This window comes from Camellia sinensis, chromosome 5, assembly GCF_055761805.1.
Source record: "Camellia sinensis isolate YWXY chromosome 5, ASM5576180v1, whole genome shotgun sequence".
Taxonomy (NCBI): domain Eukaryota; kingdom Viridiplantae; phylum Streptophyta; class Magnoliopsida; order Ericales; family Theaceae; genus Camellia; species Camellia sinensis.
In genome coordinates this window covers 83,899,685-83,971,773 of record NC_138965.1, presented here as the reverse complement: position 1 = coordinate 83,971,773, position 72,089 = coordinate 83,899,685, and the positions used below count along the sequence as shown (strand labels likewise).

General features: G+C 35.4%; 2 protein-coding genes and 2 pseudogenes across 2 annotated transcripts; 1 reads left to right on the top strand and 3 right to left on the bottom strand.

Moving 5' to 3' along the window:
- Positions 1 to 14,122: 14,122 nt before the first annotated feature.
- On the top strand, positions 14,123 to 34,126 carry LOC145791499 (uncharacterized). Its single transcript, XM_082871854.1, has 5 exons — positions 14,123 to 14,637; positions 21,223 to 21,721; positions 21,847 to 21,918; positions 26,701 to 26,872; positions 33,804 to 34,126. Exons 1-5 carry the CDS (start codon positions 14,123 to 14,125, stop codon positions 33,809 to 33,811), a joined length of 1,266 nt encoding a protein of 421 aa, XP_082727980.1. The 3' UTR covers positions 33,812 to 34,126.
- Positions 30,012 to 31,298, bottom strand: LOC114304810 (ubiquitin receptor RAD23b). The gene has a single exon (XM_028249956.2). It carries the CDS (start codon positions 31,068 to 31,070, stop codon positions 30,246 to 30,248), a length of 825 nt encoding a protein of 274 aa, XP_028105757.2. The 5' UTR covers positions 31,071 to 31,298; the 3' UTR covers positions 30,012 to 30,245.
- An 8,851-nt stretch (positions 34,127 to 42,977) lies between the features above and the next one.
- LOC114295841 (beta-D-glucosyl crocetin beta-1,6-glucosyltransferase pseudogene) lies at positions 42,978 to 44,448 on the bottom strand (annotated as a pseudogene).
- Positions 44,449 to 57,589: 13,141 nt separating this feature from the next.
- Positions 57,590 to 60,968, bottom strand: LOC114295840 (UDP-glucosyltransferase 29 pseudogene; annotated as a pseudogene).
- Between the last annotated feature and the right edge of the window lie 11,121 nt (positions 60,969 to 72,089).

The window sequence follows — 72,089 nt, the reverse complement described above, 5'->3', positions numbered from 1 at the left end:
AAAACAGCCACATCTCTCTTCATACCCCGCCACCAAAACTGGCGACCCAAATCCTGATACATCTTAGTGCCTCTCGGATGCACCGCAAGGCGTGAATGATGAAACGCTCGGAGTACTTCCTCTCGGCAAGACTCCGGTACAAACAAACGGTCTCGGTATCTCACACTCTGGTCGAGATACACCGTCAAACCCTTCTCAACTTTCCCACTAGAGATCTTCTCTCGGAAGGACTCTACCTCAAGGTCACCTCTATGTGCCTCTAATACTCGGTTCACAAGTGTAGGCTGCGCAACAACAAAAAACAAGGCCGCAACCTCAACAGATTCGCCCAGAAGCAAATCAAACTCACCAAGTGCACCCAACATCTCCCATTCCCGGATGGCTATACAAGCTACATCACTAATGGATTTCCTACTAAGGGCATCGGCCACAACATTAGCCTTTCCCAGGTGATAGTGCAACTCAAAATCATAGTCCTCAATGAACTCCATCCATCTCCTCTGCCTCAAATTCAAGACTCTCTGTGTAAACAGATACTTCAAACTCTTGTGGTCCGAGAACACCTCGAACCTCTCACCATAAAGGTAGTGCCTCCAAATCTTCAAGGCAAAGATCACTGCTGCTAACTCTAGGTCGTGTGTAGGGTAATTCTTCTCGTGTATTTTCAACTGACGTGAGCCATAAGCTACCACTTTCCCCTCTTGCATCAACACACAACCCAAACCCTCTCGTGAGGCATCACAATAAACTGCATAACCCAACCCTCTTTCTGGAATAATCAAGACCGGAGCGGTGGTCAATCTAACTTTCAACTCTTGGAACGACTTTTCACAAGTCTCACTCCATACAAATTTGACTCCCTTCCGAGTCAGTCTAGTCAACAGCGAAGCTAACCTAGAGAAATCTTTCACAAACCGACGGTAATACCCAGCTAATCCCAGAAAACTGCGGATCTCAAACACACTCTTAGGCTGTGCCCAATCTTGCACTGCCTCTACCTTGGATGTATCAACAGACACCCCTTCCCCGGATACCACATGGCCTAAGAATTTGACTTCTCCTAGCCAGAACTCACACTTCCCAAACTTGGCATAAAGCCTATGGGCTCTAAGCAACTCAAGCACCACTCACAAGTGTTCCTCGTGCTCCTCCTCTAAAGGTGAATAGATAAGAATGTCGTCCACGAAAACGACTACAAATCGATCCAAGAATTCCCGGAAGATCCGATTTATCAAGTCCATAAAGACTGCCGGTGCATTGGTAAGCCCGAATGGCATCACCAGAAACTCATAATGGCCATACTGCGTACGGAATGCCGTCTTCGGAATATCCTCCTCCCTGACCCTTAACTGGTGGTAACCCGATCTCAAGTCTATCTTAGAGAAACAACGGGAACCCTTCAACTGGTCAAACAGATTATCTATACGGGGCATAGGGTACTTATTCTTGACCGTAGCCTGATTCAACTTCCGGTAGTCTATACACAGTCTCAAGGCACCATCTTTCTTTTTAGCAAAGAGGGCCGGTGCTCCCCACGGCGAAACACTAGGGCGAACAAAACCCTTATCTAGCAATTCCTGGAGCTGAATCCTCAACTCACTCAACTCGGCTGGGGCAAAACGATAAGGTGCCATAGAAATCGGCGCTGTGCCGGGCACTAAATCAATAGAGAACTCTGTCTCTCGGTGAGGTGGCAAACTAACGAGATCCTCGGGAAAAACATCCGAATACTCACAAATCACCCTCGGTAATATAATCTGGGTCTCATCACACTCACCACTCATAAAGTTAGCAAGTAAACCACTAAGCTTATTCCGCCCTCGCGGATCATACATTGGTGGCAACACACTACCAACCCAATCCCCCAAGAAATGGAAACACTCCCCGCTCAAGGTACAAACTGTGACCCTTTGGCGGTAGCAATCAATAACAGCCCGGTATGACGATAGCCAGTCCATACCCAAAATAACATCAAAACCCTTCATGGGCATGACAACAAAAGGAAACGGAAGCCTATGGTCGGCGACCTCTATATCACAACCCCTAACACCTTGTTTCAAGATCAATTCACCACCAACAGGCGATACTACACATATAGGAGATGCTAACTGTGCCAACTACAATTCCAAAACAGATGCAAATGCAGCAGATACAAAAGAATGAGATGCACCCGTATCAATCAATACACTAGCAACCGAGTTGCAAAACAGAAAGGTACCTCTCACTACTGATGGAACCGGTACTAGGTCCTGCGCGGTAACAGCATACACGCGCCCTGTAGGCCCCTGATCCAATTGCTCACCCCTCGAAGCAAACGACTGTTGCACTGACTGGGACGACGAAGCTCCCGGATTGGCCCTCGAGGCCTGCACAGACTGAGCTGGCTGAAAACCCTGCGTCTGCCTAGAACCAGACGCGCCCGAAGTGGCACTCAACTGTGGGCAAAACCTCTTCAGGTGCCCAGGCTGACCACACTGATAACAAGACAAGGGCTGACCCCTGCCCTGACTTTGGCTCTGCGGTCTAGCTGAAGATGAAGCAGCTCAGTGACCTCCTCCCCTCTGTGGGCAAACTGAAGCCTCGTGGCCCAACTGATCACACTTGTAACAGGTGAACTCCCCTTGATTACCTCTCCCCGAGCCTACACTCGGCACTGGAAAGGTCGACCTAGCAACACCCCCCTAAGACTGCTAAGGGTTAGCACCCCTCTGTCTCCTGCCATCACCCTGACCATCTTGGCTCCTCTTGGAGCCTCTCTATCCCTCATCTTCCTGCATCATGATCTCCATATGGGCTACAGCATCAACCAAGCGCCCATAATCTCGGATCATCGAACCTCCAACTCTCACCTTGAGGCCGCGCCTCAACTTCTTCTCGAACTCAATACTGCGGTGTTCCTCGGACGCCACAAGTTCAGGTACGAACCTGGACAAGCTAGTGAAAGCAGCCTCATACTCGGCTACTGAAAAACTCAACTGCAAAAGCTGACAGAACTGGTCTCTCAGCTTCTCCCCTGACTACTGGAGATAAATACTTCTCCTGAAAGGCCTCCACAAAAGCCTCCCACGTGCCAGCAATACGGCCCCTTATGTATTTCCACCACTGACCTGCACCCCCTTTTAGCTGGAAGGATGCCAAGGTCACCTTCAACGCTCCATCCTCGATGCCAAGCATCTCGAACGTCTTACTCATTTGCTCTAACCACTCATCAGCCTTCAGTGGCTCCTTCGGATCCCCAATAAACTCGTCCGGGTTAGACCGGAAGAACTCCCTTTTCAAGAAAGAAGGCCCTGCCTCAACAACCTGGGCCTGAACTTGAGCCTGAACCGGATTCTCAGCTCAGAAAATACCCACTGACTCCCTCAAAGCATCGGCTATCCCTCGGGCTAAAGCGCCCATAGCCTCCTGACCTGCTGGCTCGGCCACATTGGCCTGACTAACCCCCTCCTGCTGTGCCGGAATATCATTCGGTAAAGGCATCTCCTGCCTACCACGTCTGCCACATCTACCACGTCCTCGTCCTGACATCCTAATAAAGGTAACGAAGAACGTTAGCACATTCATAAATGTGCCAAAACTAAACACTCGCGTCCTAATACATGGACAACTGTAATTCACTCCACGTAAGCACATAAACACATAAGCACTTACGAATTTTATTTTCGGATAATGATAGTCCCGAGGCGTTACTAGAGTTCCGGTTAGAATCAGCATTGATCAAGTGCTTTTCCAACAAGACTCACAGAAACCCAAAGACCCAATCAACATCCTAAAAACTAAATCCCATACCCAAGTAGTCACATAAACATGTTATCAAATAAACACATAATGTCACACATAAGTCTCTAACAAGCGAGACAAACCCATTGTGATACTAATCACTTCCCACGTACCCAAAGTATTCGAACCCGGTACGCTCTGATACCAAGTTGTAACGCCCTAAAAAAATATATATATGAAACCCATCTCTTTAGACATGCATTGATACAAAGAAACCAACCATCTTTCCATTAATCTAAGTAGTTCTTACAAAAGTATTACATGTAACAACAAAAGCAAATGCCCTACGGGCTTACAGCTTTCCAAGTTAACACTTGGTTACAAAAAGAAGAGTACTAACTCAATACATATTAAGCCCTTGACTTGAATTTACATGTAATACATCAAAAGAAAGCAAATAACAAAGCAGTCTGTCTGCCTCTAGCCTCCTAAGCTATGTTCTTGGAGGTGGCACGCTACTTGTACCTGAAAATGATGTCCCATAAAGGGTGCGCCACAGCCCAGTAGAAATACACTAAACCAGCCATGAACAATGACTAAAAGATTAGCAGTTGATAGATGGTCAACACAGATACATCCACATATATCACATTTCGATTTCATGACATTAAGTCCATGTTACATTTCATTTCCCATGTCTTTCCAACTTTGAGTTTGAAAACAAGGCTAAACACCTAGCCAAATAACTTAATGAGATTTAGACTCATCTTTAAAACACTTTCAAAATTCATGAGGGATACACATTTTAATGTTGTATCAATAACACATAAACCTTTCCCACACTTTGCGAAAGATACACATTTCGGTGCGGTATCAACATAACATAGAATCACTTCTATACTTTACAATTGATAACGATATGCATTTTAGTGCTATATCAAATCAATTCAAACACTTCCATAATCAACACTTGATACACATTGTAGTGCTGTATCAATGACACACAAAATCCGGTTTAGAGGTCCATCCCCTATCTTCCTCTAACCCATGGAGTACATCCCACATCTCCTCCCACACAACACATGTATATAAACGTAGATCATATACAATCAATCAATACATAAAATTAATGTATTATTCCAGTTGTTATATTCAATAGCATACTCAATCGATTAGTTTTAGTTTGCCTAATCATCATGCAGTGTCTACAACAATCAAGACTATCCTCCACCGATAGCCCAAAGCAGTTATTTCTATACTGAAAATAAATGCACCAAATGGATATATAATCAACATTTCAACTAGGTGAGCGATGAACGAATCAAACTACACCCTTTAATCCCATATACATCCAATTCCAACATTCTCAATTTAATTCTTCTTTTCTTCAAATTAATTATACCAATTAATTTATCAATGTAATTAGAGCATTTTCCATAATTAACATCACAACCCTAAGGTTCCATTTTCATCAATAAACCAATATTGATCTCATTTCTCTATGCCAAACATGCATATAAGTTTATATAAACAAAACCCCAACTTTTGTAAAATTACACAAAGGCCCAAACTTTCTCAAAATTACCCAACAACCCCCAACTCATCAAAATACTAAAATTCAAAGACAAAACTCATGAGAAGGAGTAGGATATCCCTACCTCGAAGTTAGAGCTCAAACGGGAAAGTTGAAGAAAACCAAAATGCTCCAAACTCAAAGATCCACGGATCAAAATGGAGCCCTCGACGATAAACACACTTTTTACAAAGGCCGGAGGATATGGAGACACTCTAACTAGATCAAACCCTAGAGAGAAGGGAGTTTCTAGAGTGAGGAGCTCTCAAAATGTCTTTTTAGAAAGTAAGAGAGAGAGAGAATGTAAAAAGTGATTTTAAAATGCCCAGCTGCCAACTGATATACGACATTCCCGCTCAAGCGGAGAACACAACGCTCGAGCGTCAAGAACAAAAAACTAGGTACGCTCGAGCACAAGAAGACCCGCTCAAGCGCCAAGACACAAGAATAAAGTACATCCGCTGGAGCGCGAAAACCAGTCCGCTCGAGCGTAGATTTCCCCCTCCCAGAACTTATACCAAAAAGTACTACCCATTCGAGCGCCAGAGTACCCGCTCGAGCGCTATCGCTCGAGCGTAAAGAAACCCGCTCGAGCGTAAAAATCTTACCTGCAGAAGTTTTGCAGGGACACGAAATACTGGGAGTGTGCAATCTCCGCTCGAGCGCAACAAGGCCCGCTCGAGCGGAACGACCAAAAACTTGGCAACAAGATTTTAGACCAAGGTTCAACCCACCTGTTCAAAACATGCCCAACACATCCTAAAACTCAAACAAATGGAATTAAAGGACGACAACAAGATAGATACAACTACCAACTCCACGGAACCAAGTCCGGAATACAACAGGACAGTAAAGGGACAATCGGGATCGCTATAGGTATGGAGGAGATAAATTAGCTAGTCGGCAGCCCTCCCTCAGAAGGGAAGCTTTATGCAAACCTTTGCGTAAAGGCAATCTCGGTATCTAATACTTGAAAAGGATTCAATATTAATGTGTACATTTTAGAACTTGTTTGTGGTGGCAGATCATGTGTATAAAGCCATTGATGCCCCTCATGTCTCAGCTCATCCAATGACCAAGTTTACAACTGGTGTTATGGCTCTTCATGTTGATTGATGGACTTCTGAGTTATTTTTTTATGCCAACCGATCATCGAAAATGAAATAATCTATTCATGCAATTTTTCATTATCTGCACTTGTGATGAGCAATTGTTATTTCATGAGCTGCGTATACGAGATAGTCATTAGGCTTCTCTAGCATTATGTTTTTCCTATGAGCAAAACCGAAATTATGTAAATGAGCTAAATGTATTATCTTTTTCCTTTTGGAATAAAGTACTTGACTATTTTTGTCATCATTGTTGTAATTTAACATTGACAAATCATTTAAAACTTTGTTCTTTGTGATAAGTTAGTGGTTAAGTTTTTTTTTTTTTTTTTTATTGGCAAAGAAAATCTTTACTGATGAACAAATACAAGGTATGGTAAAGTACATCAATAAAGAGGAGCTTGGAGCTAAAGCGAAGCTCCAAGCGCCAATTAGTGAGGAACCAACAAAAAGAGAACAAGAGAAGAAGAAAGGAGAAAAACAACAAAACTACCACCAACATACACTTGAAACAAAACAGTAACACTTCCAGGCACAAAATCCTGGTAACAAAACAGCATACACCACAACCAAAGTATTGAGAGCAGCCACAGATGGCAATCCAATGCTTCAAAGCAGCAAAAGCCATCCACAAACGCAGCAGAACAGCAAAAATCAAACCTAAAAACACAACACATTTTCGCTTACTCATCATTGGAAATGCCTTGACTGCCATTGCCCTCATCTCCTTCATCCGCCAGCTGAATCAAATGAATACAAAACACAAATAGTATAACAAACTCCTCTACCTACCAGCTGAACACAAAGAACACGACAACTCGCTGAACCAACCAGCTGAACCCTTCCAACTCCAACTCAAAATAGAGTTCAAAACATCAACACAATCCATCCTAGAGATCAGAAGCAGCACAGAACATAGTAGACCAGAGCTCAAAACAGACCAACACAAGACAACACAGACCAGCTCAGACCAGCGACAGAATTATAAAACCCAGAACAACTAGTGCAGTTCATCATTTCAGCAACAAAACCAGATCAAACCGCAGAGCTTCAGCAAGTCAGCAATTAACTACACACAGAGACAAACTTGATTCAGGTTATATATAACATCTTGCACCGAATAATTAAACTCCTTCAAAGATGAGGAAGCACACAAAGCAACTCTAGCCTTTATCAGGTCTTCCAAAGCATTCCAATACTGTTGTATCTTATTAAATAAACAATCATTCCTGCTTTTCCACACTGACCACATAACTGCTAACGGTAGTGTTTTCCAAGAGACTAAAGTGGGTGGGGTACCCACATAATGTTTGAGATTATGTTTCACTTAAGTTTGAGATAATGTTTCATAACTCCAATCACTCTTAAGTAAGTTGCAATTCGATTTAGTTGGGTTATAATTTCCAAGAGATTGTGTCATAACTTAAAATATATTCCAATGTAATTAGAGAAGGTAAACATTCTTTAATAATAATAATAATAATAATAAATCTATTTATATATAAAATTCTCTGTGGATGATTTTCCGACCACACTGCCCGCTTAGTAACCAGCTGGAGAGCACTAGCAGAGTAGATGGCACCTGACTGACCTGCAACAGAAATATAAGAATCCCGCAGTGGTTTCGACCACCCGGGGGCACTCCGACGATCAAGTCAGTATATCTCTCAAAGATAAATCAAGTACTAAACTCACAAGCTTGAGTATCAAAAGCATACCTCAGACCCATGGGGGTGCCTCTCTTTTATAGCCAATACAATCCTAGTCCCAATAGGAGCCTGGCCCTAATGGACTTAGGATTACTGCTAATCTGGGACTCCCAGCGGGATTAGGATAAACTCTCCAAGAGTCTTATCTTTATCCAAACTGAAGTCTTCTCCCAATCTAGGACTCTTGTCCATATCCAAGTTGAGTTCCCTCTTCATTCTAGGACTCTTGTCCCTTATCCGCTTATCTCAGATTCCGATATCTTCGGAGGCAACCTCGGCCCAGCCGAGATGACCTTGGTACAACGACCAAGACATGTGGCACCTCAGCTGACACGTCGGCGTCACCTTGCCACGTGTTGGTACTCAGAAAATATTTTTCCACAACTGCCCCCTAGGTTCTATTACCTCGGCATTCTGAGGTGATGGAACCTACACTGTTCGTTTATCTGTGCCCCTCCGTCTGAGATTAAACTCGCTGACCTCAAAGTTCCCTAGACTTTACTGTCCACTTCTGTCAAGTATCAAGCTTCATGCTTTCCAAGCTGCTCGAGATCACACCTCCTAGCCGAGGTTCTTGTTCCATTAATTCGTAAACTCCAAGAGCTTTGCAACTGCTCCACTCACACTTTCTGGTGAGTTCCCGATTTCCAGTCATCTATTTGACTCCGACGATTTTCATATCTGCATTCATTTCTCTTGGTAGGTTCATAAACTCCTTTATTAAGCTCAATCTTTCATAACTCTTCTAAATCCGTTTACTTGCCCTCTGTTGTTTTTTATTTTCGTCTGTTTTCAAGTTTTGAGTTGTTTGAATGTCTGGCACTGTTCTCGCTATATCTACTTTCTGTTGCTAGCATAGTGCCTGGGTCATTATTTTTCTTGTTCTTCACATACCTACTTAATGTCTGTACACTTGGCTTTATTCATGAACTTTGTTGTCTTCTTGACTCTGAATTTTCTCTTTCTAGCTCTTTTCCTCAAATCCGCCATTGTTCCAAGCTTTCAAGCTCTGTAACTGTCTTCGTTCCTCTTCTCCGGTAAAGCTTATGTGATTCTGTTATTTTCGCATCCGTCATCAGACTTTGGCAATTCTCATTCAAGCTTCCCTCTTTCTGGTAAGACACTTTTCCTCCTGGTTTTATTTCTTGTTGCTTTCCAAGAAGCTCTGCTTCATTGTTAATCACCATTACGGTTTTACCCGTTGTTTCCAAATCATCTTCTTGAATACACATTGTTCACACATCTGTTGATTTCTGCCACTGTTCTTGGCTTGACACACTTGTGCAATCTTTTTGTCTTGATTTCCTGATAGCTTCATCACCATTCTTGATTACGAATTACATTCTTGTTTCTATTTTCTGTGTCTTTTCCCAGATTTTTGCTTTCAATCCTTGCTTTCAAAACTTCGAGGTGTCAATCGCCAAGAAGAGCTTTGATCAAACTCTTCAGGAGGTTGATGCTGAGCTCGTGGCTGAGAAGACTGTTGAGAAGTTCTTTCCAACTGTCTTCTGGGGGTGAGACACAACCTACCACTGATGCCGAGTAGTTTGCTTCCTTCTTGAAATTGATGCCAAGGTAGCGGTAGAAAAGCTCCTCCAACTGACTGCCAAGGCCGAACCATTGTCGTCCGTCGAAGTAGATTAGTCTGACGTTCTTGCTTTCAGTCCCTAGTTCTTTTAGGTCTTCATTTTTGTACTTGCCAACCTTCTCAGCTCTTAACAAGCTAGTTGGTCATCTCGGTTGATCATATCTCGGAAACATCTTTCAGTGTTATCTCGGCTATACCAAACTTGTAAATTGCTACAAATTTCAACAAGTGGTAGACTTCATAATCTTCGGTTAACTCATCTTGTAATTTGCTCAAAAATTTCAACAAGTGTTAACATTCATTGCTCCTTAATTATCATTCCTTCTTCCACTGTATTTGATAGCCATGTCGGGTAATTGACTTCTCGGATGGCCCTGAGCTCCAAAAGTCTGTCTACTTCTCTACTGCTTCGACGTGCATCAACGTCGGTCCTCTTGCCCGTTAGATTACAGGTTTGGCCGACCTGTCGATGTTCAGTTGGTGGCAAGTGACCTCGGGGTCAATGCTAGGCATTTTGTAAGGTGTCCAAGCAAATACCCCAATGCTTGCTCTAAAAAAAGCTTCCAATTTCCTTTCTTCTTCTTCGGCTAAGCCTAAGCCGAGAAGAAAGAAGCGTTCTTCATCCCCCTCCTGGACGAGGATTTTCCTCAGTGCCTTTTCACTCTTCTCGGCTGGCTCCTTGCCGACATCATCTAGGACCTCTATGTCCTCGTTTTCAATCTCCATGAATTCTGTTTTGATCTTCTTCTATCTGCTCTTGCATGATTCTATACTTAGAATATTTTGCATGCCTTTCATACTTTGCCCCCTTTGTGCAATCTTCTCGGGGTTACATACCTCGGGTATAATAGCTACAAAAACTTTTACTTCGGCAAGATACTGACCTGTAAACTTTTCATAAATTCTAACAAGTGTGAAACATATACTACTCAATGTTAACTTTGCAAACTTTTTCTCAAGTTTCAACAAGTGTTTTAAAAGGGATTAACATATACTGTAACAGGGATCAACAAGGATTAACGTAACAAGTGTTAAACAATAATCTATTTGTAAATTGCTATGAATTTCAACAAGTATTTAAACAACATACTTAGCTTTTTCTTCAGCCTGTAAATTGCTGCAAATTTCAACAGATGATCATATGTCGGCTTAACGTTATCTTGTAAATTGCTATAAATTTCAACAAGTGTTAAGCATCTTCTTTGGTTGGACCAACCTGTAGATTGCTATAAGTGTGCAAATTATAACCTCGGCTTCACTTCGACTTGTAAATTGCTACAAATTTCAACAAGTGAAGAGAAACAGTCATCTCGGCTTAACTTCAACTTGTAAATTGCTACAAATTTCAACAAGTGAAGATAAGGAATAATCTCAGCTTAACTTTAACTTGTAAATTGCTACAAATTTCAACAAGTGAAGATAAGGAACCTGCTTAACTCCAACTTGTAAATTGCTACAAATTTCAACAAGTGAATTAAGGAATAATCTCAGCTTAACTCCAACTTGTAAATTGCTACAAATTTCAACAAGTGAAGATAAGGAACCAGCTTAACTCCAACTTGTAAATTGCTACAAATTTCAACAAGTGAAGATAAGGAACCAGCTCAGCTTAACTTCAACTTGTAAATTGCTACAAATTTCAACAAGTGAAGATAAGGAACCATCTCAGTTCAACTTTAGTTAAACATCATCTTCGGCTTAACTTCGGTTAAGCATCATCTCGGTTTAACTTCGGTTAAACATCATCTTCGGCTTAACTTCAGTTAAGTATCATCTCGGTTTAACTTCGGTTAAACATCATCTTCGGCTTAACTTCGGTTAAGCATCATCTTGGTTTAACTTCGGTTAAACATCATCTTCGGCTTAACTTCGGTTAAGCATTATCTCCGTTTAACCAACTTGTAAATAGTCCACAAATTTCAACAAGCGGTAAACGCATTCTTCTTCTCTGCGCCCCTAGTGTGAATTTAAAATCCACTTGGGTTCTCATCATACATGTAGCTTCGACCTTGTCGCCGAGGTCGAATTGAAACCGAGGTTGTCGGCCTTGGTTTCTTTATTGATCTTACTTGGCTCCAACCTGAGTTTGATTTTCGGCCTCGTATCGACGAGCCGTTTCTCTTTTCTTGTTCCAATGCCTTTGTTCCCGGCATATCCTCCTTGGCCCTAGCCTACTTCTCAATTCTGGCCAACTTTAGTCTGATCTTGTGTGTTTTTCTTTTTATCTTCTGGGATCTGAGATCTGCTCATTGTGCTCTTCTCTTCTCGGATTCAGGTGCCAAGGTCTTATCTTGCTCACTTAGGTTGAGCTCTCGTCTTCTCGGGCCTACTTGTCTAGGCTGAGATCATGTCTTCTCGGATCCGGGATCCAGGATCTGGAATTCGAGATCTACTCACTTAGGATGAGTTCTTCTATACTTGAATGTTGTTTCCTTAGGAGCGCTCATGCCCCTGTCTTTGCATCCCTTCTGGAAGGGTCTTCATTCCTCCGCAGGTATCTATCCTTCCATACCTGGAGGTCATCTCCGTTGCTTCGATCTGTCGTCTTTGGTGCGTCACCTTCCTGACCGGCTTCCTTCACTCCGTGACTCTGGTCACGAGTTTCTGTGTTGCTAGTGTCCCCTTCAACGTTGAGGTTGATAGATCTCCTATTCCCAGCAAGAGCGTTGTCTCCAGTCTGATCCTTCTGTCCGTCATTGGCCATCTATTATTCTTTCTTTCCTACAGACAGCGCCAAATTGTGTGGGTGATCTTCCGACCACACTGCCCGCTTAGTAACCAGCTGGAGAGCACTGGCAGAATAGATGGCACCTGACTGACCTGCAACAGAAATATAAGAATCCCGCGGTGGTTTCGACCACCCGGGGGCACTCCGACGATCAAGTCAGTATATCTCTCAAAGATAAATCAAGTACTAAACTCACAAGCTTGAGTATCAAAAGCATACCTCAGACCCATGGGGGTGCCTCTCTTTTATAGCCAATACAATCCTAGTCCCAATAGGAGCCTGGCCCTAATGGACTTAGGATTACTGCTAATCTGGGACTCCCAGCGGGATTAGGATAAACTCTCCAAGAGTCTTATCTTTATCCAAACTGAAGTCTTCTCCCAATCTAGGACTCTTGTCCATATCCAAGTTGAGTTCCCTCTTCATTCTAGGACTCTTGTCCCTTATCCGCTTATCTCGGATTCCGATATCTTCGGAGGCAACCTCGGCCCAGCCGAGATGACCTCGGTACAACGACCAAGACACGTGGCACCTCGGCTGACACGTCGGCGTCACCTTGCCACGTGTTGGTACTCAGAAAATATTTCCCCACAAATTCATATAAAATTTTACAAGAATATATGACAATGACATTATTATTACAAATAAATTTATCTTTAATGGTGTGCTATTTTGAAGTGAAATGAGCGACACTATCATTATATATGAATCTTTTTATTTGTATAGCTGCATGTAATTTTAATTGTATTATACATATATATATATATATATATATTATTTTTAAAAGTAAATAAATGAGTCTTGTAAGTTATATACATATAATTTGCGCCATCACATCACCTAGAAGCCACCTAGAAGAATCATAACAAAATGAATCTCATGAATTATGATAGAAGATCGCAACATCTAATGGTCACTATATGGTCAAATAAAAATAATCATTTTAAAATTTCGTAACTGTTGCATCATAAAGAATTATTAAATCAAAGTGTATCAAAACATGTAACGGTTACTAACAGTTTCTCCAATCACAAGTTCGCTATTTCTTTTCTTGTTGATCAATCAAAATGAATTGTTGTGGATAAAGAGGCTCAATTTATGCAAGAATTATCCTATCTTCTAGAAATTTCAATTAAGTTGTATGTCATTTCAATTCTATTAATTATTTTATGTAATACATAAGAAAAAGAAAAAGAAAATAGTGAGTATGTAATCAATAAAATTGTAAGGGACCACGTAAAATATGGGGTAGACCTAAGTGATAATTTTTTCAACTTATGGCAAGTTAACCTAAAATAAAAAAATAAAAAAAAACCTAAATTTTTAATGGCAAATTTACTATAATTACCTTTTCTTTTCTTGGAAAGTTAATAAATTTCTGTGTCTTAGCTAAGCAATGAAAATGTACCAAGAACAGAATGGAAGAATGTCCACCATTTAGGTAACTTTCCTACTTCTAGTTAAAGAAGTTTTAGGAATTTAGAAAAAAGAATCATAAATCTATTCAGAATTGATGTGACCCATAATAACAATTTTAAATATGCTTTCTATTTTTTGAATCATTTTCTAATTTATTTTATGGGCTAATAGAGTTTCTGTTTTAGTTATGACCATAATTTTTTTTATTTGAGTTATTTCCATCATTGACCATCATATCTTTGTGGGCTACAATTGCAGCCTATTAAGGAGTTGATTATGGATTGGTGTGAGGATATCTTTGAAGGAAAATTTAGAGTGGTTCTGGAGCAGGAAAGGAGTGTTTGGATCAGTTGCCATGGTATCCCTTTAAATTTATGGAATAGTACAAATCTGAAGAGAATTGGTGGGTTATGGGGAAATGTTCTGTGTTTTGATAGAGATACTAATCAACCTAAATCCTTTGTGTGTGCCAAGATTAAGACTTCCACCAAGTACATGGAACCCATTAATGAGGTAGTAAACTTGGCTTGTAGAGGCCTAGTACACCCAGTGAGAGTTTGTGAAGAACAGGTAGTGATGGAAAAAATGATGACTGTGATGTGCAAATGTCAGAAGGACCAAGTGGTGGATGAGAAAGGTAGCTCAAATGCAGTAGGAAAACAGAGTGTGGGAAAGAGTAACAGTGAAGAGGAAGAGGATGATGACATGGACGATGACTTAGACGATGACATGGACGATGACTCAGACGATGCACTAGAACTCATCTCGGGACATGCGAAGCACGACCCCGAGCAATTTTATCTCAGGATGCGTGACGCATGGCCTTAGGTGGATTTCATCTCAAGACGTGCGAAGCGTGACCCCGAGCGGTTTTATCTCAGGAAGCGTGACGTGCAGCCCTGGGCGGGTTTCATCTCAGGACGTGTGAAACACGACCCCGAGCAATTGCATCTCGGGACGTGCGAAGCGCGAGCCCAAGCAGTTTCTCAAGACGCGTGACACGCGGCCCTGGGCTGGTTTCATCTCGGGACGTGCAAAGCACGACCTCGAGCAGTATCTCAGGACGCACGAAACGTGGTCTTGGGCGGGTTTCATCTTGGGATGTGCAAAACACGACCCCGAGCAGTCTCTCAGGACGCGTGATGCGCAGCCCTAGGCGGGTTTCATTTTGGGATGTGTAAAACGCGATCTTGAGTGATTTTCATTCTTCAGTTTCTCGAGATGCGTAAAACACGAGCCCGAGCAAATTTCTTTCATCTCGGGATACGCGAAGGGCGAGCCCGAGCGAGTTTTTTAATTTTCTCAGGATGCATGAAACGTGAGACCAAACGGTCTTTCTTGTTTCTCGGGACGTGTGAAGCATGAGTCCAAGCGATTTTCTTGTATCTCGGGACGTGTGAAACGCGAACCCGAACGGTTTTCGTTCTTTCATTTCTCGGGACGTGCAAAACGTTACCCTGAACGGTTTTTGTTCTCAATTTCTCAAGATGCGTGAAATGCAACCCTGAGCAGTGTTTTCTTTTCTTGTCTTTTGTTTTGGCGTGGTTAGAATATGGTTTTATCTTTATGCATAGAAGTTGTGTTGGTTTTAAGCTTGGAGCTGCTCATTCATATGTTGTTATCTCGTTATTTTGCTCATTGTTCTGTTATTGCTTATTGCATCATCTTGCATGATCATAAGTTTTCAAATAACTAGCTTCGTGTAGCGTGTGAGTCCAGCTTTCATAGTTGTATTGTACATATCATTTTGCATCTAGCCCTAGAACTACGCTGGTTGGATTCTTTGCAAAGGGATACGTAGGCAACCTGGGGGCGTAACCATTTTATTTTTGTCTTGATTGTTTGTCCAAGTCTTACGGCATTGTCAAAATAAGTCGTCTTCGGGCTTTAACATTCACTTACATCATTTCATGACTCCGAGTTCAGTCGAAGAGGGGCAATTGTAGACACCTCATTTTTTACAGCCCTTACGACTTGGACACCATTGCATGCACACCCGATGATGAATGTGTATGCTCGCCAAGTGCTCAAAGCCCTCAACAGAATGCCACATCTTTGAGCCTTTCAAACCTTGCACCCTTGTTGCCTCATTCTTGGACCAAGCCTTGGTCCTCCAAGCCTGCAACCCTTGGTGGGCTGCCGGCCATCACTTTTGGGTTGCCGACCACTAGTGATGCCCGACCGGCCACCCGTTTCTTTTGCAGATATTTTGTGACAGCTGTGCCAGCTGTTTGCACAGATGCATGCATCTATGTACACATGTAGGGCTGGATATCCTTGTAAGGAATTCATATTTTCTATATATAGGAGACCCCTCTTTGATATTTTAGGGTTAGAAAATTTTGAGATCAAAATTTTTCCTCTCTCTCTAACAAATTTCTATACTTTAGCTTATATACTCTCACCCTTTGCCTATATATCCTTAACCAAATCTTTCCTTCTTTGAGCTGAGGTGTTTTTGAGCTTGGTTGAGCTGAGGTGTTTTTGAGCTTGGTTGAGCTGAGGTGTTTTTGAGCTTGGTTTGAGCTCTTGAAGGGTGTGTTGTCTTGGTTTCGTTGCTTGAATTGCTTCTTCTCTTCAAGAGGTATAAGGCTTTATCCCTTTACTTGTTTTTTCTACTATTGTACTTGTTGTTTTCCAACTGATTTTGAGCTGTAAAACTTCTGTATTTTTTTGGCTGAAACTAGGGTTCTAAGGCCATTAAAGGTTGAGGGGTGTTCTACCCTTCTTTGTACCTTGTTTTGTAGGCCTTTGCCCTTATGTTTCCCACCCTTTTACTATATTTTTCTGAGTTTTTAAACATTGATTTTCAAAGCTTTTTTAGTGACCAAAATTGTGTTTTGAAGTCCAAATTTGGAGGGGTTAGGCTCCCCTCCTTATGTACTGCTTACTAGCCTAGCTTATGCCATGTTTTAGCATATTAATCTAACTATTTTTAGCTCAATTCCAGCATGTTTTAGGACTTGTTTTAGCACTGTTTTGGGCTGTTAGTTGCATTTGAGCTTTGTTTTGCATGCTTTTGGTGTAATTGTCTTCATGAGTTTAGTGTTCGAGGCCTTAGACACCATCTCCTTTGAGTTGATAGCATTTATTTATGCTTTTCTCACTCATTTTCAGCACTAATAATCTTTGCAATCTCATTTTTTTCTTGCCTTTTTGTTTTGCTTTAAAAGTGGTTCAAACAATTTGTTTGTTAAAAGTATGAGATTGAGATGTCATGTTTGATGGTTTAATCCCTTAGGGGATTCATTACCAACGGCATGATGTCTCTTTCATGCCTAAAACAACTCTTGGTTTGAGCCTTCTTTCCATTAGAGGACTTAAACTCACCCTTTGGACTCAATTGATTAAAGAATGATTAGTAAGTTAAAATAGAGTAATTAAAATTGAGGCTAAAATGGTGAAAGATAATAATTTGGTTGTGTTCAATCGGACATTAATTGAACACATGAAACTTGGACCATTTCATAATTGCTAGAGATGAAATGATTCAAGTCTCCAAGGTCATCATTTCCCTTGATCTTTCATAATAAAGAGGTGGTTTTTGAGAGTCTCATTTTGTTGCATTTATTGAATTTGCACATTTGGTTTCACTAGCCATCATACAATAAAATTGCATCCATTGATGGTTTCTGAACCAAATTTGCTACTCCTTTGATTTGTTCATGAAAAAGATGGATGAATTGTGCAAACAAACCCTTGAAATATCCCGTATATGCTTTGTTTGTTTTCTGTTGCAGCAAGGAGAACTGGGCAGCAGTGGCTGACAGGTGGCCGCTAGACCACCTTTGATGGCCGGCCGGCCATCACTGGTGGTCGGCAACCTTCATCATTGGCCGGCCGGCCATTGATGCAAATTTCAGCAGTGCGTTTTACAGGCAGAGCAGAGTTATTCTAGAAGTGGGCAACAATATATGTGTTCTATTGCGCAACAGAGGCTCTCCGGAAGCAAAACAATGGCTTTTCAGGTAGAAACCGAGCACGCGCATGAGCATCCCTCGCATTCCGAGCTTGTTTAAATTTAAATATTTAGATTAAATATTTGTTGTAATTAATTAGTTGTAGCTAGTTATTCAATTTCGTGTTATAATAATTAGTTAACTAGAATAGTTAGTTAATTCATTTGTTATAATATTAGTTAAGTTGTTTAGCTAATTTCATTTGTTTTGTAATAATTAACTTAATTAGCTTAGCTTTAATTAGCTAATTAATTAGCTAGTTAGTTTATTCGGACTCTCCTTCGTGAGAGTGCAATGTTGTAATAACGTGTATGTCTTCCAACCCCACGCCTTTTTTCCTTTTATTTACTAGCTTATGATGGTTAGTTTAGGGACATCATGTTTTGTTTAGTATACTTCATGCTTGCAACATGTTTAGCATACTTCATGCTTGCATCCATTTGTATTGCATGCACCGAGGCTTAGTTCATTATGCTAACTACATTATGCTAGTTTAAATACTTCTTTAAATACGTGCTTAGACCGCATGTTGTCAAATTGTCTCATATGCCATATTAGTAGCTGAGCCTAGTAATTGCATATCGCATGTGTTGTATTAGTCATATTGTATAAAGTTAGGATCATGTATTTTTCTAACTCATTTCTTTTTTGGCTTGGAATATTAGGTAAGCCTTTACTTGCTTTAGCATAATTGCATGAGTATTGATGTTGCCATATCTAACATTGTTTCCATGAGGCTAAGTGCTTAAATGATAAATTGTTTGAATGCCTGTGGATGAAGGCTAGTTGCTTGAATTGGAATAAATTGAGTCAATGTTCATATGCGATCACTTTTTCAAGTGGTACATATTCGAAACAACTTTCAAAACAAACATGACTCGAAGTGTTCCGATTCATGCAAGTTAGTCTATACTTGTGTGTGTGCATATCACATAGTAATGCTAGCTTAATAAACCAAATAGAGTATATAATATACATAAGATTTATATCATGATTAGTAGAGGCCGATCTTGATCGGGCGAGCGGGGGTGCTCAAACGTATTCATGACTTTCTCCTATCGTACCTAAGTTTCCGAGCAGAGACAATCTTGGTGATGACGGACACATGGCCTTTGGCATGACTCATAGGTTTTCTAAATTTTCCAAAATATTTAGGTGGCGACTCTGTATCTGGCAAAGCAGTCCATTTTTGGCAATTTGATTCAAAATCGATTTTCCAAAAGATTTGCCAGATTTGAACTCTTTAGTGTTTATCAATTTCACATTACACTTGTGAGATTAGATTTAGAACCACGGGAGTCCGAACTGTAGGGCTTATATTTGAACTTCCGAAAGGGGGCGCGAAAAAGGCGAGCTACAACAGGCCAACTTAACTCAACGGAGTCCATCTCCTTTCTTCTTCCAAACATGGAGTACATCTCCTTTCTCCTCTCACACATTATACATTTACAATGTATTAAAACCTAGCCATATTCAATGACAATAGATAAGAGATTAGTTTCAATTCACCTAATCCTCATGCAATTTCTACAACAATCATAGTTATCCTCCACCGATAGCCCAAAACAGATATTTCTAAATAGATATATAATTTTCAAGACAGATAAATTATCCAAATTTCTATAGGTGAGAGGTTATACATACCCAACTCCACCATTTACACAAACGTCCATCCAATTTCATACTCCCGATGCCAATTTCATATTTTTATACAAAATAACTATTCGAGACAATTAGGGCAAAATTTTATTTTCTTCCAAAATCCACCCCGGTTATCAAAATCAGCGAATTTATCACAACACAATCTCATATTTACTCTCATAACCAATTTTGATACATACATTGGAAAACTCCTCTTTGATTTTAAACCAAAACTCTAGGTTTGTTCAAAATCATCCTAAGTTTCAATATTTCTTACACATTAACAAATAACTAAGTTAAAACTCATAGAAGAGTGTGGAAAGTCCCTATCTCGAAGCTAGAGATCAAGGAGAAATCAGAGAAATCTCAAATAAATCAAAACCTACTTTTGTTCAAATGAAAAAGAGAGCCTACGGTGTGCTCTACCTTTTTAACAAAGGCACACGGTGGAGAAATCACTAGATCTAGATGAAAATGTAGAGAGAATGTAGGTTTTAGAGAAAGAGGGTCTCAACTTTAGGGTTTTGAGAGAAAAGATATGAAAAGATGAAATAAAAGAGTGCTACTACGAACTGATATACTCACAGTCCGTTTGAGTGCAAGAAGTGACACTCAAGCGTTAGACACAATAATTGCTCCACTCGAGTGCAAGAAGTTTCGCTCGAGCGCAGAATACACACTTTCAGTAGTTTGGCAGACAACAAACTCAAACGCAAGAAAAGCCCCTCGAGCTAAAACCGCTCAAGCACAGAAAGCACCACTTGAGCGTAGAATGCACTCTCCCAGTAATTTTGTAGATCAACAAAAGTACTGAGTTTTCACAAAGCCCGTTTGAGTACAAGAAGTGTCGTTCGAGCGGAAGAGTTACTACAAAAAAAAAAACACATTTGGCAATCACCTTTTTTGAGTTGGTCGTAAAAAGTATACTAATCTGCGATCAATATTTATTTTGGTCACGGATGGTTATGTTTTTGTGACCAATATTTTTTTGGTGGCTGATAAGTAAGTATTTACGATCAAATACAAAATTTGATCGTCAAAAGTGACGGTGGAAGCGTGAAAAAAAAAAAACCGAATGTCAAACCTTTTAGTGACGAGTAAATTATGGCTTGTTTTGACAAGCTAACAAAAAAAAATTAGATATTAACTTTTTTAATCAAAAAAAATTAACTTTTTTGCCCAAGTTACTACCCAAAAAAAACTAACTTTTTTGAGTAAAAAAAGAGTCTAAAGACAACTTTTTGCGACTTCCCAAAATACCACTGTAACAAACCTACGTAATTTTGAAGTTCTAAAATCAAAAACATGTGTTGCTGAGCCTTGAGCTTCCTTCATTGTTGCCCACTTTCCTTACGCTGTGTTTGGTTGGGGGATTTGGGAAAAGAAATGGAAAGGGAAATGGAAATGAAAGGAAAAGGAGAAAGAATTAATAGAATTCCAAATCCCAACTATGTTTGGTTGTGTTGGTTATAAAATAGAATTGATGTCCTAAAAGGTCTCCTATTTCTTTATTTATTTCTCACCCCCTTTCTTTTCTCATATATTTTTTATTATAACCAAATATAAATAGGATTACATTTCTCATTCCTTTTTCAAATCCCACCCCAAAAACCCCAACCAAACACAGCATTAATAAAAATACGTTTCCTCTTTCCTTGAGCTTCCGATCGGTTCATCAAGAATCCGGATCTTCGGTCGCCATTCCCTGTAGCCATCCCCTGTCGCCCCCAAAACGACGTCGTTTTGGGGGCGAATTTTCAAAAAAAAAAAACGCAGAGAAGAGGGAGGAAGGAGAGGAAGAGGAAGAGGGAGAGGGAGGAAGGAGAGGGAGAGGGAGAGGGAGGGGGAGGGGGCCTTAAATACAGGGGAGGAGGAGGAGGAGGAGGAGGCGACAGCGGCGAGGGACGAGGACGGACGGCAGCGACGGCAGCGACGGCGGCTGCGACGAGGTGGAGCTGCTGCGACGGCAGCGACGGCGGCTGCGACGGCGGCGAGGGACGAGGACGGACGGCGAGCTCGCAGCCTCCTCCTCCTCCCTACCCTCCCTCTCCCTCTCCCTCTCCCTCTTCCTCTCCTTCCTCCCTCTTCTCTGCAATTTTTTTTTTTTTCTGAAAATTGCCCCCAAAACGACGTCGTTTTGGGGGCGACAGGAAAGGGCGACAGGGGAAGGCGACAGGTGATCCGGATTCGGTTCATCAAACCCTGGCCACCATCTCGTCACTTCATCCCCTGCTTTTGTTGCTCTTCATCTTCGCCTCCGCCTTGTACTTACCAGGTTAGTGTCTCTCTCTCTCAATCTCTCTCTCTCTGTTCGTGTATATATATATATATATATAATCGATTGACCCTCCTTTTTTATCGTTGCAACTCCTCACTTCCGATCGGTTCATCAAACCCTAGCCACCATCTCCGTTCACTTCATCCCGTGTTTTGCTGCCTCTTCATTTTCGGCTCCGCCATTGTGCTTACCAGGTCAGTCTCTCTCTCTCTCTCTCTCTCTCTCTCTCTCTCTCTCAATATACAACGATTTTTTTTTAGATCCCTCTAATCAGACCTGTTTCATCGAATGCTCTCTGTAATTTGTCAACTCACGGCCCTTCTTTTTATTTCTAGTGAAGAATCCATATCTATGTCTATATCTATATCTCTATCATTTGATTTTCATACATAGACTTTCTGATTTTTTTTTTTAATCTCTATCATTTGATTTTCATACATAGACTTTCTGATTGATTCGTAATCGATCTCTGCTTCTCTCTCATTTTTCTTTTATACCCTTGTGTTTGTATATTTGTTTCTGATGCAAGATTTTTTTTTTTTTTTTTTTTGAATATTTTCTCTTCTCTGTTTGTTTGCTGAGAAAACCGAGCATCAGAACCAAAATTGGATTGGCGGATCTAATCTTTCTGTTGTGGCAATTACTGGATGTTTTCCTTTTCTTTTTAGGACTTTCTTGGTAGTTTCTTCTTTTGCTAGTGTGGTGTTTTGTCTGTAAATGATTTGTGTTTGTCTTCTAGAATTCAAAATAAGAAATTGAGCCATTTGCAGTAATATTTTTTAATAGAAAGAAATAAGACGAAAAAGTGAGGGAGAGAACATTTATCTGAGTATTTTTCAATAACTCACACGGGTATATCTATAAACTTATCTCTCTGTATTTCCTTCAACCTTCAACTGAATGTTTTTTCTGTGACTAATGTCTTTTCTGTTTGTGAATATTTTCTCTTTTCTGTTTGTTTGCTGAGAAAACCGAGCATTAGAACCAAAATTGTATTGGAGGATCTAATCTAAGCTTGCTGGAGGTTTCTGTTGTGGCAATTACTGGATGTTTTACTTTTCTTCTTAGGAATTTCTTGGTAGTTTCTTCTTTTGCTTAGTGTGGTGTTTTGTTCTGTAAATGATTTGTGTTTCTGTCTTCTAGAATTCAAATAAGAAATTGAGCCATTTGCAGTAATATTTTTTAATATAAAGAAATAATAGGAAAAAGAGAGGGAGTATTTCCTTCAACCTTTATTTAATATCTGAGTATTTTTCAATAACTCACACGGGTATATCTATAAACTTATCTCTCTGTATTTCCTTCAACCTTCAACTGAATGTTTTTTCTGTGACTAATGTCTTTTTATTTATTTAATGACTGGTTGCTCTTATGTATCTCTACGGTTCTTGGTCCTCTTCTACAAAAAAAAAAATAAAAAAAAATAAAAAATAAAAAAAATAAATAAATAACAGGGTCAACTTTCTTACAAACTGCCCCTAGTGTGTGCTGATCCAAATGCTTTTCCTTCTCCCCCACTCTTTTGTGTATCCACTACCATATTAAGAGAGGAGGTGGGGTAGTTGAAGAAACCAAACCCCACTTTGTGAATGGGTAGTTTCCAGCAGTTTGCTGCCATTGTTTATATTTGTATGTGAAATGCTTTACCTTCCAACACGGGTCCTCTCTTTCCCCTCTTTTGCTGGTTTTTAAACCACCTAAATTACACTTACAGTTGGGCTCTTGATTCATTTGGTTATTTTGAAACCTACATTCTAGCAACTACTTGGGTGATGTGTAGCAATTAGAAGGGTTCTTAAGATTACTTCAATAAGAGTAACCCCAATGCTACTCTTTATTTTTCATTAGTTAAAGTATAGAAAGTACACTTTTTTATTTTACCTAACTATTTTTTTCCCTCCATCTATGTGCTCCAACGTTACTTTTTATTTTACTTGTCTATCCACATAAACTGTTTAAACTTTAAAGAGCCTCCGAATGATCTCCAAATGTAGCTAGAAGAATTTGTTAAAATAAGCTAATATAGTAGCTAGTTTGTTGGAGGGGGTAAACAAAAATGTTTTGGAGCTCTACTTTGAATACTTTTTCTGGGAACAATTTTTGACAACTGGATGAAGCATAAGAGTGCTAGAAAATGGTGCCTGAACTTGCTTATAAGCTCCAGAATTACAACATTTTTTAAAGGGTTAATAACACCAAGACCCCTTCAACTATCCGTGAATATTATTTTAACTCCCTCATTTATGAATCCGTACAACTTGACCCCCTCAACTATGAAAATTGTACAAATACACCTCTTTTGGAGGTGGTCTAGAGGGGGTGAAAGTAATACATTTTTATAGTTTGAGTTAAAATGTACATGTTAAGAGATGGGGAGGGTGAAGTGATATTCACTAATAGTTGAGGTGTTTTTGGTGTAATAAACTCTTTTTTAAAAGTCAACTTGAATCCAACGCCCTTCCTGCCCACAGCTCAGCATAGTGGAGTTAATGGGTTTGGGGTACACATGTCATACTGTGCATTACGTACATCTATTTGCAGTGCATTTTGTATAGTAAACTAAGTGTGTTTTTTTGAGGGAATATTCCATAGGATTGGACTATTAGTCCATTTGGATTAATAGTCTATAGTTTGGTTCAATTTTTTTGCTCATTGTATCATATGGGGAGGGGTGGGATTATTTTTATGGGATTGGTATCCCATGAGACGAATGTGTGAAATGTTCATTTTACCCTCATGCTATTACTTAAAAGCACAATGCTACCAAAGGTGTATGAATTTTTTTTTTTGTATGTTGGTCAAAGTTTGGTTCATCAATAGCTAGGGCTGGTCACTGAGGCTCTGTTCTGTTTTTCCTTCCAATTTATAAAGCTAACATCTTTCTTTTAGTTCTTATATAGATGTACCCAAATAGGGTTACTTAATAATCATGTGAAATCAGTTATCCCTACTATCTTGTATACAAAATATGATGAAACACATCTTTATAGAATTTTCAAACACAATTTTTAAACTGAAACCAAATGATAAATCTTTAATTAGAAGATCTTGTCGTTAATTTTTGGCAATTTTCTTGGTATGAATATATGTGTGCGTATTTATACAATTTTTCAAAAGGCTACTTTGGGGACTAACATGAAGGTGGACAACTGAGGAACAGTGTAATTTTATCAAGGGTTCATTTCAGAGTTAATAACATCGCCAAGCAGTCTTTATATTACCAGTCAGAATTTATGTTTTAATAAGGTACTCCTTTCCTTCTCTTTTTCTTTGGTTTGGTTGGTATGCATTTATTGTTTGGGTAAATTAAAATCCTTTGTTTTGATTTGAATGCATGCAGTGTGATAGGCAAGATATCTAATGAAGTTTGGTATGCCTTAAATATGTTGTATTGCTTGCCACAGTTCCTACCTCCCGATAAAAGATAAAGAAGATTTGCTGTAGCCTTACTAATTAAATGTACTCAGGAAGTATGACCCTGGTTTAACGGTTGAACTTCTAAAACCTTGTGTATCTGGGATCTATAATTTCTTATTTATACTTCTAAAACCTTTATTTTCATTCAACATATAAAGTAAAATATTGTCAAAAAAAAAAACCATTACATCACAAATGTCAAAAACATTTAATATACGGTAAATTAGATTGACCATCTTTGAGATTTACAAAAAAATCAACTCGCAAATTTGACATAATTACATCAATTTCTTTTTTAGTGAGACTAAAGTGATCTAAAATAATTTAGATATGACGTAGACATAAGATAGTCAATGATAAAAATATACATTATAGTGTAAAAGAAATGGTAACACCAATTTTTATGCTCATTCTACAAACGAATAACTGATAAAAATTGGGCAAATTGTTATATGAATTAAAATTTTAAGGAAGCATAGTGTAATTATTTTAAACGTCTAATGCTTGATGTATTTTCTCCAAACCTCTTAGGCTCTTAGAAGTTAGTGTAATTTACCTTTTAATTTAATAATGAATAGATCATCCTTAAAAAATAAATAATCACAAGTTAAATGTGTCTTGAGGCTTGTTCTATGATGTTACCGAAGTGTTAAACCAGAGAAAATAATAAAAAGAAACGCCAAGTGGCGTGTTTCACATGTGTCTTAGCGTGTCACAACTAATTTGAAGTGTCCATGCTACAGTTAATGCGCTTCATAGGCTACAGTTAATGCCTACCTAACTTCATGATTGGCCTTACTGAGTAATGTGGATAAGGAATTGGTTGTGTTTTACTCCCCAAAATAAATAGTGAACTATTTAGAAATATTAGCTGCCTGTAGAACCATGTAGTCCAGTTTTGACATCTGAGATCTGTAGTCATACAATAGTCTAGGCATGATAATTCTTGACATTTAGTATGATTAATGACACACATACCTAGTGTTTTTAGAGTTGTTTGAATCAGCTTGAATCTTACAACAGCCTTAAGCCTACTCTTCATGGAATGCTTGAACATTAAAGTTTAATTCATTTTCTTCAGGTACAGGTGTGCTTTTTCACTTGGAGTGAAAGTTGAATTTCATTAACAGGCAAACATTGTTTAGGACAGCATATGATCCAAGTTTGATCAGTTGGTTATTTTCCTTTGATTGGTTACCTTTATTTCTAGCAAGTAATATTATTATTATGTTGGCACAAATAGAGGTAGCACTAACCAAACCACTAATCTTATTTATAACTGAAAATCAAAACATAAAGTTGGTATCGTCGTAATATAATGTAACATCATAGGTAACTAAGAAAGAAATAAGCATAAAATCAAATATAAAGTAATGGCATGCACTTGTTAATGAAGACATGTTTAGTTATGATTCAAATTGTAATGAATTTTTTTGTTGATAATTTCATGACTTATAATGTGGTTCTAATATTAGACTATTATCTTTTAATTTCATGAATTGTCATGCATTTTAAATTTTTGCTTCTGGTTGCTTACAATTCATTTGTTACGTACAAAGACTACACAGATGCCACCTGAGCAAGCCAATAAGAGGAGGTCGACGACTTCAGTGTCAGAGGCAAACCCGATTGAGGTCCCAGCTCACATATCAACAGCTCCATCTCCTGTGGATGCATCTGCAGGTCTATCTCCTGTGGATGCATCTCCATCTTTGCAAACAGCTAATATTGGTAAGTGTTTCATCCTTTGTATAGAACAATTTGATTTCTGCTCCTGAAACTGTAATCAATGTTGAGTAGTTACTACATGCTTACTCTTTTTGGAGTGATTATGATTAAAAATTTGTTAGTATTGAAGTATGACTCTGTGTATATAGTAGCAGCAACGTATATATTTAATATTTTCTTATGGTTTTCAAGTATATGAGTGTGTAGTGAAATATATAAGTAATATATATATATTGTGATGCAAAATGTGTATTCTAATTGAATGTCGGTAGAGCCTTAGTTGGCAATAATAAGTAGGAGACTCAAGGTATCCTCTGGGTGTTATTGTGAAGGAACTCTTTTACCTTACAATTATTCCCCTTCTGATTAAAGGCAAAATACTATAAGGATCAAAAAAAGAAAAAAAAAGAAAAGAGGAGAGATCTTCGAAGTCACAAATGGCACCTAAAAGATAAAGTGAGAGACAATTAGTCATTAAAGAGTGCAAGGCATGTTTTTTAGGTGGCGTTTGATATGAGTCAGGCTTACACTTTTTTAGGTGCCATTATTTTTATAATTTTGTTGATTGATTTTTACTTTTAAGACATAAGGTATTGTAATACGGAGAGGATTAATTACTTGTTATTAACACAAAACCGAAATGCAATGGGTTGGTTTATTTATTTTTAGTTGAGCAATGTAATGGTTATTGAGGATTTTATAAAAGGAGCACTTGGAGAGTTTGCAATATATATTATTCACCTAATTTTTTTTTTATCGTGGAATAGAAAAATGTGTTACCATTTTGACTTGTTACTCGCTACGAGTTCCACTTCGATAATTTAAATAGATTGTCCATTTAAAAATAAATAAATATGATAAAATTATGATTATTAAATAGATTGTCCATTCATATGATGGTCTAATATTGATTTGATTGGTTTCATAGGTTGATTTCATTCGGATTTAGGTACATGGTTGGATGGTTGTGGGACATAGGTTGAGGTGCCTTATTTTCAGTACATGACTTGGTATCAAATTAATCAAAAGTCAGATCTGTGGGAAGTTTGGGTAGGTAGTTTCAGGTTGATGATCTGGGGCTCTATTTTGTGAATGACTGCTGATAGGTAGTTGGTCTGTGCCATAAGGAGATTGGTATTTTTGGATGGATGATTGCTGCTTGTTAGCTTGTTTGGTTCAAGAGGCTTGATCTTGTTAAAGGCTGCTTTATGTAAAGGTAAAGTTAAGAGGTACTATGTGCCATTTTGGGAACATAGTAAAAAGCCACATTGTTGGACAAAATGTCCAAAAATGTGGCTGCCAAAAACGCAACAAAATCCTTTTGGGAAGTGCCAAAAACGCAGTCCTAAAATTACAAATTAGGGCCTATGAAAAAAAAATAAAAAAATAAATCTCTTGTAGAAATTTAATGTATAAAGAGAAATGATTGTATTATTGATTGTTGTATATTGATTGATAGATATATTAGTACAAATGTGAGAGGCTCCTTATATAGGAGATATAGGTGTAGTAGGTGAAGTGGAGGTGGTAGTGGTGTAGGTGAATTGGAGGTGGTAGTGGTGTAGTGGGTTAGGTTTAGTGGAGTAGGTGAGGTGGTAGTGGTGGTAGGTGATGGTAAATTCTAACAGCCCCCCGCAAACTCAAGGAGGATAGAAACTAACCAACTTGAGTTTGAAGAGAGGAACAAAACAAGAAAATACATAAAAAAAGGATAGGAGACACTGTATGGTCGTGTCAGACCGTTGGTGAAGACACTGTATGGTGGTGTCATAACGTTGTAGAGGACACTGTATGGTGGTGTCATAACGTTGTAGATGACAGTTTATGGGGTCATGTCGGACCGTTGTAGAAGACAGTTTATGGGGTCATGTCGGACCGTTGTAGCAGACAATGTTGTGACAGTTGTTGTGACAGTTTACGGAGTCTTGCTGGACCCTTGTAGAAACTAACCGGAATCAATGTCGGGACAGTTTACAGAGTCTTGTCGGACCCATAAAGGAGCTAACCGGAATCAATGTCGGGACAGTTTACGAGTCTTGTCGGACCCATGAAGGAGTTAACCGGAATTAATGTCGGGACAGTTTACAGAGTCTTGTCGGACCCATAAAGGAGCTAACCGGAATCAATGTCGGGACAGTTTACAGAGTCTTGTCGGACCCTTAAAAAGTCGCACTCTCAAAAGGTGTGCCCAATCTTTCAAAAAAGGCGTGCCATCAAAAGGCGTGCCCAATCCATAAAAAGGCGTGCCATCAAAAGGCGTGCCCAATCCATAAAAAGACGTGCCATCAAAAGGCGCGCCAAACACGCGGCGATGCACGTGATCGACAGTACGCGTGTCGGCCTCTTCGTCATGTGCTATATAAATGAAGGCGGAGGCTGAGAGAACATGTGGAAATCAAACCAGTCTAAAACCTCTGAAAAACTCTTCGTGGGCTGAGAGAGATACACTGGTAACACTCTGTAAACACTCTGTAACCAACCCATCTCTGAAACACTCAGCAACCATAACATGGCCTCTTCTTCCTGTCCAGCTACCCAGAACATGGCCTCCTCTTCCCGTGGTCTGCTTACGCTCTTTCCAGAACTGAACGAGTCCACAAGAGAAATAACTGGTGCGGTGGCCAGTGAACCCCAACCAAACACTTCTGGGTTTGCTCCTTTGAACTTTCCGATGCGGTCGGTGGAGCAAAAAATGGCGGTGCAAACTGATGTTGAGGCCAATCAGTATACTCTGAAGTCATGTGTGGAAACCATGACGGCGGTCACAAACTTGTCGCACCGGCTGCAGAGCAGGACAAATGAAGTGCAACAGTTAAACTCCCAGCTGGCTCTGCTCCAACGCATGTATAAGGATGCGCGAGCAGAGATAAGTGTGCTAAAGGCAGAAAACAAGGAGCTGAAGCGGAAGGCCACCGTGATGTTCCGATTTGGAGGTCCACCATATGCTGCAGTGGAGGAGCAGGGAGGAGGAAACTTGCTTGGTGGTCTAGGAAGCACGGAGGCAACACCGTCAAGGGCCGTCCAGGACGGAGGCAAGAAGAAAAGACAGGCGGCAGAGTAGAGAAGAAAAATCCCGCCTGTGTGTGTGGGTGTTTGGGTTTTTTTTTTTTTTTTTTTTTTTTTTTTTTTTTTTTATGTAAAATGGTGATCGGGGTGAGGCCCGACATGAATAAAATAAGGGAAGGTTTGGTGTGCAATTCTGCCCTTTTTTTTTTTTTTTTTTGGTTGAAATAATAAGAATAATAATAATATATAAAATAAAGTGTTGTGCCACGTCTTGGGCAGATCAAATACTTTGGAAAAAAAGTTGAAAGAAAAGTTGAAAAGATGAGAGGAGAATGGGACAAGCCCATGTGAGTGTGAGTGAAAGTGGGGTTTAAAGAAAGTGAGGTAGTGGGTTGATTAAAAAAAAAAAGGATTGTGGGTTTGAAAGTGGAAAGATGAGAGAGAGAGAATGTGAATGAAAACCTAAATTGACACTTTCAGGGATCGAAGAGAGCAGAGAGAGAGAATCAAAAGGAGATGAATTAGGTGCTCCAGAGATGGGTGCAGCTGCTGCTGCACGTGTTTCAGCCCCCTCAGAAGTTGCCTGATTCACAGGCAAATGAGCCACTGGCACTGCAACTTCCGCTGCTTCTGGAATACCTGAATACAAGTAATCCACAACTCGTTCTGGATTGTTGTAAGCAGCTCGAAGTGCACGGGTAACTATTTCTTTGTCCCAGTTGCCACCACCTATATCCATTATTTGTTGAATGGTCTGCTCAAGGTTAGAACCAGCAACCAAAATGGAAGCAGCCTGACCATACGTATCAGAAGGAGCATTAGCTGTTGCCACATTGGAACCAGACGAGGTGATTTCTGGGGCCGGTGCTTGTACAGGAGCTTCAGGTGCAGAAGTAGGATTAGAAATTGGTTGAGTTGTAGATCCAGGCTGGGTGGATGAGGTCCCACTTGAGCCCAAAGTTTTACTCTTGCTAAGCATGACAACAAGAAAACCATCTTCAGAGACCTTGTTCTCTGCTATAGTACTTTCATCTTTCAAAACCTTTCCATTGTGAATCAATAATTGCTGTCCACATGGATAATTGTCTTTTCCTTGCACATCTTCAATATTTTTCTTAACCGCCATGATGGTGTCAGTGGGTTGAACCCTAATTTCGAAGTGGCTGCCTTTGAGAGTCTTTACAGTAAGCTTCATCTTGGCGAGAAGAGTTGGCGTCAATTCGAGCTAGCAGTGGTTTGAGTTGCTGCAGTGGTTGGAGGTTTTGGTAGGTTTTAATTGGTTGAGGTCTGGCGGGCGGTTAAGGCAAAGTTGCCGCTCGCCAGAAGGCGAAGAGCACCAAGAGCTTAACCTTGCTCTGATACCATGTAGAAATTTAATGTATAAAGAGAAATGATTGTATTATTGATTGTTGTATATTGATTGATAGATAGATTAGTACAAATGTGAGAGGCTCCTTATATAGGAGATATAGGTGTAGTAGGTGAAGTGGAGGTGGTAGTGGTGTAGGTGAAGTGGAGGTGGTAGTGGTGTAGTGGGTTAGGTTTAGTGGAGTAGGTGAGGTGGTAGTGGTGGTAGGTGATGGTAAATTCTAACATCTCTTATGTTGGGTAAGGGTATTTTGGTCATTTTAATTTGATTTGACACCATAAATAAATATTAAATTAAAAAGCAAAAGGCCAGCTTTTTACCAACTTCCCAAATCACTTCCAAAAAAGCCAAAAAGCTTGGTAAAAAGCCAAAAGTCAGCTTTTTACCAATTTCTCAAAACAACCCTATGTGTATGAGGGAGTAGGTGGTGCTTGCAGATGATGGTGTTTTTTTCTAATATTAGTTAATTGGTTTGTGTTGCTTTGGATTGCTGGTTGTTTGTTTTTTTTTTTCTCTGTTGGTTTCTCACCAACTATTGAGGCTTGTGTTGGGAAAAGACATGGCTGAGAATCCAATGAAGTTGGGGGGGGGGGGGGGGGAGATCCTCTTCATACACACTGGCGGGCTTCTTGGCTTGTTCGATAAGACTGACCAGATGATGCCGCTGGTGGGGAATTGGCGTAAAATGGATATTCACAAATCTATACCACGGATGGATGGCGTTGGAAAAATGTTTTAGGCTAGTAAATAAATTGCTAGTTTTAAATATTTTCAGTGCCTCCAAGTCTCAGACAGAATAATTTTGTCAATGAAAATCAACTTTGTATTTGCGACTGTAATTCATACATCTTTTTCCTTCATGTGCTATCTGGATTTTTTTTCTTCTTCCTTCTATTGAACCTGCCATGCATAAACACTTCATGGTACTGAATGTCCACACACAAATAAATAAATACATTGTATCTCTCTTGAAAATTTGAGAAATTATAATTTACTCTCAATGTTTGGCAAAATTACACCGTGTTTCCTTAATATTTTGATTCACATTACAGTTGTCCCCACAATGTTGACTTAATAGAATATTCTAGTTACAATCTCAATACAGATTGTGTGAGAGTGAATTTTGCACAGTTGAAATGAATTGGAGGTGACAGAGCTTGTGTGCCTGTTAGTTATGGTTAGCATAGCTCAGGTAGGGGACCTCAAGTTGATTATACATGGTTGCACATGCCACTTGAACCATATCTCATGATTTGATTATACATGGGGACTATGATGAAGTGTCTTGTGCGCATGTGGCCTTCACTTAGACGTCAGGCTCACATCCTGGTCTTCACTGCTTACCCTATTATTTGATCATTGCCCCTAATCTTGCCCCCTCTCACTCCATTGTCTGGTGCAAGCTTGTTGCCTTGTTCCTCTCTCTCTCTCTACACCCCAACCCACCCCACCGTTTAGTGTCTCAAGGGAAAATGAAGCATTTGACTGAGAGAGAGAATTTGATGGGGTGAAGTAAGGTAGTGATGGTGGTGTTCATGGTTGGCAGTGACAAAGAAAGAGGCATATTTCACTAGTGGGTGAAGACAATAGGTAGTGTGTGTATGTGAGAGAACTCTTGACTTCCATGTTACGCCCTATTGAAAACCCCAGCATAGACCCTCTCCATTATAACCTTTTCAAAACTCTTAGCGATAGAAGCAACAACGACTACGATTATAGCCTCCCACCACATTTATATCACCCTTTCTTTTTGTCCGTTTTTGTTTATATCACCTTATTACCTCAATCAATTTTTGAATTTTGTTTATTGTTGAGTTTGATATTGTATGTTGATGAATTTGGTGAAGACTTTCTAGCAGTAGTAGGTGTATGGTGGCAATGGTGGTGGCTGCATTTGGTGGTAGTGATGTTACGGTGGCAGTCGTGGTAATTATATCTGGTGTGCATGTGAGCTAGGGCAGTGGCAATGGTGTTAGGGATTGAACTAGTGATGGAGGAGATAATACACGAACTACAGGGATGGTAATAATATGGGTAACAAAAGTAAGAATTGAACCAGTGGTGGAGCCTGGATGGTGGTGATAGAGTTGTTATAACAAGCATGACAGTGGTGTAACAATCTGGGGTAACTTGGTATGATATGCATTTGACTTAAAGTGAAGTGTTGCTGCTGTTTGCATTTGGGAAGGACATTATATTGTAGAGTTGTTTACTTTTGTGGCTGCTACTATTTTTGTTTTCAGTGGTTGTTTGGATTGTTGTACTTTGATTTGTTTGGTCTCTAGTCAACTCTTGGTGTTGTACTAGTAAATGATTGGGCTTTTTCTTCGCTGCCATTCTAGTTGTGATTGTTTAGTTATGCTATGATGCTTTTAGTTTGATTAATTCCCTAGGTGGTGTTGTGTGTTTTTTTTTTTTTTTTTGAACTGGGCAATAAGGTTGTGTGTGATTGTAGGTTTGGGAGTGGAGTTAGATCCATAGATTTTTACAATATAGAAATGTAAACAAAAATATTATTAGTAACAACGCTTTCTTCAATTTTTTTTTTTTTTATTGCAGGTAGCTAGAGGCGTAGTCATGCATGTTTATGGACTTGAGGTTGCCGATACATTAATTCTAAGTTGTGCATATATATACGAGGAGTTTTTGGGATACTTCGTATCGGACAAATATGACATTCATTTGAAATCTTTGATGTTTTCTAAATATTTTTTGATGTGGTGAATTTGTTGCAAGGATGAATGGTTATATTTTGATGCGGTGAATTCGTTGCAAGGATGGATGGTTATTTTGGACGTGTAATGTGTTAATATTGACAAGTGGTTGTAAATACATACATTTCCTATTATTTTGACTTTATAATTAATAGTTTTTTGTTTTTAGATTGGATTGTTGATGGATTGGTATATTGAAATTAATTGGATGGACATGAATTATGTATTAATTGCAAATGTATTATAGGTATTATAAAAAATTTAGCATTATATTTAAAAAAATCATTTTTGAAATTAAAAGCTTTGTTGCGACCAATACGATTTTAGTTGTAGTAAGATTCTAGGAATGACTATTGGCGACCAATGAGTAGTAGCTAAAACACACTTTCCGTGACCAACTTTCTTCCTGGTCGCCAAAACCTTACTTTCTGTGACCAACATTTTCGTTGCAAATGCTTAGTCTGAACAAGTTTAAATTCTTTTAGTGACCAAATAGTTTGGTCACTAATGTTATGTTTCAATGACCAAAATAGATGGTCACTAAAAGTTAACTTTTAGCGACCAAATTCTTAGTCTCAACACGATCAACTTTTGACAAATTCAAGTCCTTTTCGCGACCAAAATGTGGTCGCGAATGATAGTTTTCTGCGACAAGGTTCACTTTTATTGCCAAAAACCTTCTCTAACGGGCTTTTGGCGACTAAATTGCAATCAACTTTTTTTGGTTGCTAAAAACTATTAGCGACTAGTTTTGATCTTTCTGCGACCAAAAAGTTGGTCGCTAAAAGTGTTAACAAAGGTTTGAAAATTAAGCATCCAATTTGTTCTAAATGCAACCACTACAATCCAATAACCAAATTCAAGAAAGTATGAGGGGAAAAAGACATGAACAACATTACAAAACTACGAAACATAAGTTCAAGATACAAAAAGGTCGGGTTAAAATGGGAATCGTTATAATGTTATGTGAAGTATTGGGCGGAGATACTCTAAAATATCACATCATATATATCATATATATAAGAGTAGTATTTTTTCCTTTCTTATGTGGCGCATTCTAAAACCTTTTCTATTTATATATAAAGTTCTACACAAATTCAATTTCAATTATAGTAACTAATTTTATAGGAACTCTATTTGAGAAATACTTATTTTTTATATATTTTTCGTCGTGTATTCAATTTTGTTGTTGTTAGATTTCTTTTATAGAGTTGACATTTTAATTTAACTATTATGATATTTGAAAAAATTTTATCTTGATATACAAATAAATAAATAAATAAGACAGAATGTGAGTTTAATTATGTGCATCGTACTGATCAAATTAATTTTCTTTTTTTCTTTTTTATCTATCATATTGATGTCTTAATATTAATTTATATTTAATTTTTTATTTAATATGAAATTATTTATTACAAGATATTTGTATTTAATTTAAATTTTATATACCTATTACAATATGTATGAATAATTCAAAAAAAATAATTAATATTCTACATAATTATTTTAATATATATCATATAAAATCATTATATAATAATTACACTTTTATAGCACAATAGAACTAAAATCATCAAAATAATTTAACTAAATCTATTATATAGAAGTATTCAAGTATACTTTTATAGAAGGATGAGGCCAAAATTATTAAAATAAATAATTAAAATTAATATTATTCTTTTGTAACACATATCATAATATAAAATATCATTACATTTAGAATATCTAATAAAATTAACAATATCTATTTTATTTAGAAATTAGAAAATTTATATAAAAAAAAAGAAAAAGAAAAAAGCAATGAAGTGATAAAAAAGAGCTTTGTTTGATTTTTTAGTCTACTATGGGAGGAGATTATATGAAAAATGTAACCGATTCTTTCGTTTCTTTGAGCTACTAGCCATCCGTCGGGAGTTTTAGGTTTACTACCAATATTTTAGCAACAAATCCAATAAATCTAAGTGTAGTACTTAGTGTATTGATCTTTTTTAAAAAGGGTTTGTGTGTGAGTTGTTTATTTCAAGAATAGGCTAGATCCAACTAGTTGTACTTTTTTCCCTTATAACTAGGAAAGAAAGGGTACATGATCTCGCAAATTACTTTTGAATAATTTCAAAAATTATATGCAAGAACTATAGCATTTTGTGATTCTTGAAAATTATATGAAAAATAAGTGTTTCTCAAATCATAATATAAAATATCATATCTAACACATATCATAATAGAAAATATCTTTACATTAAATTATCTCAATAAAGTTAACAATATCTAATCCAACACATAATATATTATAATAATAAAATATCATATCCAACATATAATATATATTATATTAAATTATCTCAATAAAATTAATATATATATATATATATGTGTGTGTGTGTTGGATTATATATTAATTATTAATTTTATTGAGATAATTTTGATTGGTTCAGTCAGCTGTCTTTGTACAAATATAGTTAAGATTCATGATTTGACAGTTGTGTTCTTAAGATCAGATTAGGGTCTCCAAACTTGTGGGCAACAATGTTATGTTGGGTGTCTATTGCTTGCAGTGTAAGGGTTCATTTAGATAGTTGGGATTTTAAATCAATGGATTTGACCTTAAAATCATTTAAATATATAACTTAAATTGAGATATTATGGTTTATCTATGAATGTCAAGATTAAGTTAAACAATTTTATCATGATATATTTGAAATCACTATATAAAAGTAACTATTTAAAATTATACTGAGAATTCTTTTTCTAGCTATAAGGTTCTTATTAAAATATATATCGTCTATGATACACACTTTGAAAAAGGTGCGTGCCATATGTGCTAATTATGATTTTTATAATTTTTGGTTATGACTCATTATGGTTTTGGCTATGACTTGACTCATTATGGTGTTGGTTATTACTAAGTAATGACTTATTGTGAATAATTATTTTAGTTATGATCGAAAGAAATCTTTAATTATGCACGTTTGTCATGACCTATTATGGTTATAATTTGGGTCACAACCAAAAATGTCTTTATTTATGCCTTATGATTTATTAAGTGATGACAAAAAGTTATTTCATTACGACACTTTTTAGTGATTTAGTTGCGACACTTTATAGTTCAACACCACAAAGTGTCATAACTTAAATATAGTACACATTTTTTGAGGAGTGTGTATTGTAACATTACCCAAATGAAAGACATCAATCACTCTCTATGTCCTTTTTTTTTTTTTTTTAATGTCAAAACTATAAAAATAGTCTCTGTTTTGCTCTTAATTGTATTTTGGTTTTTGAGTTTGGAACAAATTATAAATTGGTGGCTACTTCAGTTTACTAGTACATATAAGAGTTTTAAAGGTCAAATTTTTGGGGCACTTACCAATTAGTCCTATTAACTAAACTTATTTATCTGCAGGTCCTAAATGATAAATTTATCACTATAAAAACAAGAGACTGATAAATTTATCACTATAAATTTATTTATAAAAACAAAGAGACTAATAAATTTATCACTGTAAATTTATTGATAAAAACATGAGACTGATAAATTTATCAAATAGGACTTAATGGATAATAAGTCTCAAAGTAGGACCTATTGGTAATTTCTCCCAAATTTTTTGGTCTCTAAAAATGAAAATTTTGTTACAACAGATATTTAGGGACTAATTTCTATAGTGGTAAGAATAGTCGTTAAAAGTTCATCCCGAAAAATAAAAAATAAGACTTTTAGCAATTTTTTTTTTGAAAATGTCACTAATAAATACACTTTTGGGAGCAAAATAATTTGGTCTAAAAAAGCATTATTTTTTCAAACAAAAAAATTGGTTCCAAAAAGATAATAATTCAATTTTCAATTTTTGTTTTAAAAAATATATTAATAATAAAATATTTTCGCAACAAAAATATTTAGGGATTTTTGGTGAAAAACCCCTTCTACTGGGGCTTTTTTGTGTGAAGCCCACCAAATAAAATAATAGTTTCAAAAGTTTCTCAAATAAAAAAATATGATGAAAAGGCTGAAATGCCCTTCCATATAATCCAAAACCCTTACTGAACCATTTCTCTTCCCTTTCTATCTCCACATTACTAGTATCCTCTCTCTTCCCTTTATTTTCTCTCTTTTTAAGCCCTAAACCCTTTTGATCTCCATTTTCGATCCATCTCACAAAATCGAAATCTTGATATCGTCCATTGAAATCCATCACCATCTCAGATTTGATACCTATGAACTCATGTTTGAGATAAATAGTTTCAGATTTGAGATAAAACGACTTCATATATGTCCAAAAAAATGATAACTTGATATATTACAATAAAAAATCGAGAGTTTTTTGTTTGTTTGTTCATAGATCTAAAGTAAAATTCGACTATAATTCATTTATCTAGTATGTACTCTGTTTTCGCAACAGTAAAATTTTACTCTGGTTAATGAAAAATAAAGTTTATTCTCTTATGCATAGACAAACATTCAATAATACAGTAAAATTTTACTTTAAGATTCAGAGTAAATTTTACTCTGAAATACAGTAAAATTTATTGAAAAACAAATCAAAAACTGCATAGACAAACATTCAACAATACAGTAAAATGTTACTTTCAATTCAGAGTAAATTTTACTCTGAAATATAGTAAAATTTTAGTCTGAAATAAAGTAAAATTTTACTTGAAGATTTAGAGTAAATTTTACCAGAAAACAAATCAGAAACTACATAGACGAACATTCAACAACACAGTAAAATTTTACTTTCAATTCAGAGTAAATTTTACTCTGAAACACAATAAAATTTTACTGTGAAATAAAGTAAAATTTTACTTGCATGTTAAGAAAACATAACAGATAACACCAGAGTAAAATTTTACTCTCATTTTATCAAACAAAAATAGAGCACATACAAGAGTAAAATTTTACTCTCATTCTGTCAAACAAAAATAGAGCACAAACCAGAGTAAAAGTTTACTTTCATTCTATCAAACAAAAATAGAGCACAAACCAGAGTAAAATTTTACTTTCATCATGTCAAACAAAAATAGAACACACACCTGATTGAACTCAGCAAATCAACAAAAATAAATAAAAAATAACAACAGATTTATACAGCTTTGCAACGTAATCTCTTATTTAATTGAGAGTGTTGATCTTGGATAGCGAGATCATGTATTGTTGACCAAGGATGAGATCGTAAGCGTTGAGATCTTCAGACTTTGAGATCGTCTTCATGGATTTCGCAGATCATCTTCACTTTGTAGATCATCTTCAAGATCGTTTTATGCATGAGCTAATGTTGTTTAAATATATGATATATATATATATATATATATATATATATATATTTATGAGGGCAATATGGTCCAAATTTTTTTTTTATAGAATGTCCTTATTGAGCTGGGCTTCTCTTACTCAGGTGCTTTTTGAAGGAGAATTCATTGAGTTGTCCTTTATCTTAAAAAAAGGTCCAAAAAAGAGGTCTCACCAAAAATCCCAAAATTTAAGTGCCTAAAAATAATTTTGTTCCTAAATTTTGGTCTCTAAAACCTTAAATTTTTGTAGTAGTTAGTCACTCTGGAATATAAATAACCAGAACTAGAACAATTTTCAAGCTACTTTCATTGTGTGTGTATATATATATAAGTAATTTTATAATTACTTTCAAACTCTAGGGTAATTTTCTATATTTATTTTCTCTGTATTAAATTCTTATTATGTTAAAAGGTTCATCTCAATTGCTGATCTAGGTGGTACAGAGATTGATTTGAGAATATTGTGTGTGTATGCCTTCATTGCATATGACCTTGATAATGTTAGGCCTCGTTTGAAAAGTAATAGTTTTAGCTTAAAAGTCAAAAAGTTATTAAAAAAATCAAGAAGCTTATAACCTATACCAAAGTTAAAAATTTCATTTTCTCTTTATTTTTTGCACATTTTTTTGTAAAAAATCAAAAAGTCATTCCAAATACACAAGTTTTTTTAATCTCATATTTTATTCAAAAAGTTAAAAAGTTACTAAAATAGTCTGTTCCTAAACGAGACCTTACTTTCATCTTGAAATGTAACTTTTTTTTTTTTGATCAGCAAAGAAAAAAGAAACTTTATTGATGAGATGGGCAAAAACAAGCATCAATATACATAAAAAAAAGGAGGGAGTGCAAAAAGCATCATAGCTAACACTCCACAATCCTAGGTTGGCACCAAGGAGGAAGCACAATCATCTGCTAGTACTAAACCCACAGATTGGAGAGATACCAATCCCCATAAAAAAAAAAAAAAAACGACGATAAACAAAAATGAAGACCATCCAATCACACAACAAGGGAAACCTTCCAAATCTGCCAACTCCTCCCCCCAACAAACTCCAGCAATTTATAACCAAAACACCAGCAAAACTCCTAGCAACACTAAGTAATTAATACCCAAGGTAGCCACAAACTGCAACAAAATTTGCAACATCGGCAGTAGCATCAACTATGAACCAAATTGGTTCAATTTGCAGTCATATTGGAGAGGTAGATGACACTCACAAATAATTCATGTTGTTCATTTATACTTTGTATAAGAACATTTTCCCTGTATTTCTAAATCTTATTTTATTTGAATAATTTATATAAGAGAAAATGGGGATGGAAGAAAGGCTCCTACAGAGAGTGAAGTATAGAAATGGAAGAAAATAGAGGCTTTTCTTATATTTTCAATTTCAAATTATATTCTTTTGCACATTAGAGTTTCAAGCATTGCATGTCGCATATGAACAACTCAATTATCTCGTCTAGGTGAGTTTGTGTATATAATTTTTTTTTAACTGTGTAGTGTTTACTACAATAGTTGGTTTTTTTTTTTTTTTGATAGGCAAAAAGGAACTTTATTGATGAAGAAACATATATGGTACAAGTGTTATACATCAATAAAGAAAGTGAGCGCAAAAACAATCATAGCTAAACTTTGCAATCCCAATTATGTTGACACCACAAAACAAACTCAATCATATACTAACATACCACCAGATTGGTGAGCAACCAACCAAACCAAACAATAAAAAAACGCACAAAACTAATTCAATAAACCAAGCACCTAACCACTCCCTCTCTCACCTGTTTAAGATTGAAAACAAAGGCATGCACTGTAATGCAATCCTACTAGACTACTCTAGCCCAAAAAGCTATCCTTGTCTTCACAATGTCCTCCAAGTCAGAAAAATTAGGATGACCTCCATTGAACATTAAATCATTCCTCAATTTCCAAATTGACCACAGTAATACTAATGGCACAATCTTCCAAATACTCAGTTCCTTCTTAAAAGTAACACCTGCCCACTATTGTAGCAAGGCTTCAATAAAAGCAGGAATTACCCAACACATATCCCACCACCTCAACATTCCAGACCAAACTCTCCATATCAGTAAGCAATGTAAGAGAACATGATTTACATTTTCAGTTTCCCCTCTGCAAAAGACACACAGTGTGCTAGCATTATCATCCAGCACCCCAATTCTATGCAAAAAATCTGAGGTTTTCACTCTTCCCCTCCAAGCTAACCAACCAAAGAACAGAATTTTAGGAGGTGCCACATTTTTTTGCATGTGAGACAAATTTGTACATGTTTTTGACTTTCTTGCTCCAATTTATTTTGAATGTTGAAGTGATACAAGTCTATAGGTTTTATTGTGAATTTTGATTTTATTTTTTGAATAAGTTGGTTCAGATTTTCATTGGGTGATAAATTGTCTTGAGAAAAGCTCGGATATAATCCTTTTCTTAGAAATGAGAAAAAACTGATGCTGAAATTTTCATTTCACAGAAATTTGTGAAATATTTTAAAGTCGTATTTGAATAAAATATTTGATGTAATTAAAATTACGAAAACCAAATTAACTCCAAAAATAAACTATAGAGAGTATATGTACAATTTATCTAAAAATATTGACACAAGAAACAAACTTAGAGACTATTATATAATTTGTCTAAAAAATTATCTTATATATTTCATTCACTAATTGCTTAGGGGGGTGTTTGGCAAGTTGGGTTTGGACTATTTTTTGGCTAAAATTCACAAAAAGATAAAATAGGCTAAAATACCTAATAAGACAAAATGAGTGCTTGGGAAGTTACTATTTTAGTAAGTTATTTTAGTTTTTGACTATTTTAATAAGTTAAAATTTTTGTATTTGAGAAGATGATTAGATTTTTTTTGTAATTAGATATGATGTTTGTAAGAGAAAAAATGAAATGATTATGGATTTGATGTAACATTTTGTCTTATTAACTATTTTAGTCTATTTTGTCGTTTTGTAGATTTTAGCCCAAAAAATAAAAAAAAATAGCCTTTGCCAAACATTCCAAAATGTCACATTAAACCCATAATCATTTCACTTTTTTTTTTCTTCCTCACAATCATCATATCCAATTATAAAAAACTCAACTATCTTCCTAAACACAAAAAATGTAGCCTACTAAAATAGTCAAAAACTAAAATTGCCTACTAAAATAACAATTTCCCAAACACCCACATTAACAGGACGTTTATAAAATCAACTTCTAAGTTATTATAGACTAGAAACAGTAGGGATATATGAACAAAACAAAAAGGGAAATAATAATATTAATGTCCTACATGTACATATAACATTTGTTGCATTATCTATGTAGACGGTGAAAAAAAATGCTAAAATTATCTAGTGATATATAATAGTTCTCAAACAAAAATGAGTTAGGAAAAATATTTAACAAGCCAGTCATTCCCAACAATAAATGATATAAAACTCAAAAACAGAAAAGTAATTAAAACACATAAAATGCTATGAAGTAAAACTGAAGGATGTTTTCAATTCTCATTACCATAGAAGGAATTGACAAACTCAGTTTGCGAGTTTTCTAAAAACTAGAACCAGTTAGGACATGAAACCAAACCCAAAAAAAGCACAAAAGAACAAAAGCAGTTAGAACAAAATTTCAACTGCAATATGAGTTCATAGTAAGTCCATAGCAACATGCCTCTAGTTGAGGGGAAAATGAACATGCTAAAGTCATCTCAGCCCCACATTATGCAACTAGAGCAGACAGACCATTCAATTGCTTCTTCTTCCTCTTCTTACAAAGCTTCACCAACTCCTCCACCACCCCATCCACCACCTCCTTCTCTCTCATCCTTATTTCATCACTCAATTCTCTCTCTTTCTTCTTCACAGCCTCACCACTTTTCTCTATCACAACCTGTTTGATCACTTTAGCCACTTCTTCTCTTAAAATCTTCCCATTCTCATCTCTCATGATCTCCACACCAACACCAATTTCACTCAAGAGCCTAGCATTGATTGGCTGATCAAGGTGCATAGGCACAGATATTATAGGGACTCCAAACTTGATCCCCTCCATTACTGAGCTCCACCCACAGTGGCTCACAAAGCCACCAACGTTTGGATGCTCCAAAATTTTTACTTGTGGGGCCCACCCTTGGATGACCAATCCTCTCCCCCCTACCCTCTCAAGAAACCCTTTTGGGAGTGCCTCCTCAACCCTAGTTTTTTGTCCCGCTGGAAACCTAACAACCCATATGAAATTGACATTGCTAAGTTCTAACCCATGAGCCATCTCTTCCATCTCTACATTGGTGAGAAAATACTCACTTCCAAAGGAAACAAACACGGTCGAGCCTCGGTCCTTCTTGTTGAGCCACTCGGTGATGTGCAAGTGCTCGTTGTCATTGACAGAGGCTTGGACAAGTGGACCAACCGGTACAATTTTCTTTTCAGCTAAAAGGGAGAGGTGATCAATGTATTTTCCTTCAATCTCTCTCGAACTCTTGATCAAAATTATGCTCGATGATTCTTTAAGGGTTTCAAAGAAGCGGTTTTTCTCTTTATAGTAATTTTCAGAAGATTGAATCAAATGAATGAACTTATCATTCTCATAATCATTAAGATGTATCTCTGGAAAAGGAAAGTCCGTACCTGGATTGTTTTTTTGATTGACAAAAAAGATTTTATCAACTCGGAAAAAAAGTACTTTTCACTATTAAAATAACATTTCTCAACTAGATTCACACATACTCATAGCGAATAACAAAGTCTATACCTGGATTGTTGTAGCGATCAAACATGTAGGAAGTCATTGTCGCGCTGGTGCTTATGAAAACCACAGCCGGGATATCATGCTTGGAAGCGATAATCGGGGCCCATGGTTGAATAGTATCATAGATAAGGAGGTCTGGCTTTAGGGTTTTTAGCATTTTGGAGAAGTTGTGGCTTGACCAATCAAAGGCCTGTTTGAGGGTAGGCATGAGATGGGGTGGGAGGTTCTTGGTTGTGTGGCAATTTGGAGGAAGACCAGGCAAGGTCGGAACATGGAGTTCCACTAGTTGTATGGAATTTGCATCCTTCTCTGTGAGTCTTCTCTTAATGCAACTAAGATTCACCGCTGTTGAACACAAGTATACCATGAAGTTTCTGCTTGAAAGTGTCTTGGCTAGCTCCAGGAAAGGTGAGATGTGTCCGTGTGCTAGCCATGGGAACATGAAAACTTTGATCTTTCTCTGCTCACACGCCATTAACTCTCTCTCTCTTGCTCTCTCTCTGAATGCTCTCTCTCTTTCTTCTAGGTGTGTATATCTTGATCCATATTGTTAGATATATAGCAACGGTTACAAGACTAAAATGGAAATATGGAGGGATTGAATAACTCATTAAGTGTGAATAAAAGGGGGAAAAAAAAGAAAAGAAGGAAAGAATAAAAATCATTGGGAATATATTGCGACTGTAGTATGTATTTTTTATTTGGAATGATTTTATGTTCACTGATTATGGAAACATATAATACTATAGGGGAATGGCTGAATCTCTAGAGCATAAACACCATCTCGAGTTCGTTTAGGACATAATGATAACCTTTAAGTTAACAATGTGATGTATTTGAAGTTACAACTCAACACATTATGCCGGTGAATCAAAACTCACTAGTTAAGTTGTAACTTTGAGGACTTAAGAGTTGTAATTTTGAGCACATCCCATTGTAATAACAGTGGGAATAAGCAAAATCGGTAGTGCGCACCCCTTTGGTTATGATATGATCATACAATCATTTTTCCTGCAAGCTTAAAACCAATAATGGTTTCCTTTGGAAAGTTGGCTATTTTTTTTTATCAACAAAAAGAACAATTTTATTGATGGTAACAAAACATACAAAAAAATATGGAATACATCAATAAAGTAAGGTTGAAAATAAACACAAAGAGCAACACCCTCTAATTTGCTACCTCACGCCAAAGGGTTAATGAGAGGCCAACACCAAACACTCAAGTAGAGCACAAATATACAAATCAACCAGCCACCAACACCCCGTAACACCCTACCTATTTTAGTAGATTATTTTAGTTTTTAGCTAATTTAGTAGGTTAAAATATTTGTATTTGAAAAGAATGTTGAATTTTTTTATAATTAAATGTGATGTTTATGAGAGAAAAAATGAAATGATTATGAGTTTGATGTAACATTTTATCTTATTAACTATTTTAGCTTATTTTATTTTGTTGTGTGGGTTTTAGTCCCAAAAAATCAATTTTTGGCTTTCAAACACCCCCCAAAAGGGTAAACTACTAATGAGTTCTAATAATTAGATTTAATTCCTATCAAATTCTATTGAAAATAAGTCTTAATAAAATCGTCACTAAAAATATTTTTTGATGAACTTAAATGTAGGTTCTAATCGGTAGACTTATTGTCCAATAGATCCCTGTAAGAATTAATGATATTTTTCATCGAACACTATTTAAAAACGTTACTAATTGTTAATTTTCAGTGACGTTTGAAAATTGTCACAAAAATATCATTAATTATAAGTTTTAGTGACGGTTTAAAAAAATTGTCACAAAAAATTAACTAACTTTTAACTTTCAGTGACAATTTAAAAAATTCGTTATAGAAAAACATCACTAATTATAAGTTTTAGTAACAATTTATAAAAATCTTGACAAAAAAAGAAATCATTAATTGTCAATTTTTAACATGTGTAAAAAATTGTCACAAAAAATTATTTTTAGCAACGATTTTATTAAGACTTATTTTTAATAGGATTTAATAGAAATTAAGTCTAACTTTTAGGACCTATTGGTAGTTTATCCATAATTTTTTATGACGATTTTTGCGTGTCACTAAAAAATGACAATTAGTGACTTTTTGTTCACGATTTTTATGAATTTTTGCTAAAACTTATAATTAGTAACTTTTTTTGCGACAACATTTTTAAACTGTAGCTAAAAGTTGAAAATTAGTGATTTTTTTGTGACGATTTTTTTAAAATGTCGCTAAAACTTGTAATTAATGATTTTTTTGTGATAAAATTTTTAAACTGTTACTGAAAATTAACAATTAGTGACATTTTTTAATAGTGTATGGTGAAAAACGCCATTGATTATCATATGACCTATTAGACAATAAATGCACAATTAGTCCACCTATTAGTATCTACACATAATCCTTCCTAATAAAAAAGTAAAAATTAAAAATATTTTTGCCTCATAAATTGTGAACTGAAATTGTGACAATCTTCTATTACAAACTTCCAAAATAAAATAAAAAATTACAAACAACTTTATAAACTACACCAAAGTTTAAATTATGACACTATGCACTTAAGTTTGAGATAATGTTTCATAACTCCAATAACTCTTAAGTAAGTTGCAATTCGATTTAATTGGGTTATAATTTCAAAGAGATTGTGTCATCTTAAAATCTATTCCAATGTAATTGGAGAAGGTAAACATTCTTTAATAATAATAATAATAATAAATCTATTTATATATAAAATTCATATAAAATTTTACAAGAATATATGACAATGACATTATTATTATAAATAAATTTATCTTTAATGGTGTGCTATTTTGAAGTGAAATGAACCACACCATCATTATATATGAATTTTTTTGTTTGTATAGCTATTAGCTGCATATAATTTTATTTGTATTATATATATGTGTGTATATTATTTTTAAAAGTAAATAAATGAGTCCTATAAGTTATGTACATATAATTTGCGTCATCTACATCACCTAGAAGAATCATAACAAAATGCAATCTCATGAATTATGATAGAAGATCGCAGCATCCAACGGTCATTATATGGTCAAATAAAAATATTGATTTTAAAATTTAGTAACCGTTGCATCATAAAGAACAATAATGATTCAGAACATTAATTTTGGTACTCTAATGGAGCACTAATGACATGGCAATGAGAAAATTAAAAGAAAATAAAATAAACCAAGACCAAAACATCATGTCACAGTGAGTGGAACCCAGCTGGCTCTAGAGCTCAAGAATTAGAGCTCCAAAGCATTTTTTCATAAAGAATTATGAAATCAAAGTGTATCAAAACATGTAACGGTTACTAACAGTTTCTCCAACCACAAGTTCGCTGTTTCTTTTTTTGTTGATCAATCAAAGTGAATTGTTGTGGATAGAGAGCCTCAATTTATGCAGGACTTTTCTTAAGTTGTGTGTCATTTCAATTATATTAATTATTTTATGTAATACATAAGAAAAAGAAAAAGAAAATAGTGAGTATGTAATCAATAAAATTGTAAGGGACCACATAGAATACGGGGTAGACCTATGTGATAATTTTTTCAACTTATGGCAAGTTAACCTAAAATAAAAAATTAAAAAAAAAAAAAAACCCTTAAAATTTTAATGGCAAATTTACTATAAATACCTTTTCTTTTCATGGAAAGTCAATAAATTTTTGTGTCTTAGCTAAGTGATGAAAATGTACCAAGAACAGAATCGAAGGATGTCCACTATTTAGGTAACTTTCCTACTTCTAGTTAAAAAAGTTTTAGGAATTTAAAAAAAAGAATTATAAATCTATTCAGAATTGACATGACCCATAATAACAATTTTAAATATGCTTTCTATTTTTTTAATCATTTTCTAATTTATTTTATGGGTTAATAGAGTTTATGTTTTAGTTATGACCATAAATTTTTTTATTTGAGTTATTGCCATCATTGACCATCATATCTTTGTGGGTTGGGTGTAAATTTTAAAATTGAGCTAAGCTTAAAATTGAGTTGAGTGTAAATTTTTTTAAAGATTGAACAACAGAGTTTTTAATTAAGTGAAGACCTATGTAGAAATTCAAAATTTTAAATTAAATTTGAGTGGACTTGACAGAAATACAAAATAACCTGAGCAACCAAAACAAAATTATATATATATATATATGTAAATATAAATTATTTGCTAATTTATTTTTTAAAGTAATAAATAAAATTAATTAAAATTTTAATATTAATGAACAAAAGAAAAAACAATATACATAAGATTTCCAATAAAATTTTTCTTCAAAATATTTAAAAAATACACCTTTTAGAAAGGGATTATCAAATAAAAAGGGTTGTTTGGAAAGTGCCATATTAGCTCACATTTTTTTCTTTTTTCTTTTTTAATCTTTTTATCTTTTTTAGGTCACATCACATTTTTATTTTTCTACACATCTTTTTTTAAAAAATAAAAAAGTATACTTAATTATCTTTTTTGGGTGAATAATGCTTGGGACCCCAAATATTTTATTAACATTTTTACCAAATGTCTCACATGAGTGTAAGACCCACATAGAACTCACATGGTGTGGCTCCCACACTCATGTAAGACTTAGTAGAAATGTTGATAAAGCATTTGGGGTCTCTAGCATTTTTCTTTTTGGGTCACATCACATCTCTACTTTTCTATATATATTTTCGTAAAAAGTAAAAAAATATACTTATTTAATACTTCCAAACTACCACTAAGTTGATATTAAAAAAATTTACTTTTTATAATAGCATAAATAATTTAAATATGATTTTTTAGAGATTATTTTTAATTTAAAAATTACAATAAAATATTAAATAAAACAAAAACAAATTTCATACAAAATAAAAGTATTTGAATAAAAAAAGGTTAAGAAGAAAATTTAATATGATATTTTCATTTAATCTGAAAATAATTTTAGATGAACAATAAATTATCACCTATAACTCTCTTCTTCTTTTTTTTAAATAAAAAAGTTTAACGCACTATCACTTTTAATAAAAAAAAAAAATACCATTTCTTTCTAATTTATTTTAGCAAAATAACTTTTTAACAATTTGAGGTAAAGATATCTTTATTTTTTATTTTAATTTCTTTAATTAACAATTGAAATTAAAAAAAAAAATAATCTAACAAAACCCACCATGTTTGGTAAGTACTAAAAAAATTATGTTTTATTCTTTTGTTAAAAAACAAAATTATATTAAAAAATATTATTGTTCAAGTCCTTATAGTTTAGAAGGATATAATTTTTTTTTATAAAATTTAAAACAAAAAAAGAAAAAAAAATTAATAGTGATTAATAATTTGAACACATGTATTTAAAACAAATTATATATAGACCGATAATATTATGACATATCATTATGACACATGTGAATATTGATCTCATTCTAATTGTAGTAATACAATTTGAAGAAGAATTTAAATTTAAAATTTTATTTTATAATTTAATAAAGGATGCAAAATTTAAGGAATGAATATTGATCTCATTCCAATTATAATAACATAATTTAATTAAAAATCCAAATTTGAAAATTTATTTTAAGAATATAAAATTAATTTATAGACCAATCATACTGTAACAAGTATTAACAAAAAAAAAATTTAAAAATGAAAAAAAAAAGAATTACAATCTTCAACCTTAATGAAATGATAATATTTTGCAATTATAATAGTATATAGATATATAGATAAATCATGGAATAGATCATTATTTAAAACTTATATATTATGGGATAAATCATTATAATTTTAAATTTAAATTAATGAAATGCTTTCCATATTTAGTGCCATCAAATTTGAATTTTGAAATGAATTAATATACTTTTCTATTTTTTATTTTATATATTTGATATACTTTCCATTTGAAAGTCATAAATCAAAGGATATTATTATTTATTTTTATTTATTTATTTATTTTTGCTTGAATGAGAGGTATAGAGATTTTTTTAAAAAAAATTATTTATGGTCAAAAAATTAAAAATTTTAATTTGAGATATTAGATCTCCCACAAAACTTGTAGTTAGAAATCCGTTTTACTTATATAATATATATATTAGTATTGATCAATATCTATGGTTAGCCCCAAAAGTAAGTGTTGATGCTATTTTTTTTTTGGCATAAGGTGACTCATCAATTTTTTCAAGTATTCAACATTCTAAATTATTAATTGACTCAAGGAAGAAGAATATAAAAATTCTCATCAAGATACTTTTACTATTTTACACTAACTTAAGATCTTATTTCAATTACTACTAAAACTTCTACTCCTTCCGTTTCAAAATATTAGTTTCTTATTCTATTTTTTATTATTCTAAAATATTAGTTCATTTTCAAAAAATCAAGTTAAAAAATAATATAAAATTTTCATTTTGTCCTTCTTTTAAATTCATTAACAACATAAAAAGTATAATTATGACATTAACATTCCTTAAAAAATGTAAGGGTAATTTTAAAAAATCAATTTTTTTTAAAGTAATTGTACTATTAAAAAAAATTAAATTCCTAAAAAATGACCATTATTTTAAGACGAATAGTATTTAATTTTGATATTTAAGTATGATATCCTACTTTCAAGTCTAAAATTTTACGTGATTTGGTAAACAAAATCCAAGATCATATATGATTTGACAATTTAGTAAAATATGAGGCGAGTCTCATTTTGGTATTTTTAGCCCTTCCGAGTTCACATATTAATGTCGGTGTTTGGAAAATTGCTATTTTAGTATGTTATTTTAATTTTTGATTATTTTAATAAGTTAAAATTTTTGTGTTTAGGATGATGATTGGAATTTTTTTTGTAGTTGGTTGTGATATTTGTGAGGAAAAAAGTGAAATTATTATAAATTTGATGTAACATTTTGTCTTATTAATTATTTTAGTATAGTTTATCTTTTTGTGAATTTTAACCTAAATTGGGCTAAAATCCCACTTCCCAAATAACCAAAATATATAGATCAATTATCACCAAAAATAATTTAACTTCACTTAAAATAGACCCATGAGAAACATGCATCCAAACAATGCCTAAATCCTTCAACCCAGTCCATTTCAAATGAAGCCCAAGGGCTGGCTTGACATTTTTTTATTATTTTTGGACCAAAGAAAGCCCAATAAAACTCTGGGCCGAAAATTGTGACATCCACCCAAATCCAAACCATAGAGCTCTAATGTGCCCAAGCCTTCTTAATAATTCTAAGTCGTATGACAAACATTTTAAAACTCAAAATCTATGTCAACTGTTTGTGTCTTTCGAATTTGTTTTTTTTTTTTTAAAAAAAAAAGAAGTTAATAATTATTTTTTGGTAAAAAGTAAAAAAAATAAAAAATCATTACCTTCATTTGGTTTTCTCTTTTGGAAAAAATCTATTTTTTAAACTTTTAAAAATAATTTTTTAATATTTATTTTTATCAAATTACTTTATAATTAGGGTAAATTACACTGACTTCCACTGAGGTTTACCTTAATTACAGAGACCTCTCCTATAGTTTAAAAAATAACACTGCCCTCCCCTGCCTTTGAAAAAAATAAACAGATTTCCCCATGTTATTAACTTGACGTTAATAAAGTAACAAAATCAGTGACATCAGCCTCCATAAATATGCAAATGGCCAAAATACCCTTGTCATCCTTTATAAAACAATACACCCCCTTGCTAACTATTTCCCACCAGTTCCCAGAGCTCCTGTTAATTTTCCCTCCAAAGTCTCTCTCTCTCTACAACGTTGCATAACATGGATGAAGATTTCATGTGAGCTCTGTCTCTTTTTCTCTCTTACTTCTGTGTATGTTATTTATGAGTGAACCATGTAATTTTTTTTTTTTGTTTTTTGTATGCATGCACAGGTTCAGTGATATTGCATCATTAAACAATGGAAGCAACATATTGAAATATAGAAGCAAAACATGTCTGTGTAGTGAAAAGGCAACAATTAAGGTAACACAATCTGAAAGAAACAAAAACATAGGAAAGTTGTACTATGCTTGTGCAGAAAGAAAATGTAAATTCTAGGATTGGTACAAACCTGTTAACTCAACTGATGAAACTGTTGATACTATTCAAAGGCCAATACCTGAAGGCAATTTCAAGGATGTGCATACAAGACTACAAGTAGTTGAAGACAACCAAGGATATATGAAGCTGCTAATAATCATAAGTTTAGTGATAAGTCTGTTTGCCCTGTTTGTTGCCATTATAAAGTAACCTATTTATCATATGTAAAGCTTGTTCTATGGATATGTAATGCAAGGATATCCTAGTATTGTGCTAGTTTTTGTGTAATGAAATATGTAAGTGTAAGTGTTAGACAACAAGCTTGTACTACTTTTCCCTTGGAATGAAAGCATGGCAAATCCCAAATTGTGTTTCAATTATGAGTGCTTCAGACATATATAAACAAGTTCAAATATCCATGCTTCATAGTTACATTTGATGATTCATAGATACTTGAAATTTACATCCCATAAGAGTGTTGCCATTACATCCCAAAAAAATAAGCAATCACTATCTCACAATTTACCATTATGCACCTCATCTATCACTACATCATAGTTACAAAAGTATGATCATTATTCCCACAACAAAAAAACAAAAGTGGGTGCATCATCCTATAAGCACTATGCACTATCTATATATTCTATACCTGTTCATTGTTACACATGTGTACCCAAAAACTATCACTAAGTGTGCCATTTATTTGTAACAAACAACCAACCAAAAAAAAAAAAAAAAAAAAACAATGTAGAGTACATAACTTGCAAACCAAACAAATTAGAGCACTAACCAGACATTCTCAAGTGAAAATGCCTTTTCCAGATCATCCTCTGCCTCTGCCTCTGCCTCTCCCACTTGGAATATCCTGAGTTACAAACAAAAATTAGTTGCAAACCAAAATCAGTTAGTGTCATAATAACAATAGAAAAAAAAAATACAAAGACAAAGAAAACAAAAGATGATTATAGATGAAGTGCTTCATCTGCCTCTACCTCTCCCAGATAAAGGGCCTCATCTGCCTCTCCCACTTGGAATATCCTGAGTTGCAAACCAAAATTAGTTAGAACTATAATAACAATAGTACAAAAATAAAATAAAATACAAAGGCAAAGAAAACAAAAAATGCTTACAGATGAACTACTTCCTCTGCCTCTGCCTCTCTCAGATGAAGTGCTGCCTCCTCTACCAACAGATCTTTCTCCTCTGTCAGATGAAGAACCCATGCCCCTACCAGATGAAATGCTACCTCCTTTACCACTCTTGACTAGACCTCTCTGACATGTCCTCTTATTGTGTCTAAATTCCTTGCCCCAATTGCATTTCAAAGTGAAAGACCTCTTGGCTTGACATGTGCCTGCAAGAGGCTCATGAGCAGTCCTCTTCCTGGAATTCTTTGGTCTTCCTACCAATCTTTTTAGAGGTGGTGGCTGCAAAGGCTCCTCATCTATCAGTGTCCACATAGTAGGGTTTGATATTGGATGTATAATCCCACCATTGGCCATCAAATATTTTTGCTTTGAGTAATAAGGATGCACAAAGTTTTCCACATTCGTTCTACTATGTGAGATAGCAGCCATAGCATGTGTGCATGGAATCCCAGAAATCTCTCACTCTCTACAAGAACAACTCATCCTACCTATATGCACAATGTGTCTCAGTCCCTCGTTGTCCCTAATATCATACTCTTGCTCTCCTGCATACTCTACTTTGCACTTTATGGACTCATACAAGGTCTTATCAAGCTTCTTCTTAATGTTCAAAGTTACATTGGACTGCCATTGTAATGTTTTTTGATACCTCATTTGAAACTTACCCATTAACTTACATCTTGTGGTCTCTAACATTGTCAAAATTGGTTTACTTCTGGAAATCCCTAACCAATTATTGAATGATTATGTCATGTTATTTGTGATATGATCATTTCTTATCCTATCATCAAATGCATGCCTAGACCTTGCTTCAACAAGAACTTTTTGCAGCCATGCATATGTTTCCTTTGAGATACCTTAAATGGCTTGCCTAGCCTTATCATATGCCCTTTGATTCCAAGCCCTTGCTGCCTTTCAAAAGTTCTTCCTCAAGATCATTCTAGGAAATTTACCTCTGAAGTTGTTAAACAGATGCATACAACATCTTCTATGGCTAGCCTCAGGTAGGATTTCACTTACAATTGTGTCAAGACCCTTTTGTCCATTAGACATGATGGTCCAAGGCCTAGTGGGCCATGCATCACTCAGTATTGTTCTCAAGTGTTGTAGGAAAAATGTCCAACTCTCCTTACATTCACACTCCACTATTCCTACTACCAGTGGAAACAACCCATTATTCCCATCTAAACCAACTACTGAAATTAGCACTTCACCATAAGGACCCTTCAAGTGACAACCATCTACCCCTATGAAAGGTCTACATCCATTAGCAAACCCTGTTTTCATTGTCTCAAATGAAATGAATATTCTTTTAAACACTGGGTTAGAACTGATTGTACTCTCTTCATCTAGTATGGGTTCATTCTCTGTTATTGTCTTGGGTGGGTTATCATAATTGATCTTCACAAAATTACTAGGATTTGTCTTCTTAATCTCTGCAGCATATGTTGGTAACAGCACATATTGGCTGCCATGATTACCCTTCATCTCATCTCTACATCCTTTTTTAGCTCTATACAACTGCATCTTTGAAGCATCAGTCCCATACTTCTTATTCAACTTGCATTGTATCCAATCCCATGTCTGGATTTTCTTTAAAACTGTTAGCCAATTTTTTTACTATCCAATTTGAAGTTGCCTCAATATTTTGGTTCAACCTACTACATGTGTTGGGGAACTAGGGTTTTTGTCTTGTAAGTTATCCCATCTGGCAGAGGAGATACATGAATCTTCCAATGACATCCCTCAGCAGCACAGTGGGTAGTTATCCTAGACTTCTAATTTTTGTCCCTCACATTCTTGAAGCCAGTTTCCACTGTATAATCTTTCAATGCAGCTCTGAAGCTATTTACATCTGTAAAAATCATCCCCTTTTCCAATGCCACTTCCCATTTTGGATTCAAATATGGCTCTTTATCATCATAGGGAGTATGAAACTGTTTTCCTTTGAAATCCCTCCTCTTAGGTCTACAAATAGGTTCATTATCCAAGTCATCATCAGTACTAACATTATACACCATTACATCATCTCCTGATTGGTAATCACTAAGTGTACAATCATCTTCACCTAAGCCATCATCTTGACTTAAGACATATTCACTACTTGTGCTATCAGATTCATTTTCAGCATCTATATTTTCATTCCAATCTAAGTCTTCATCACTAAACCCAACAAAATCATCCATGAGGTACTCATCATCCCCTTCTACATCACCACCACCATCATGTACTGATTGATCTATTTCTACAGCATCCTTATCCCTAGCATTAACTTCTCCACCCTCAAACCTAATAGAATGAACAATATCTACATATAAGTTAATTGTTCTACTCACACTTTGCATGTAAAACATATCTAGTACATCAAGATCATTTTCCAACATTCTTCTCTTATCAGCGCCAGGTATGTCACAGTGCAAATGAATTGCAATAGCCTCAATCAAACCTATGTTACTAAGAATTGAATCATGTACATCCTTCAACAGATCAACATGACCATACATGTCAGGATCTACATTGTATACTCTACCCTGCCCACTTTACCATTGTAATGGATGACTAAATTAAATGAAAGAAATGCAGCTATAGCTAAAATGGTAATTAAACAGATAACAAAACCCCAAATCAATACACATTGAACAAAATCTGTTAAAAAAAAAAAAAATCCTAATCCAAAACATTACAATATTTGATTAATATAACTAATTTAAACAGATAAAAATTTAATTTGAACAGATAAACATTTTATTTCAATCGATAAACAAATTTGAAATGATAAACATTTATTTTGAACAGATGAACAAATTAAACCAATTCAATGAATTTTAGCAAAACAGATTCAAGTAATTCAAAAGCTACCATGATTCAACCAGATAAACAAATTGATAATAATGAATAATGCACAATATTAAGTAATAATGTTTACTAATTCAAAAAAATTATAATTTTTGTATATATTTTTCACAACATTAAACAGATCATACAACATTGCATTAAACAAAATCTATCTACATTGAACAAAATCGAACAAAAACCCTAAATCAAAATAATTCAATAAAATCTAACAAACATTTTTATACTCCAAATCTAGTAAGTAATAATGTTGAATAATCCAAAAAAATTACAATATTTGATTACGAACTAGAAAAACCCTAAATACTAAAGAATACATCTCTGAAACCATAAAAATTTGTTCAAAATTACACTAACAAAACTCCCAAAACTTTAAAAAAATCCTTCATTCGTAAACCCTAAACCCACATATTACATATATATATATATATATTTTTTTTTTCCAGAAATTTTGATCTTGAACATATTTGTTAATGAACTTACTTGGAAGCCGTAAATCACAAAACAAATCGATTAAACTCTTTCATACTTTGCACTGTGAAAGATAATCAGAGCAGATCTTCAAAAAAATCCCTATGCCATCATCTTCTCCTCCATTCCTTCATTGCTCACTTTTCTCCTCTCTTCGAATTTCTGATCATGAACCCTAGGCAATGGAATGAATTAGGGGTTTTTTTTTTCTATTAAGGGTCACTTGTGTCTTTTCACAAAATGGTTCAAGGGTATTATGGTCATTTCGGCTGTGAACTTAACGTCATCCATGCTCTTTTAATGGGAATGGGGAATCTGTATATTATTTTCAAAAGCAAGGGAGGGCAGTTTTATTTTTTAAACTATAGGGGAGGTCCCTGTAATTAAGGTAAACATCAAGGGAGGTCAGTGTAATTTACCCTATTAATTTTAAAAAGAAATTCAAAAAACAAGTTTTGAAAACCCAAACAAATGGAAATAAAACTTTGATTACTGAAACAGGACCCTATAAAATAATATGATAAATACAACTTATATGAATAAATTTTTTTGTCAAAATTATTAATTTCTATAGCGTTACTCTTATGAAATGCTAGTTTTGGTGCTGCTATCACTCTTTAAAAAAAAAAAAACAAATGCCATATAATCTAAGCTAAAAATTTTGTACATTTCTACATATGATGATGAGGTTCATTATAATTTCAAAAATGCCATTATATCTTTTTAATATGGATAATGTGTAAAAATTTTATTAGTATCATTATTCATATAATATTATTCCATGGTCATTCCCATGTTACTGCCAGTTATGTTCCCACATGACACATACAGCAAATAAAGAAATCTAGATAGAGCATTGAATTTGATATGTAGTTTACATCATTAAAACTTAAAATATGAATCAATAAATATGAATATTTTGGAACAAAAACACATAAAGCTATAAAGAAAGAAGATCCAATGCCTTGATCATACAACATAACCAAAGGATTCTTTAGACTGCAGTTTAATGGGAAAAATAATGAAATGAGTCCAAATTAAAGGTCTCTTCCAATATCAAGCCATCCAAACAATACAAAATAATGAAATCCCCATCTTTATTTTTCTAATACATTTCTCTATGTGCAAAGTTTAACCAACTCTTCAACTGCCCCATCTATCTCTTCTTTCCATTTCCTTCTTATCTTCTCAGTAAATCCCTTTGCCTTATTCCTTATACCCTCCCCATTTTCCTCCACCATAAATTTCCTAATAACTTGTGCTATTTATTTTTCATTAAACCTCTCATTCTCATCTCTCATGACCTCTAAACCAACACCAACCTCTTCTACCAACCTAACATTCAATGGCTGATCAAATTGCATTGGCATGGCTATAATTGGAACACCAAAATTCATACTTTCCACCAAAGAACTCCACCCACAGTGACTCACAAATCCCCAGTGCTTGAATGCCTTAAAATTTTAGCCTGTGGGGCCCAACCCTCAACAATCAATCCCCTCTCTCAAACCCTCAGAAGAAACCCCTCAGGCAGTGTTTCTGAAACATAATTTTCTCTCCCAAAGGAAACCTAACAACCCATATGAAATTAACCTCACTAAACTCTAACCCATGAGCCAACTCTTTAATCTTATCCTTGGATAAAAAACGCTCACTCCCAAAAGAAACAAACATAGTTGAGGACACATCTTTCTTGTTAAGCCAATCAATGATCTTCAAATGCTCATCTTTGTTGATGGGATCTTCAACATGTGAATCCACAGGGACAATCTTTTTCTCAGCTAAAACGGATAAATAATCAATATACTTTCCCTCTAGATCTATAAAACTCTTGATCAAAACAATCTCATTGAGCTATTGAGGAGGATTAGAACAATGAATGAATGTCTCTTATTAAAATGGTGGTGGAGATTTGGGGCTGAAAATCAATCTATGTGGAAGGAAGTGATTTGCAAGAAGTATAATATTGGAGGTAGTGGATGGATTCCAAGTTTGGAAGGCAGAGGTTCTAAGCTTTGGTTTGATATAATAAGTTTATTCTTGTCTAAACCTGATCTGCACAATTTCTATCTTAATAATTCTGTGATTGTGTTGAGGAATGGAAGGAGAGCACATTTCTGGTTGGATAAGTGGGCTAGTAATGTTTGTTTAAAGAAGGGATTTCCTAGGCTCTTTTCCTTATCTTTTGACAAACTGGGTGTGCTAAATGCTTACTTTCAGAGAAGGGGTGAAGCTGAAGGATGGAACTTTAAATTCAGAAGGCCATTACTGGCTTGGGAGGAGGAGGATGTGGTCAGACTCTCATCTTTACTTCGAATTGCACCTACACTTTGTAACAATAATCCAGATGGGCTATCATGGGCTACAGATCCTTCAGGCCTGTTCAGTATTTCTTCTGTTTACAATTGGTGTGAGGCTAGTCTTGGGCCTGCTTTAGATGTAGTAGAACTGTTGTTGAACAATTGTGCTCCACCCAAAGTGAAATTTTTTGGGTGATTGGCTTGGCTTGGAAAGGTCAAAACTACTAGTTTTCTTTATAGAATTGGTATTTTGGCTAGTAATGTTAATCTTGCTTGTGTCTTTTGTCAAAATAAGGTTGAATTTGTGGACCATGTTCTTCTTTTCTGCTCTTTTGTGTAGTTGCTTTGGTCTAACATTGTTAGATGGTGGGGTTTTCGGTGGGTTTTGCTTGGCTCTGTGCATGGGCTGTTGTTGTGGTGGTTTGGTTGCAAAATGAAAAAGTTAGAAAAGAAAATTTGGATGGTTCTTCTCTTAGCTATTCTTTGGTCCACTTGGAAACATCGGAATGAGTGTGTGTTCGATGGCTCTCAACCAAACTTAGATGAACTGTGTGACCTTGTTAAGGTTAGAGCAGCATTGTGGATCAAGGCCTCTCCAACCTCTGTGGTGTTCTTTGTTAATGATATTGTGTCGAATCTGTAACAAGTGCAATTCTACATCAGGAATGGAGGCTGAGTGGGTGTATTGTGGCTGAGTTGGTGTGTTAATCTAAGTTGGAGCAACAGTAGTAGCTTTCAATGGATGGTTCATCATCTGTTGGGATGGTTTGGTTGTTATATTGTTCTGTTGTCTGCAACAGCTTTTAGTGGCTTGCTCTGTTAATTTGTTCTGTTGTTTGCTGCTGTAGTGTCAAAGCAACAATCAAAAGAATGACAATTGTGGAGATCTGGTGTATAATTTGCCGCAGGTCAAATTTTGCCTAAGTTTGGTGGTTGAGTGTGTATTAGTATCAGGTCAAAATTTTCCTATCTATTTGTGCTGATTCTATTAATTCTGTGCTAATTCTGTTACTGAGGTATTGTTGAGGATTAGAAGTTATTCAAGTTGCAAATTGAGGTATTACTGAGGATTAGAAGTTATTCAAGTTCCAAGTTTGCATTAGTGGAGGTCTACTGGGCTTATAAGGAGGTCTGCTGTGCTAATTCTACTTCTGCTGCCTGTTGCTTCTTGGCTGCTCAGCTATGCTCAGGCTGCAACTTTGCTGGTCTGCTTAGCTCTGCTGCTGATCTGTTTTGTTGGTCTATTTTGTTCTGTTTGATTTGCTGGCTGATATATAGGTCTGTGATGGACTCTGGTGTGTTCTGCTATTGGTGGGTTTGCTTTGGTCTGTTTTCTCAGTCTGTTGGTCTTTTTTGTTGGTGTTTGGTCTCTTTTCTCGTTGGTTTTTCACCAACTCTGGGGGTGCTAGCAAATGATAGGATGGGCTTTTTGGTGCCAACCTAGTTGGGATGATTTAGCTCATTGTGATGTTTTTGCACTTTTCTTTTCTTTATTGATGTATTTTGTTTTGTACTTTGTACTTGATTCTTACATCAATAAAGCTTCTTTTTTGCTGATTAAAAAAAAAAAAAATCTCACAAGACTGCTTCATGGCCTTCAAGTATCTATACTTGTCTTTCCTCACTTCTTCAACCGATGACTCAACCATGTTGCAGCTCATCAGAGTCTTGAAACCCTGAAAAAAGATTTCTTTGAACAGGAAAAGCTTGCCCGGCTTCTTAAACATGTGAAGGGTGAAAGAAGAAGACACTACTCAAATATCAGGAATTGAACAGTTGAGATGTTATGCAAAGAAGCAATTGTTGCAGCCCAAGGCTGGTTGTGGTCATAGATTACTAGGTCTGGATTTAGGGTTTTGAGGATGTCGGAGAAGATCGGACCGGACATGTCGAAGGTGGTTCTTAAGGTTGTCATGAGGTGGGTTGGGAGGCCATTGGTGGTGTGGTAGTGAAGAGGGAGGTCTGGTGAGGAGGGCGGGTGAAATTCTACTAGTTTTATTGAGAGAGAGTTGTAGTTATTGTTATGATCTAGGTTTTTCTTGATAGAATTGGAATTGTGAATGATGGGTGTTGAACAAAAGTATATGTGGAAGTTTCTGTGTGTTAGCTTTTTGGCTAGCTCTAAGAAGGGAGATGTGTGACCATAAGCCAACCACGGTAGCATTAGAACATTGATCTTCCTCTCTCTGTTATCCATGGTCTCTCTCTTTCTCTCTAGGTGAGGTTGAACCCTTTTATTTGATGATATATAAGGAAAATGATATACTAACAAATTTTTTTTTATATTATTATTATTATTTTAATCAATATGATATGATAAGTTGTATTTTAAAAATTATTAGATAATTTTTTAAATATATGTGATATTATTTATATTATACTCTCAATAAATGAAGAGTAAATGTGTCATTTATTATCTCCTAATTACTTAATTAACAATGTGTGACCATTGTCTTACTCATAAAATAGATCTCGTGAATCATGTAAGTTGGTTCAAACATCCCATTATTAAAAAAAAAAAAAAAAATTGTGAATAATGTCACATTATATTTTGAGTAAATATAGTCCATCAATGCTCTTTTTAATTAAAAAATGTCACATTATTCTATTATATATATATATATATATATATATTGTTGTGGACAAATTAGCTAAAGTTATTGTTTTTGCACAACAAGAATTCATTGTAATATATTCTCAACCTCCTTATTTTGTAATAAATGACAAACGTGGGATGCCATACCATGTGTAGCCAACTAAATAATTTTTATCAATAAAATTTGCCTCTTTATCAAAATTATATATCTATAACCTATATATAAAAGAATGAAAGTAAGTAGATCCTTTGCATCTAACGCATGAAATTGTCTGATTTGCCCCCTTTGCATCTAATGCATCAAATTGTCTGATTGGCCCTAATATATTAGCTAGTTGAACTTTCAAAATAGGAACAAAAAAACAAAACACCTGCACATGGAAGTGGTGGAAATTTCTTTTGATGACTGTTATGCTTCACTTGTGAGTTCCAAGGAGGTGAGACGGTGTGTGTTGTTATCTTTCTCAAACGGTGATGCTTGTTTTCCTGAGATGCAGAATCAAGCAGGTGAGTCATGCTGAGTAATAAATTGGTGTCGAGAAATTATGTGGTTCCAATTTTCCAATCTGCAAATCACCAATTGTCTTACATGTGCTTCGCATCAGCTGGCTGACTGTGTAGAATTATATATATATATATATATATACCTTCTGCTGTTGTTGTTGGTTCTATCTGTAGCTGTAGCTAACAAAATAACCAGTATGCTCATCTTCTCCGTCTCTCTGTCTGTTTGTGTGATTATACATTGATGGGCTTATTTTATTGAGTCTATGTTTGTTTTGTTATGGGATGATTTGTCCACCATGTGTTTGCAAATATGTTTGACTAAGAGATTGAGATGTTTTGGCTTCTATACATAGGGCTTATTTTATTGATGCTGTATTTGTTTTGTTATGGGTGATTTGTCCACCATGTGTTTGCAAATATGTTTGACTAAGAGATTGAGATGTTTGGGCTTCCATACATTGTTCAGCATGTGTTTTGGCAGTGAAAAGTGATTTCTCACATTCACTTTGGGTGTATTTGGTAACGTTTACGTTTTCAATTTATATTTACAAAAATTTTATAAATTAGTTTTTGTTTATTTTTTGTTTATTTTTAGAAAAACATAAATTACAAACGCGTTTGGTAATTGACAAAATGTTTAAAAAATTTTAAAAATATAAAAAAGAGTGAGAAATGGCAAGTGGCAGCGGAAGACAGTGGTGGAAAGTGGCGACGGTGGGTGGTGGGTAGCTGGTGGTGGCGAGTAGTGGAGGGTGGGTGGTGGTGGTGGTGGTAGGTGGGTGGCGGATGGCGGGTGGTGGTGGTTTGTGGGTGGGTGGTAGTGAGTGGGTGGTGGTGGCAGGTGGTGGTGGGTGGTGGCGGGTGGGTGGTGGGTGGTAGCGAGTGGTGGTGGTAGTGGCAGGTGGGTGGTGGGTGGTGGTGGTGGTGGGTGAGTGGGTGGCGATGCTGGGTGGTAGGTGGTAGCGAGTGAGTGTTGGTGGTGGTGGTGGTGGTGGGTGGTGGTGGTGGTGGCGGGTGGATGGCAGATGGCTAGTGGTGGCAGGTGGGTGATGAGTGGTGGTGGGTGGTGGGTGGTGGTAGCGGGTGGATGGCAGATGGCTAGTGGTGGCAGGTGGGTGATGAGTGGTGGTGGCAGGTGGTGGTGGTGGTGGTGGGCGGTGGATGGTAGTGGTGGGTGGTGGGTGGATGACAGGTAGGTGGTGGTGGCGGTGGCGAGTGGTGGGTGGTGGTGGCAAGTGAGTGGCAGGTGGGTGGTGATCGGTGGGTGGTGGTGGCCGATGTTGGGTTATGGTGGCAGGTGGGTGGTGAGTGGTGGTGGGTGGTGGTGGTGGTGGGTTGTGGGGGGTGGGTGGTGATGGCGAGTGGGTGGCAAGTAGATGGTGGCCGGTGGTGGGTGGTGGTGACGGGTGGTGGGTGGTGGTGACGGGTGGTGGTGGCAGGTGGGTGGTGAGTGGTGGTGGTGGCAGGTGGGTGGTGAGTGGTGGTGGCGGAAGACGGTGGTGGAAAATGGTGGCGGGTGGTGACTAGTGTTGGGTGGTAAAAAAAAAAAAACTGAAAACTCAAAATGGAAACACATTTTTTGTGTTTTCATTTTTTGGCCAAATTTATAAACTGAGACCACTGATTAATAAATCAAAAATTTTACCAAACAAGTTTTTATTTGAGTTTTTAAAATTTTTATAAATATAAACAGAAAACTGAAAATGTAGTGTTACCAAACGGCACCTTTAACTTTCATAAACTTCTGTAATTCATCAATCTAGCTTTACAATCAATAATTCCACCTTGATGTTGAGAAGAAAAAAAAGGAGCAGAAAAAAAAAAAAGAAGCAAACAAGGAAAAAAGAGCAGCAAAGTAGGGAAAACCAAAAAAAAAAAAAAACCAGCAAATGTATGTAAATGAATTAACCTTTGCGTAAACAATATCAATTGCGATCCACCAAGTAAAATGTCCCACTTAGATTGCTTAGATAGAAACCCAAACTTTTAAACCTTGATAACTAACGAAAAAAAAAAAAACAAAAAAACAAAACAAAACAAGAATTGCGTACATCACCTCCTTCGTATCATTTTGGAATTCATTTGTTGTTGAATTTTTGAGCAAAACCATAGTAAACTTCAAAAATAAGAATAGTGAAAATTTAGAAGTAGTTTACATGTGATTTTAACATTGATATGAATAGTTGAATTTTTCAAGAATGATTTGGGCAGTTGAAATAACAAACCAAGAGGAAAAAAAAAAAAAAAGGGGCAAACCAGGGGGGAAAAAAAAAAAGCAAACCAGGAAGAAAAAGAGCAGGGAAAAAAAAATCCAATTGAAATAATACAAAAAGGCAAAGATACAAGGTTTTTTAAGAAAATCTCCAATATCAAATACACAAATATTTCATATTTTCTACTCTAATCAATCATAACTACATCTTTCACGATGTGTAAGTTAGAAAATTTTTCCATAACAATAAAAAAAATTTCGCCAGGCTTCTGATTCATCCAAAATCTATAACATATTGGGCAAAATTGTCCATTGCTTCTCTTATATGTGAATGAGTAGACAAACCCAAATTTTTTTTAATCTCAACAATCCAAAACCCCAACATGAAGACCACATAATAGTTCTGGCATAGATGTGTTTCACTACCTACATAAATGCAATTTAGGACTCTTAAGAGAGTAAAAAAATAACTTGTCAACTTTAAGGAGCACAACAGCAAAATCAGGAAAATATAAATGACTACAAAGCAAACATGATTTTTGTTAGAAGTTAGTTCCCAAGAAGAAATCAAACTCATCTCCACAATATAGTGAAAAGAATTATAACATCTATGTATACAAGAAGAGCAAAGTAAGCATGCATCCAATTTCCAAGAATGACTAAAAGTGGGATGCATTAAAATTTGAGAGAAATGCAACCAGAAAAGATCGACTCATGATCCATTTCTGAAAAGGCATCTGAATTAAAGCAATAATTTCTTTTCTTATTAGAATAAAAACAATCATCCAAAATAAAATATCAAATCCCCTCCAATATAATTGTCACTGACACTGCATTACCTTCTACTTGACAACCATTCACCAGCTTACTAAGATAGCAAAAATTAATAGGTGGACAGGATTGCGAACAAAGACAATCAGCCTTTAGTATCACAAATAATGCAAGTCAGCCCAAAAAGTCACAATGAGTAAAGTATATGATCAACCTTGCATCAACTTTGCATAAAATACAAGAAAGTAAAATACAAAATTTTTCTTCTATCACCAAAAAAATATATAAAACTTTTCTACTCTGATCATCTACAGCTGTGTGATTTCATTTACTTTAGCATATGTCATCCCTTGATTAGTCCACTGTTTGTATTAGAAAACTTCAGTCGTCAAGCTCCCAAAAATTTCTTGGAATTTGCTTTGTTGATTGAAATAAGAAATCTAAGAGCTATGTTGTTTTGATTTGAATTTGATTTGAATAGTTTAATTTTTCAAGAATGATTTGCATAGTTGAAATAGCAAACCGGGGAATAAAAAAAAAAAAAAGAGGGGCAAACCAGGAAGAAAAAACATATGATTGGAACAGAAAAAACACACAAAACAAGGCTGGGAAAGCAACTCACAACTTGAGAGAAGTAGACACAAAGAATAGTTTTCTAACACAAGACAACAAACCTGAGTGATAGTTCTATTGCAGCAGCCACGAGTATCCCACTGCCACTGTTTACCCATTGAATTGTGACAAAATATGTACAAATTTTGAAGCGATGTGGTTGCATATATTGCCTTCACCTACATTGCTCTACACTCCACACTATTTGTTTTCCATCCAAGAGATAACCTTATTGTAAACAATATCAATTGAGATCCACCAAGTAAAATTTTCAACTTATTTTGCTTAGATAGAAAGCCAAACTTTTAGTACTTGATAACATTAACATGTGATTTTTTTTGTTTGTTTGTTTTTGTTTTGTTTTGTTTTTTTTTTTTTTTTTTTGTCTTCTTTTCCTGGAAGCATAAAAGCTTCATCTAGGTGAACTAAATCAGGTTTGCTGATACATACAAAGTTGTTGTCTCCCAAAGTTAGAAACTGCCAAAATATCAAACGAGGAGAAATAATAGGAAACCAAGTAATCTATAGAAGCAGGACAAGACAAAAGGCCTTCAAAATCTACTTAGAAAGAAAAGTTCAAAAAATTGCAAGCCAGAAACTATGAGTTCCAATAACACTAAAAAAAAAAAAAAAAAATACTGGCCAAAAGAAGATCAAATTAAACATCAAAGAAAATATTAGATTCAGGTAAAACACAAGCCATAGAACCATTGGTACTGAAAGGGTTTGGTCAATTCCAAGAAATTCACGTTCTTCGATTGCAAAGTTTTAACACTTTTAATTTTTTTTTTTTTATATATTTGAAATATAATTGTCCACTGTTTTAAAGTGGAAAGGAAATTTAAAAAAGAAAAAGAAAAAAAAGCTTAAAAGAAAGAAGAAACCAAAGATTTATACATCTTACAAAATAGACCTGAGTTTTAAATATCTTATGTGAAACATGAGAAAACTTACTCTACCACCAACATGATTTAAGAATAAATCCATGGTCAACAAAAAAGTTCGAAAGAAGTTCGCAATCTTGTGTCAAATACTACAGTGTAATTGGACTCTCATCCAACCCATCAATGCCATACTTGATAGTAAAATGGTTTTGAGATTTAGCTCTATCAAGTATTAATGAGTAGAATGCCCAAAAAATTAAGATTTATTCCTAAGAACTCTTCCTACTGCTATTTTCATATTGATTGAAATATAATTCCTAATGCCTTATTTATCAAAAAATATATATAATACCTAATCCCTAAACATTTCAATGCCAAATAATTTTTGGGTCACAAAAAAATGAAGAATAGCACAAAGATGAACGTGAATATGGTCTCACCAATGAAAAATAATGAACTCCTCAAATGAATATTGTGTGAATATATATGCATAAAGAATGAATATTGCGTGAATATGATAGAATCTATATATTACATAAAGAAAGTTATATGCAACTAAAAATTTCTCTTTCTTCTACTTTTGGATTGCTTCTCTAGTTTTGCAAAATGCTTACCCCACATATTTAAAAAAAAAAAAAAAATAGGCAAAATCAAATCATAAAGAATAAATTGTTTACCAAGACATCTATAAATATCTAGACATCAAGCATCGGGACAAAACCTTGGATTTTTTCGAACAAGTGAATGAACCTTACCTAAGAGTTCATTGACTGAATCTGCAGTAGCAAGAATTGGAAACAAAAGTTCAGGTAGACTTGTTGAACGATTATTGAACTGGAACGGTTAATTCACATCATTCTTCAATTCACTGAACTGGTTTTCGATTAGGAATAATATATGATATTTTAGACAATACACTTTAATCTTTAATAATGACTTCAATTATCAAGTTCACAAATCAAAAAAAAAAAAAAAAAAGGTTAAGTACAAAGAGGAAATAATAAGAAACCAACTATTTCAAAGAAGCAGCATAAAAAAAAAGGCCTTCAAAATCTGTTTAGAAAGAAAAGTTCTAAAAACTACAAGCCAAAGTTCTAACAACCAAAAAAAAAAAAAAATTCTGGGCAAAAGAAAATCAAATTAAACTGCAAAGAAAATATTAAATTTGAGCAAAACACTATCCATTGAACCATTTGTACAAAACAATATGAATATTGGACTAAACCTTTCTTGCATTCACGATTGCCTTTTCATCAAAAGGTTAGTTATATATATTTGTGATAATATGTATATATATATATATATATATGCATAGACATATATAGATTATACTTTTAAACTTCCATGTATCAGAACAACATGAATTACTAACTATGAATATTGCGTGAATATGATAGTATGTATACATTACATAAAGAAACGTATATGCAACTAACTATCTCTCTTCCTTCTACATTTGGATTGCTTCTTTGGTTTTCCAAAATGCTTATCCCACATAGTTAACAAAGCTTTTGCATTATCTAAATAATCTTACCGGAATCTTGCATTTCAAAGGTGGCTTGTTGGACTAAACCTTGCTTGCATTCACGATCGCATCTTCATCAAACGGTTAGCTATGTATATTTGAGATAATATATATATATATATATATTGTGATTTTTGCTTTATAGTTTGTGAATAAATTGTGCATTTGAAATTCAATATTATTAGAAAAGATGATAGAATAAAAACATTGTTGTATTCTTTTTTATTTATGCAAGCATAAGTGATTCTCAACAAAACAAAATAAAAGGTGATATCGACAAACAAACAGGTACGTTTAAACTTAAAATACTCATAGCTTTGTCACAACATAAGTAATAACCAAATATAGTTTTCCAGCTCGTCGACCTGAAAAGAATCGAGAACGTCAGCGTGCATATTATGCACAATTAACAGATGATCAAAAAAAAAACAAAGGGCACAATGCCAAAAGGAAAAGCGTGCAAAAGCTAAATCACAATTCACATATGGAGTGACAACAAACAATGGTAAAATTATTCAATTTATAGGCACAAAATAAAACCCAGAAATTCTAATGCCCCAATCTTACCGCTACGAATCTATTAATTCTTTTCAACTTTCGTGTAAAACATTGTATAGATACCACCTCGACATTGAGTAATACAAGTAGAAGTGGTATTCATGCAATTCCTTCAAGTACTGCAATCCAAAATGTTATTGCAATATCTCTCTCTCTCTTACTGGTAAGTTTGTCAGATATCACATTAAAAAATTTATTCATTTGATTGTCCAAAAAAATATATATATCTTAAATATTCAACTTATATGTTTGATAACTTCATTATCCTTTTATGAGATTAGGTAGCTCATCCTCGCAAAAAGTCACTCTAACCTAGTTGCAAGGAACACCATTCACAATTGGTGTTGCAAACATGTTAGCAAAACCAACACCCAAACGTAAGCATCCAATATTTTGTCACAAATTGACAAATATTTTATAATAAATGTATTGACATGCTATTTTTATTGTCATGGAAGGCCCTCGAACAACTCGTAGAATTTATCACAGCTTTCCAATTTCGCCATTCAAAGCTTCTTCTCTTCCTAGGACATCATGTTGCCGATTTTGTCAAGCAAAACTTTTTACATACGAACCTAGAAGAATATGCTGTGAAAAGGGCGATATACAACTTGCTACTAATCATCCACCTGAAGCTCTATATGAATTGCTAACTACTCCCAATGATGATGCCCAACATTTTCGAGCTAATATTCGTACATACAATAACCTTTTTGCCTTTACTTCTATGGGTGTCAAACTTGATACCAATGTAGCAAGAAAACAAAAAGGCATACATACATTTCGAGCTCAAGTACAAATATATCATTATGTCAATTCCTTGGAATCACCCAATATAACTCCAAAATATCTTCAACTTTATTTCTTCGATACTGATCATGAATTACAACATCATTCCCAACTTTCCCCTTAGCTACGCCCAACTATTATTCAAACAATTATGAATATATTGTCACAAAATCCTTATGTTCAATTCTTGCGTAGCTTAAAAGATATTGACATTGATGAAGAACAAAGCATTGTCATTCGCACGAACCCCAACTTAGACCAAAGAATGTATAATGCACCTACTGCTTCACAAGTTGCAGCTATTTGGGTCGAAGAAGAAAGTGCAAGTAATAAAACACGTGACATTATGGTACATTGCAAATCAGGTGGTAGCCAAATAGTTTTATATTACTATGGTTGCTATGATCCTCTCTAATATCTAGTACTATTTCTTTATGGTGAAATTGGATGGCATCGTGGTGTGAGAAAAAAAAAAAACAATAGCAAATCAAACAAATTTGCTACAAACAATTGTGACTCAATGTTTCTGCCAACAACCTCATCAGAGTTTTGGGGTGTACAAAAAGAAGGTAAATTAAAAATGATTCAGATCAAAATGTTGTTGGAACAATCTTCTGTGTAAAATAAAATAACTTGAAAATAAATTCAAACAAAATAAATAAATAACATACCGGATTTATTTATCGAACCCAAATAAAATTAAGACCAAGTCGAGTGTGTGACACTCTGTCCTTAAGACAGATTCGCCCCGCTACGGTGCTTATGGTTGAATGGCGTCTATCTCCTAGGATACAATGATCTTCACAAATTTATAGAAGCACTTCAAATAAATTTGTTCGGCGAACCAGACCTGTGATCTATACTCTCTTTTATTACCCTAAAATAATATGAAGAATAAAGGACGCAAGAGAGCAAAATGAAGGCAAGGAAAATGAATTTTCGGAATCCTCAAAATTGGAATGGGGCTGCCTTTATATAGGCTTTGTTGGCACCTATTCAATTTGAATAGAATAGGTATGAAGAAGGGACATACCCCTTCCTTTAAAATAAAGAGACACCATGAAAGGTTTGCACCCTTTCATTCAAAATAGAGACCCTTCTTTTAAAACAAAAAGACACCATGAAAGGTTACACCCTTTCAGTCAAAATGGAGTCTATTTCAATTCACTACTACCTCTTTATAAATTTATAAATTTTCCAACAATCCCCCACATGAATGAAATTGATAAAGAGAAAATGCAACAATATGATGTAAATACAGAGAGTACAGAAATTGAAAATATTCTGCAAATGATAGGTAGCTTTTGGCTTTGAACCTTCCATTGTGAGACACTATCGGATTTACTAGCTAATTAGTGAACATGATGTCTTGAACTGTTCAGCCGTTTGTATAAACCAAGACAATAGAACTCACACAAATTATCCCCAGACACAGTTTAGTTCTCACTATTGTGTTCATTTTGGCCCTGAACAACCTGGTCTTCATGAGTGCTCTAAAGACTTGTAGCCCTTCACAAATCTTATAGAACCGGCCCAGTTCACACTCACATAGGTGATTCTTATGAAAAGTATCCTTCCATACTCCACTAGGTTTACCTAGATATAAGAATCATTAAAATTTTACTTAACCTCAAACGCTGCAGACATCACTTATTTTATCATAGAAATGAGTAGGAGTTGGACTCCACAGTGATCCTTCTGAGTCAATCACAACTCGGTTGTCCCTTTGAACTTAGATCTTGGGATCTCCAGTCAACTAGGTTGGGTTGCCGTTGTGGTAACTCTTATTTAATAGGCTTTAGTCCCATTCCCCTCGATGAATTCTCAACTAACTCTCTTGCTAATCCTTTGGTTAGTGGATCCGCTATGTTGTCTTTAGACTTAACATATTCTATGGAAATAATTCCATTAGAGAGTAGTTGTCGTACGGTGTTATGTTGACGACGAATGTGTCGTGACTTACCATTATACATATGACTCTGTGCTCTACCAATTGCTGATTGACTATCACAATGGATGCATATAGCAGGCACCGGTTTTGGCCATATTGGAATATCTTCAAGGAAGTGGCGAAGCCATTCTGCCTCTTCCCCTACTTTGTCTAAAGCTATGAATTCAGATTCCATAGTAGACCTAGCAATACAAGTCTGTTTGGAAGATTTCCAAGATACAGCCGCCCCACCAAGATTAAAGACATACCCACTGGTGGACTTCGAGTCTCTAGTATCCGATATCCAATTTGCATCACAGTATCCTTCAAGTCCTGCGGGATATCTAGTATAGTTAAGCCCAATGTTACGAGTAAATCGGAGATATCTTAGAACCCTTATCATTGCTTTCCAGTGTTCTACTCCCGGATTACTCGTATATCTACTTAATTTACTTACTGCATAAGCTATATCTAGGCGGGTGCAGGCGGGTGCAGTTCATCAAGTACATTAAGCTTCCAATAATTTGGGCATACTCTAATTGAGAAATACTTTCTTGTACATTCTTAGAAAGATACAAATTAACATCTACAGGAGTTCTAGCAAGATGATCATCATCTTTGCTGAATTTGTCATGTATTTTCTCAATGTAATGAGATTGTGACAAAGCATATCCTTCTGATGTTTTGGTAATTTTCATACCAAGTATTACATCAGCAATGCCCATGTCCTTCATGTCAAAATGTTTATTCAACATTCTTGGTAGTTTTAATCATGTCATTATTACTACCAATGATGAGCATATCATCTACATAAAGACATACAATGACATAACCTTTATCTGTGTTTTTAATATGAACACATTTGTCATACTCATTAATTTTAAATCCATTTGACATCATTGCCTTGTCAAATTTCTCATGCCATTGCTTTGCC

Bases quoted from the DNA above. Each gene is read 5' to 3' on its own strand.
- LOC145791499 (XM_082871854.1), top strand. From the start codon at position 14,123: ATGGATTGGTGTGAGGATATCTTTGAAGGAAAATTTAGAGTGGTTCTG. The intron at 21,722-21,846 runs GTTAGTGTCTCT...ATCAAACCCTAG, and splicing joins CTCCGCCTTGTACTTACCAG to CCACCATCTCCGTTCACTTC. The intron at 21,919-26,700 runs GTCAGTCTCTCT...TTACGTACAAAG, and splicing joins TCCGCCATTGTGCTTACCAG to ACTACACAGATGCCACCTGA.
- LOC114304810 (XM_028249956.2), bottom strand. From the start codon at position 31,070: ATGAAGCTTACTGTAAAGACTCTCAAAGGCAGCCACTTCGAAATTAGG.